General features: G+C 44.2%; 1 protein-coding gene across 1 annotated transcript; it reads right to left on the bottom strand.

Annotated features, from left to right (window-relative positions):
- Positions 1-36,571: 36,571 nt before the first annotated feature.
- LOC147711155 (uncharacterized) lies at positions 36,572-50,281 on the bottom strand. Its single transcript, XM_086919425.1, has 4 exons — positions 50,195-50,281; positions 38,377-38,442; positions 37,407-37,653; positions 36,572-36,872 (listed from the first exon to the last, which is right to left on the bottom strand). The coding sequence occupies exons 1-4, from the start codon at positions 50,279-50,281 to the stop codon at positions 36,736-36,738; spliced, it is 537 nt and encodes a 178-aa protein (XP_086775551.1). The 3' UTR covers positions 36,572-36,735.
- Between the last annotated feature and the right edge of the window lie 21,808 nt (positions 50,282-72,089).

Raw genomic sequence — 72,089 nt, 5'->3', positions numbered from 1 at the left:
TTCTTGGCTAGGGCTATCAATTATTCTTCTTGAAATTCAAATTCAAAGTGCAGGCCCTTTATTGAGCCTTCTTGGTAACTACTACCCGCGAATGGCAGTGGGTAATTTGCACACTTGCGTCCTTTCTTGCGTCCTTTCTACCGCACGGTGTGTGTACTTTGTGCACTTGCTTGCCTCCTTAGATGTGGTACCCATTCCTCAGGCTCCAACTGCGGAATCCAACGCCCTGTCTGAGTAATGAGATGGTAATCCAAAGATCCACTTCCCTGATAAGGCAGTGGGTAGTTTGTGTGTCTGAAGCGTTTCTTATTTTTCACCGTATTCATCTTCCACTCAATCAACATATCATCCACACATACACACACTTACATGCTGGCCTTTTAGACTGGGGTTATCAATTATTCTTTAATTTCATATTCTGATTCAAAGTCAAGTCCCTTTATCGAGCCTTTTTGTTGTTGCTACTACCCCGGCCAAAGGCAGTGGAAAATGTGCACACTTGCTGCCTTTCGTGGCTGGGGTTATCAACTATTATTCTTGTAATTCAAATTCAAAGTGCAAGCCCTTTATAGAGCCTTCTTGGTAACAACTACCCATGAATGGCAGTGGGTAATTTTAACACTTGCGTCCTTTCTTGCATCCTTTCTACCGTGCAGTGTGTGTACTTTGTGCACTTGCATTGCTTCCTTAGATGTGGTAACCGTTTCTCAGGCTCCCACTGCGGAGTCCGATGCCCTGTCTGTGTAATGAGATGGAAATCCAAATATCCACTTCCCTGACAAGGCAGTGGGTAGTTTGCGCATCTGCAGCCTTTCTTATTTTTCACCTTATTCATCTTCCACTCAATCAACACATCATCCACACATACACACACCTACATGCTGCCTTTTTTGGCTGGGGTTATCAATTATTCTTCATATTCTGATTCAAAGTCAAGGCCCTTTATCAAGCCTTTTTGTTCTAGCTACTACCCCGGCCGAAGGCAGTGGGAAATTTGCACACTTGCTGCCTTTCTTGGCTGGGGTTATCAATTATTCTTCAATGTCATATTCTGATTCAAAGTCAAGGCCCTTTATCGAGCCTCTTTCTTGTAGCTACTACCCCGGCCGAAGGCAGTGGGAAATTTGCGCACTTGCTGCATTTCTTGGCTGGGGTTATCAATTATCGTTCAATTTCATATTCTGATTCATAGTCACGGCCCTTTATCAAGCCTTTTTGTTGTAGCTACTTCACGGGCCGAAGGCAGTGGGAAATTTGCACACTTGCTGCCTTTCTTGGCTGGGGTTATCAATTATTCTTCATGTAATTCAAATTCAAAGTGCAGGCCCTTTATTGAGCCTTCTTGGTAACTACTACCCGTGAATGGCATTGGGTAATTTGCACACTTGCGTCCTTTCTTGCATCCTTTCTACAGCACAGTGTGTGTACTTTGTGCACTTGCATTGCTTCCTTAAATGTGGTAGCCGCTTCTCAGGCTCCCACTGCGGAATCCGACGCCCTGTCTGTGGAATGAGCTGGATATCCAAAGATCCTCTTCCCTGACAAGGCAGTGGGTAGTTTGCCCCTCTGCAGCCTTTCCTATTTTTCACCTTTTTCATCCACACATACGCGCACCTACTTGCTGCCTTTTTTGACTGGGGTTATCAATTATTCTTCGATTTCATATTCTGATTCAAAGTCAAGGCCCTTTATCGAGCCTTTTTCTTGCAGTTTCTACCCTGGCCGAAGGCAGTGGGAAATTTGCACACTTGCATCCTTTCTTATTTTTCACCTTATTCATCTTCCGATCAATCAACATATCATCCGCACGTACACAAACCTACTTGCTGCCTTTCTTGGCTGTGGTTGTCAACTATTCTTCTATTCCATATTCCTCTTCAAAGTGCAGGCCCTTTATCGAGCCTTTTTGTTGTAACAACTACCCCGCAGGCAGTGGGAAAATTTGCACAATTGCTGCCTTTCTTGGCTAGGGTTATCAATTATTCTTGAATTTCATATTCTGATTCAAAGTCAAGGCCCTTTATCAAGACATTTTGTTGTAGCTACTACCCCGTCCAAAGGCAGTGGAAAATGTGCACACTTGCTGCCTTTCGTGGCTGGGGTTATCAACTATTCTTCTTGTAATTCAAATTCAAAGTGCAAGCCCTTTATAAAGCCTTCTTGGTAACAACTACCCATGAATGGCAGTGGGTAATTTTAACACTTGCGTCCTTTCTTGCATCCTTTCTACCGTGCAGTGTGTGTACTTTGTGCACTTGCATTGCTTCCTTAGATGTGGTAACCGTTTCTCAGGCTCCCACTGCGGAATCGGATGCCCTGTCTGTGTAATGAGATGGAAATCCAAAGATCCACTTCCCTGACAAGGCAGTGGGTAGTTTGCTCGTTAGCAGCCTTTCTTATTTTTCACCTTATTCATCTTCCACTCAATCAACACATCATCCACATATACACACACCTACATGCTGCCTTTGTTGGCTGGGGCAATCAATTATTCTTCATATTCTGATTCAAAGTCAAGGCCCTTTATCGAGCCTTTTTGTTCTAGCTACTACCCCGGTCGAAGGCAGTGGGAAATTTGCACACTTGCTGCCTTTCTTGGCTGGGGTTATCAATTATTCTTGAATTTCATATTCTGATTCAAAGTCAAGGCCCTTTATCAAGCCTTTTTGTTGTAGCTACTACCCCGGTCGAAGGCAGTGGGAAATTTGCAGACTTGCTGCCTTTCATGGCTGGGGTTATCAATTATTCTTCTGGTAATTCAAATTCAAAGTGCAGGCCCTTTATTGAGCCTTCTTGGTAACTACTACCCATGAATGGCAGTGGGTAATTTGCACACTTGCGTCCTTTCTTGCATCCTTTCTACCGCACAGTGTGTGTACTTTGTTTCTTCCTTAGATGTGGTAGCCGTTTCTCAGGCTCCCACTTTGGAATCCGATACCCTGTCTGTGTAATGAGATGGAAATCCAAAGATCCACTTCCCTGACAAGGCAGTGGGTAGTTTGTGCATCTGCAGCCTGTCTTATTTTTCACCTTATTCATCTTCCACTCAAACAACACATCATCCACACATACACACACTTACATGCTGGCCTTTTAGACTGAGGTTATCAATTATTCTTTAATTTCATATTCTGATTCAAAGTCAAGTCCCTTTATCAAGCCTTTTTGTTGTAGCTACTACCCCGGCCAAAGGCAGTGGAAAATGTGCACACTTGCTGCCTTTCGTGGCTGGGGTTATCAACTATTCTTCTTGTAATTCAAATTCAAAGTGCAAGCCCTTTATAAAGCCTTCTTGGTAACAACTACCCATGAATGGCAGTGGGTAATTTTAACACTTGAGTCCTTTCTTGCATCCTTTCTACCGCGCAGTGTGTGTACTTTGTGCACTTGCATTGCTTCCTTAGATGTGGTAACCGTTTCTCAGGCTCCCACTGCGGAGTCTGATGCCCTGTCTGTGTAATGAGATGGAAATCCAAAGATCCACTTCCCTGACAAGGCAGTGGGTAGTTTGCTCGTTAGCAGCCTTTCTTATTTTTCACCTTATTCATCTTCCACTCAATCAACACATCATCCATACATACACACACCTACATGCTGCATTTGTTGGCTGGGGCTATCAATTATTCTTCATATTCTGATTCAAAGTCAAGGCCCTTTATCGAGCCTTTTTGTTCTAGCTACTACCCCAGCCGAAGGCAGTGGGAAATTTGCACACTTGCTGCCTTTCTTGGCTGGGGTTAGCAATTATTCTTCAATTTCATATTCTGATTCAAAGTCAAGGCCCTTTATCGAGCCTTTTTGTTGTAGCTACTACCCCGGTCGAAGGCAGTGGGAAATTTGCACACTTGCTGCCTTTCTTGGCTAGGGCTATCAATTATTCTTCTTGAAATTCAAATTCAAAGTGCAGGCCCTTTATTGAGCCTTCTTGGTAACTACTACCTGCGAATGGCAGTGGGTAATTTGCACACTTGCGTCCTTTCTTGCGTCCTTTCTACCGCACGGTGTGTGTACTTTGTGCACTTGCTTGCCTTCTTAGATGTGGTACCCATTCCTCAGGCTCCAACTGCGGAATCCAACGCCCTGTCTGAGTAATGAGATGGTAATCCAAAGATCCACTTCCCTGATAAGGCAGTGGGTAGTTTGTGTGTCCGAAGCGTTTCTTATTTTTCACCGTATTCATCTTCCACTCAATCAACATATCATCCACACATACACACACTTACATGCTGGCCTTTTAGACTGGGGTTATCAATTATTCTTTAATTTCATATTCTGATTCAAAGTCAAGTCCCTTTATCGAGCCTTTTTGTTGTTGCTACTACCCCGGCCAAAGGCAGTGGAAAATGTGCACACTTGCTGCCTTTCGTGGCTGGGGTTATCAACTATTCTTCTTGTAATTCAAATTCAAAGTGCAAGCCCTTTATAGAGCCTTCTTGGTAACAACTACCCATGAATGGCAGTGGGTAATTTTAACACTTGCGTCCTTTCTTGCATCCTTTCTACCGCGCAGTGTGTGTACTTTGTGCACTTGCATTGCTTCCTTAGATGTGGTAACCGTTTCTCAGGCTCCCACTGCGGAGTCCGATGACCTGTCTGTGTAATGAGATGGAAATCCAAATATCCACTTCCCTGACAAGGCAGTGGGTAGTTTGCGCATCTGCAGCCTTTCTTATTTTTCACCTTATTCATCTTCCACTCAATCAACACATCATCCACACATACACACACCTACATGCTGCCTTTTTTGGCTGGGGTTATCAATTATTCTTCATATTCTGATTCAGTCAAGGCCCTTTATCAAGCCTTTTTGTTCTAGCTACTACCCCGGCCGAAGGCAGTGGGAAATTTGCACACTTGCTGCCTTTCTTGGCTGGGGTTATCAATTATTCTTCAATGTCATATTCTGATTCAAAGTCAAGGCCCTTTATCGAGCCTCTTTCTTGTAGCTACTACCCCGGCCGAAGGCAGTGGGAAATTTGCGCACTTGCTGCATTTCTTGGCTGGGGTTATCAATTATCGTTCAATTTCATATTCTGATTCATAGTCACGGCCCTTTATCAAGCCTTTTTGTTGTAGCTACTTCACGGGCCGAAGGCAGTGGGAAATTTGCACACTTGCTGCCTTTCTTGGCTGGGGTTATCAATTATTCTTCTTGTAATTCAAATTCAAAGTGCAGGCCCTTTATTGAGCCTTCTTGGTAACTACTACCCGTGAATGGCATTGGGTAATTTGCACACTTGCGTCCTTTCTTGCATCCTTTCTACAGCACAGTGTGTGTACTTTGTGCACTTGCATTGCTTCCTTAAATGTGGTAGCCGCTTCTCAGGCTCCCACTGCGGAATCCGACGCCCTGTCTGTGGAATGAGCTGGATATCCAAAGATCCTCTTCCCTGACAAGGCAGTGGGTAGTTTGCCCCTCTGCGGCCTTTCTTATTTTTCACCTTATTCATCTTCCACTCAATCAACACATCATCCACACATACACACACCACTTGCTGCCTTTTTTTGCTGGGGTAATCAATTTTTCTATAAAGAACAAAAAGAGTTGGAGGGTCTGTGAACCAAACTGCCGAGTCTACAAGGTCCTCATTAGAAAACTACACTTTTTGGATTACACTGAACCAGACCAAAGTGGTCACAAGACACTTGGTGTATGATAGATATCCTATCAGCCCACCCACTTGGCGGAGCCTCGTCATGTAGGACGTCTAGAACCAGGATGGTGTGTCCAAGCCTAGATGAATTGGCTAGACAGCACACAATTATGGTTCATACAGTGGAAGTGTCCATGCCACTGGGCGGTGCTGGTAAAGTGCAGTGCAAACAGAAAAAGTGAATAAGTGATGCTAAAATGACGGTCAAGGCAAAAGAATAACTTTTTATTGATATTCACCCGGACGCCAGATTAAAAAGAGATGCTGGACAGTGTGACAAAATCACTGTCTACTTTGCTGTGTTGTTAAATAGGCCAACATGTTTCTGCCAACAGGTGAAACTACACCGGCATTCTTCAGGGCCACTTATATGAGATGTTGCTACTGCAAAGGTACACTCTAATAATAGTATCAAACGTGAAGGTGACAGACCAAAAGTAAAGGACTGTCAAACTAATGGAGTGGTCACTCGGACCATCCTACCGTATCCTCTTGAATCATTTGTTGATAGAGGATGCAGTCCTGTAAACAGAAACAGAAAGACAAAAACTACTTTGTGTTCTTCAAACATAACAAGCTTACAGGAGCAGTTAACCCCAAGAAGAGGGGTTATGTTATTATGTCATGAGGACCAATATAGGACTCAGCAAGGCCAGTCCCTATTAGAACGGCCACTCAATTTAATTACAGGTTGCATTTAGAATAAACCACAGACATTCCTGAATACAAACATTGAAAGCAGTAAAGAAGACTTACCCAGCAATACGTGGGAGTCAAGCCTCACCTCACCCGGCAACGGCTCGGAGATTGAGGCCCCGCTCTATGCACAAACAAATAAATGTAAACATGTAAGCCAAGGCGACTAAAAGGGTCTATAAAGTATCCTAAGTCAGTACTATGTTTCTAAAGTTTGTGCATATAAACAACTGGTTTTAGATTGCCCACAGTGATCACGGTCCCATGGAGAACAGGAGAAAGGGGAAGGCTTAGGTGCTGGTTGGAACTAGTAGAAATACTGACTGCCAGGGAAAACCATGTATAATTACCACTATTTACCATTAACCCTGATTAACTTTGTCAATTCCCAAAGTACGCATACAGCTGTCTGTTGGAGATGTACTGTAGCGCACAACAATAGAATTGCAAAGGTGGTGTAGCTGAGTGAGAATACAGCCTCAGGCTTGACCAAAAAAAGAAGAAAGAGAAACAACAACAAACGCCTAAAGCCACACTAACACAGTGAGGCAAAGGTCAGATGTTGACTCTTGAAGATAATTTTTGAAGTTTCTACTTTGTTAAGAAAGAAAGCTTAGCTGTCCATCAATGTGCATGGAAAGAAATACCAAAGCTAGTTAAAGCACAGCGCGTCGTCTCCACTCACCTCTCCGTCGGTACCTCTCGGCTAAACCCAAAGCCGAAGGGGAGGCAACGAGGAGAGGTGAGGCGCGCGTTTTATACCCAACCTAATTGGTGAATGCCGCGTCAATGACATACAGCTGCTGCACTGCTGCCGGTAACAGTGTGCGCGAGTTCACACCACGGCGCATGCGCGCCGGTGAGTCGCTTCTCGCCGTGATGCGATCGGACACCGGGGCATGCGCACAGGAAACAAGGGCACGCCTACGGCTCACGGAATGTGTTGTGTCCCCGCGCATGCCCAATCACCTGCAAGCAGTACATGCAGGAGCTAAGCGCCGCCTCGTTATTCTGACAAGAAATACCAAGCGTGTAAAAGCGATACACGGGCGCTGTGAAATGCATTGTGCGCCTGAGTTTGCAGTATTCGTCAAAAGGTTGGCGTGTCAACATTAAGGTCTGAGGGCAATGTACAAATGATGTACAACGGACATACCATAAAAGGGTATTGATCAAGTTACTGATATTAAGGGTGAACAGCAAATAATGTGTACTAGCCACCATGAAATGTGTTCGTCAAAAGGTTGACGTGTCAACATTAAAGTGTAGAGGCAATGTACAAAGGATGTACAAAGGACATACCATGAAGGGGTATTAATCAAGTTACCGATATTGAGGGTGAACAACAAATAGTGTGTACTGGCCACCATGAAATGTAGGATCATAATCCTATACACACAGAGCGGATAATACATTGGGCTAGAGAAAGATAGAGCCATCTACGATGAGTGTTGTACCTCATTTGATCCATTCTAAATAATGGGATGATATTCATTGATTCCTGACGTGTACTGCACTTTGTGTGGTTACTAGAGAGAACCTAAAAGGTATTATGTACAGAAAAACCCTTTGTGCAGAGGTTTAGAGTGTGGAGAGTTAGAAATTCATGAAGGTCATTGCTCCATGGTGAATCCAAGCTGGTCAAATGGATACCCATGGGATGTTATCGTTCAACCCTGACACATCAGTTTTCAATTTAAAAATCCAACGTTGTTCCTTGATAAATAGAAACCGTGAGACATCCGTTATGTGTGCTGGAATGAAGGGTTGTTCTAAGACCACCCACCTCAAGTCATCTGCTTTGTGCTTCTTAATTAAAAAGTGGTTCGTCAGGCAGGTGGACTGTTTGTTACATCGTATCGTGCTCTTGTGTTCACTGATACGCAACTTGACTTTTCTGGTAGTATGTCCAATGTATGCCAGACCACAAGGGCATGTGATCATGTAGATCAATCGCTCCGAGTTGCAGTTCGTATGGTTGATCAATTTCCATGGTCTGGATGTACCGATATCAATGGAGAGGGTCTTACGAGTCTGTGGGCACACAGTACAGCTACCACATGGGTGGTGCCCCTGAACCGGGGTAGTATTCCAGATGGTATCAAGATTAGTAGTGGTTTCTCTCCTCTGTGTCTTCGGTCTTGTGTGAACCAAGCTATCTCTGATACTTGGCCCTCTTCTGAAGGCGAACAACGGCCTGGGGATTACACCGGATGCTGTGTTAAGGATTTTCCAGTGCTTAAGTACCGTTTTTTTAACCATGTTGGATAGGGTACTGAACGTGTGCACCATCGTAATCCTATCAGACGGTGTCTTGCTTCATTGATGTTCAATCAGAGCCTCTCGATTGTTATTCAAGGCTCTATTGTGCGCCCGACGTATCAGTTGATTTGGATAGTGACGTTCCTTCAGGTTCAGCGATAATTCTTTCGCATGTTGTTCGTACAAGAGGTTCGAGGAACAGTTTCTACGAACCCTCAGAAATTGGCCCACCGGCAAGTTGTCACGTAGTGACTGTGGGTGAAAACTCCGGTATGACAGTAGTGAGTTCCGAGCCATAGGTTTCCGTTATAATCGACTCTGCAGGCCTCCCTCTCCCGGAAAGATGAGAAGATCCAAGAATGGTAGCCGCTCCTTGCTGTACTCGATTGTGAACCGGAGATATTGATTTCTAGTGTTCAACCACGTGTGAAATTCAGTGACTTCCAAACTTGTACCTCTCCATATGACAATGATGTCATCTATATATCTGCCCCACAGCAACACCTGACGAAAGAAAGGGTTGCTGTGGTTTAGAACATAGTCTTGCTCAAATTGGTGCATATACAAGTTCGCAAGGCTTGGGGCAAAGACACTCCCCATTGATGTTCCGGAGACTTGGAGGTAGAGGTCATCCTGGTATCGGAAATAGTTCTCCATCATCGCCAATCTGGCGCACTCCATGATGAAAGGTATTGGAGTGATGGTATCCGGTGGTTTGGATTCAAGCAAATGCCTTATGCAGTCCAGAGTTTCTAGTTGCGGGATGCATGTGTAGAGAGACTCAACGTCGAAACTCACCAGTAGGTCGGTCTCGACGTTGAACTCGGTCTCAGCAAGGAGTCGCAGCACATCACCAGTGTCTTGTAGGTACGTAGGTGTATCTTTCACTAATGGTTTCAGATAGAAGTCCACAAAGGTGGATAAAGGCTCAAGTAGAGACCCAATCCCCGAAATGATTGGGCGACCCGGAGGGGGTCTCTTCTCCTTATGAATCTTTGGGAGGCAGTAGAAGTAAGGGACCACAGGGTGTGCCGTAGTAAGGTATCTGGCTTCCTGAGATGTAATCCAGCCCTCACAGGATGCTTCCTCAATGAGGCTTTTAATGTCATTAGAGATTCTCATCGTAGGGTCGTCCGTAAGTCGACGATAGGCATTAGAATCATTCAGTTGTCGTTTGCACTCCCTGTGATGAGTTTCAGTATCCTGTATGACAATGGCACCGCCCTTGTCGGCGGGTTTTATTGTAATGTTGGTATCTTTAGACAAGGCTACGAGTGCCAGCCTTTCTATTCTAGTCATGTTGGGGAAAGTCCTTTTATTTGTTTGGTCCATGTTCATGATGTCGTGAATGACTGCTTGTTCAAAAGCAATGACCCTTGCTGGCACTTGATGGTTGAGGGGCGTATACGTGGATTTAGGTCTAAGTCCAGTATTCCGATCCATAGGGTCCTCCGAATCGTTGTTATCATTGGTCGATTTGAAGAAGAAATGTAAACCGACCTTCCTGTAAAAGGATTCCAATTCGCATCTCAAGTTGAAGGGGTCTCCTTCGTTAGTTGGAACAAATCCAAGTCCTTTGTTAAGGACTGAAGTCTCCGTGGGTGTGAGTGTCCGACTGCTGAGATTCACCACTAGATCACTAGTTTCTTCTAGGATTGTTCCCCTCTGTTGTTCGCAGTGTCTGGTGCCCAGTTCACTGACTGTTGGCCTCTTCTCTTCCCGCGACTTCTGCCTCGGCCCTGCCATAAAAAAGACTGGTCGTAGTAGAAGTTTGGATTAGGTGGATAGTTAGGCATTTGATGGCCCATAGGGGGTCCCATAGGTGGTTGATGAAAACCCCAAGGTGCAGGGGGCCACCAAGGCCCTGGATTTGGGTAGTATTGAGCTCCTCGCCCTCTGTTAGATCTTCTCTGGGGACCCCTGCCTAGTCCTCTGTTAGGTGTACCTCTGTTTGAATCACCTTGATCACTAGACCATGATTCTGAGCCCGAGGAAGAGTAGTTGGACCCATACCTCTTTCCTCTGGTGTTATAAACGGGGGCTACATAGGAGTCACTGATGTAAGGGTATGTAGTTTCCATTGAAAAACGTGCAAGATCTTTCTTAAATTTTTCAACTTTAGTCATAAGGATGTTGTCATAGTATTCTTTGTTAGTTTTATTGGTCTCATCCAAGTTCTTTTTGTATGGTACTGAACTTGGATGAGACCAATAAAACTAACAAAGAATACTATGACAACATCCTTATGACTAAAGTTGAAAAATTTATGAAAAGATCTTGCACGTTTTTCAATGGAAACTACATACCCTTACATCAGTGACTCCTATGTAGCCCCCGTTTATAACACCAGAGGAAAGAGGTATGGGTCCAACTACTCTTCCTCGGGCTCAGAATAAGGGTCTAGTGATCAAGGTGATTCAAACAGAGGTACACCTAACAGAGGACGAGGCAGGGGTCCCCAGAGAAGATCTAACAGAGGGCGAGGAGCTCAATACTACCCAAATCCAGGGCCTTGGTGGCCCCCTGCACCTTGGGGTTTTCATCAACCACCTATGGGACCCCCTATGGGCCATCAAATGCCTAACTATCCACCTAATCCAAACTTCTACTACGACCAGTCTTTTTTATGGCAGGGCCGAGGCAGAAGTCGCGGGAAGAGAAGAGGCCAACAGTCAGTGAACTGGGCACCAGACACTGCGAACAACAGAGGGGAACAATCCTAGAAGAAACTAGTGATCTAGTGGTGAATCTCAGCAGTCGGACACTCACACCCACGGAGACTTCAGTCCTTAACAAAGGACTTGGATTTGTTCCAACTAACGAAGGAGACCCCTTCAACTTGAGATGCGAATTGGAATCCTTTTACAGGAAGGTCCGTTTACATTTCTTCTTCAAATCGACCAATGATAACAACGATTCGGAGGACCCTATGGATCGGAATACTGGACTTAGACCTAAATCCACGTATACGCCCCTCAACCACCAAGTGCCAGCAAGGGTCATTGCTTTTGAACAAGCAGTCACTCACGACATCATGAACATGGACCAAACAAATAAAAGGACTTTCTCCAACATGACTAGAATAGAAAGGCTGGCACTCGTAGCCTTGTCTAAAGATACCAACATTACAATAAAACCCGCCGACAAGGGCGGTGCCATTGTCATACAGGATACTGAAACTTATCACAGGGAGTGCAAACGACAACTGAATGATTCTAATGCCTATCGTCGACTTACGGACGACCCTACGATGAGAATCTCTAATGACATTAAAAGCCTCATTGAGGAAGCATCCTGTGAGGGCTGGATTACATCTCAGGAAGCCAGATACCTTACTACGGCACACCCTGTGGTCCCTTACTTCTACTGCTTCCCAAAGATTCATAAGGAGAAGAGACCCCCTCCGGGTCACCCAATCATTTCGGGGATTGGGTCTCTACTTGAGCCTTTATCCACCTTTGTGGACTTCTATCTGAAACCATTAGTGAAAGATACACCTACGTACCTACAAGACACTGGTGATGTTCTGCGACTCCTTGCTGAGACCGAGTTCAACGTCGAGACCGACCTACTGGTGAGTTTAGACGTTGAGTCTCTCTACACGTGCATCCCGCAACAAGAAACTCTGGACTGCATAAGGCATTTGCTTGAATCCAAACCACCGGATACCATCACTCCAATACCTTTCATCATGGAGTGCGCCAGATTGGCGATGATGGAGAACTATTTCCAATACCAGGATGACCTCTACCTCCAAGTCTCCGGAACATCAATGGGGAGTGTCTTTGCCCCAAGCCTTGCGAACTTGTATATGCACCAATTTGAGCAATACTATGTTCTAAACCACAGCAACCCTTTCTTTTGTCAGGTGTTGCTGTGGCGCAGATATATAGATGACATCATTGTCATATGGAGAGGTACAAGTTTGGAAGTCACTGAATTTCACACGTGGTTGAACACTAGAAATCAATATCTCCGGTTCACAATCGAGTACAGCAAGGAGCGGCTACCATTCTTGGATCTTCTCATCTTTCCGGGAGAGGGAGGCCTGCAGAGTCGATTATAACGGAAACCTATGGCTCGGAACTCACTACTGTCATACCGGAGTTTTCACCCACAGTCACTACGTGACAACTTGCCGGTGGGCCAATTTCTGAGGGTTCGTAGAAACTGTTCCTCGAACCTCTTGTACGAACAACATGCGAAAGAATTATCGCTGAACCTGAAGGAACGTCACTATCCAAATCAACTGATACGTCGGGCGCACAAAAGAGCCTTGAATAACAATCGAGAGGCTCTGACTGAACATCAATGAAGCAAGACACCGTCTGATAGGATTACGATGGTGCACACGTTCAGTACCCTATCCAACATGGTTAAAAAAACGGTACTTAAGCACTGGAAAATCCTTCACACAGCATCCGGTGTAATCCCCAGGCCGTTGTTCGCCTTCAGAAGAGGGCCAAGTATCAGAGATAGCTTGGTTCACACAAGACCGAAGACACAGAGGAGAGAAACCACTACTAATCTTGATACCATCTGGAATACTACCCCGGTTCAGGGGCACCACCCATGTGGTAGCTGTACTGTGTGCCCACAGACTTGTAAGACCCTCTCCATTGACATCGCTACATCCAGACCATAGAAATTGATCAACCATACGAACTGCAACTCGGAGCGATTGATCTACATGATCACATGCCCTTGTGGTCTGGCATACATTGGACATACTACCAGAAAAGTCAAGTTGCGTATCAGTGAACACAAGAGCACGATACGATGTAACAAACAGTCCACCTGCCTGACGAACCACTTTTTAATTAAGAAGCACAAAGCAGATGACTTGAGGTGGGTGGTCTTAGAACAACCCTTCATTCCAGCACACATAACGGATGTCTCACGGTTTCTATTTATCAAGGAACAACGTTGGATTTTTAAATTGAAAACTGATGTGTCAGGGTTGAACGATAACATCCCATGGGTATCCATTTGACCAGCTTGGATTCACCATGGAGCAATGACCTTCATGAATTTCCAACTCTCCACACTCTAAACCTCTGCACAAAGGGTTTTTCTGTACATAATACCTTTTAGGTTCTCTCTAGTAACCACACAAAGTGCAGTACACGTCAGGAATCAATGAATATCATCCCATTATTTAGAATGGATCAAATGAGGTAGAACACTCATCGTAGATGGCTCTATCTTTCTCTAGCCCAATGTATTATCCGCTCTGTGTGTATAGGATTATGATCCTACATTTCATGGTGGCCAGTACACACTATTTGTTGTTCACCCTCAATATCGGTAACTTGATTAATACCCCTTCATGGTATGTCCTTTGTACATCCTTTGTACATTGCCTCCACACTTTAATGTTGACACGTCAACCTTTTGACGAACACATTTCATGGTGGCTAGTACACATTATTTGCTGTTCACCCTTAATATCAGTAACTTGATCAATACCCTTTTATGGTATGTCCGTTGTACATCATTTGTACATTGCCCTCAGACCTTAATGTTGACACGCCAACCTTTTGACGAATACTGCAAACTCAGGCGCACAATGCATTTCACAGCGCCCGTGTATCGCTTTTACACGCTTGGTATTTCTTGTCAGAATAACGAGGCGGCGCTTAGCTCCTGCATGTACTGCTTGCGGGTGATTGGGCATGCGCGGGGACACAACACATTCCGTGAGCCGTAGGCGTGCCCTTGTTTCCTGTGCGCATGCCCCGGTGTCCGATCGCATCACGGCGAGAAGCGACTCACCGGCGCGCATGCGCCGTGGTGTGAACTCGCGCACACTGTTACCGGCAGCAGTGCAGCAGCTGTATGTCATTGACGCGGCATTCACCAATTAGGTTGGGTATAAAACGCGCGCCTCACCTCTCCTCGTTGCCTCCCCTTCGGCTTTGGGTTTAGCCGAGAGGTACCGACGGAGAGGTGAGTGGAGACGACGCGCTGTGCTTTAACTAGCTTTGGTATTTCTTTCCATGCACATTGATGGACAGCTAAGCTTTCTTTCTTAACAAAGTAGAAACTTCAAAAATTATCTTCAAGAGTCAACATCTGACCTTTGCCTCACTGTGTTAGTGTGGCTTTAGGCGTTTGTTGTTGTTTCTCTTTCTTCTTTTTTTGGTCAAGCCTGAGGCTGTATTCTCACTCAGCTACACCACCTTTGCAATTCTATTGTTGTGCGCTACAGTACATCTCCAACAGACAGCTGTATGCGTACTTTGGGAATTGACAAAGTTAATCAGGGTTAATGGTAAATAGTGGTAATTATACATGGTTTTCCCTGGCAGTCAGTATTTCTACTAGTTCCAACCAGCACCTAAGCCTTCCCCTTTCTCCTGTTCTCCATGGGACCGTGATCACTGTGGGCAATCTAAAACCAGTTGTTTATATGCACAAACTTTAGAAACATAGTACTGACTTAGGATACATTATAGACCCTTTTAGTCACCTTGGCTTACATGTTTACATTTATTTGTTTGTGCATAGAGCGGGGCCTCAATCTCCGAGCCGTTGCCGGGTGAGGTGAGGCTTGACTCCCACATATTGCTGGGTAAGTCTTCTTTACTGCTTTCAATGTTTGTATTCAGGAATGTCTGTGGTTTATTCTAAATGCAACCTGTAATTAAATTGAGTGGCCGTTCTAATAGGGACTGGCCTTGCTGAGTCCTATATTGGTCCTCATGACATAATAACATAACCCCTCTTCTTGGGGTTAACTGCTCCTGTAAGCTTGTTATGTTTGAAGAACACAAAGTAGTTTTTGTCTTTCTGTTTCTGTTTACAGGACTGCATCCTCTATCAACAAATGATTCAAGAGGATACGGTAGGATGGTCCGAGTGACCACTCCATTAGTTTGACAGTCCTTTACTTTTGGTCTGTCACCTTCACTTTTGATACTATTATTAGAGTGTACCTTTGCAGTAGCAACATCTCATATAAGTGGCCCTGAAGAATGCCGGTGTAGTTTCACCTGTTGGCAGAAACATGTTGGCCTATTTAACAACACAGCAAAGTAGACAGTGATTTTGTCACACTGTCCAGCATCTCTTTTTAATCTGGCGTCCGGGTGAATATCAATAAAAAGTTTTTCTTTTGCCTTGACCGTCATTTTAGCATCACCTATTCACTTTTTCTGTTTGCACTGCACTTTACCAGCACCGCCCAGTGGCATGGACACTTCCACTGTATGAACCATAATTGTGTGCTGTCTAGCCAATTCATCTAGGCTTGGACACACCATCCTGGTTCTAGACGTCCTACATGACGAGGCTCCGCCAAGTGGGTGGGCTGATAGGATATCTATCATACACCAAGTGTCTTGTGACCACTTTGGTCTGGTTCAGTGTAATCCAAAAAGTGTAGTTTTCTAATGAGGACCTTGTAGACTCGGCAGTTTGGTTCACAGACCCTCCAACTCTTTTTATTCTTTATAGTTCCATTAGGGGTATTTGAGTTTGGACGGTCTATAAACATATTCCCCTTGACCCTCCTTAAATAGTTGTTTTTCAGTAATCAATTTTTCCTCAATTTCATATTCTGATTCAAAGTCAAGGCCTTTTATCGAGCCTTTTTGTTGTAGCTACTACCCCGGCCGAAGGCAGTGGGAAATCTGAGCACTTGCTGCCTTTCTTGTCTGGGGTTATCAATTATTGTTCAATTTCAGACTTGCAGCCTTTCTTATTTTTCACCTTATTCATCTTCCACTCAATCAACACATCATCCACACGTACACACACCTACTTGCTGCCTTTCTTGGCTGTGGTTATCAACTATTCTTCTATTTCATATTCCTATTCAAAGTGCAGGACCTTTATCAAGCCTTTTTGTTGTAACAACTACAAAGGCCGAAGGCAGTGGGAAATTTGCACACCTGCTGCCTTTTGGGGTTATCAATTATTCTTGAATTTCATATTCTGATTTAAAGTGAAGGCCCTTTATCGAGCCTTTTTGTTGTAACTACTTCCCCGGCCGAAAGGAAGTGGGAAATTTTCACACTTGATGCCTTTCTTGGCTGGGGTTATCAATTATTCTTCTTGTAATTCAAATTCACAGCGCAGGCCCTTTATAGAGCCTTCTTGGTAACTACTACCCATGAATGGCAGTGGGTAATTTGCACACTTGCGTCCTTTCTTGCATCATTTCTACTGCACAGTGTGTGGACTTTGTGCACTTGCATTGCTTCCTTAGATGTGGTTCCCGTTTCTCAGGCTCCCACTGCGGAATCCAACACCCTGTCTGTGTAATGAGATGGAAATCCAAAGATCCACTTCCCTGACAAGGCAGTGGGTAGTTTGCACGTCTGCAGCCTTTCTTATTTTTCACCTTATTCATCTTCCACTCAATCAACACATCATTCACACATACAGACACCTACTTGCTGCCTTTTTTGGCTGGGGTTATCAATTATTCTTCAATTTCATATTCTGACTCAAAGTCAAGGCCCTTTATTGAGCCTTTTTGTTGTAGCTACTACCCCGGCCGAAGGCCATGGGAAATTTGCACACTTGCTGCCTTTCTTGGCTGGGGTTATCAATTATTCCTCTTGTAATTCAAATTCAAAGTACATGGCCCTTTATTGATCCTTCTTGGTAACTACTACCCGTGAATGGCAGTGGGTAATTTGCACACTTACGTCCCTTCTTGCATCCTTTCCACCGCAGGGTGTGTGTACTTTGTGCACTTGCTTGCCTCCTTAGATGTGGTACCCATTTCTCAGGCTCCAACTGCGGAATCTGACGCCCTGTCTGTGTGATGAGCTGGAAATCCAAAGATCCACTTCCCTACAAGGCAGTGGGTAGTTTACGCGTCTGCAGCGTTTCTTATTTTTCATCGTATTCCACTTCCACTCAATCGACACATCATCCACACATACACACACCTTCTTGCTGGCCTTTTAGACTGGGGTTATCAATTGTTCGTGAATTTCATATTCTGATTCAAAGTCAAGGCCCTTTATCAAGCCTTTTTGTTGTAACTACTACCCCGGCCGAAGGCAGTGGGAAATTTGTGCTGAAGAGGAGACTTCATTTCTTGCTCCAAGTTGTCAACTTTCTCACGTCTTCTTTGATATTTCCATTTTAAAACACACAAACACACCGACATTTAAAAAGATCAAACTTTTTTAAAAAGGCAGCATAGCCCTGTATTGGTATTTTTCGTAACTACCTGCAGAGTCAGTGAGTGGGTAATTTACACCTCTGCTGCCTTCGTTGGATGTGGTAGCCGTTTCTCAACAGGAAACAGACTGTTTTTCTTGTACCCATTTATCAACTTGCTCAAATCTACTTTTAAATATCCATTTTCAAACCTGAAAGATTATGCATTCAAAGCCATGCAAAAAGTTATGGCTGTTTAGAAGAAACTAGTGAAAGGACTACTGGATGCAATAGTGTCGAGCATACATTTGTATGATTCCTATTTTTGTTCACTAAAAACGCAACAATGGATAGTTGATGATGTTGGTTCGATAACATGTAAAGATGTATATCCAAAATAGATGTGAGCTTGTTCTACACTGGTAAAGAAAAAAACTTCTTCAAAGAAAAACATCTTTCAAACATATCAACACAACACGAGATGGCCGGACTATGGTAAGCATCTAAATCTACAGCACTACATGCCAAAAAGAAATGCTTACTGTGTAAGTGACATTTTCCGTCTGTACGATGTAAGATCTGTCAATTTCTAAGAAACATGTTCTCAGTGAAGTGAAATCAGTTATTGTGATACATTGAAACTATTTTCACAACTTCATTACTGTTGTTTGTTGTTACACTGCTTGTAGTCCTCACGTTCAATATTTTGAGCTACACTGCAACTATTTTCACAACTTCTTTATTGTAATATCGAAGTTTGTGGTACTCACATAAAATATTTTGTTATACCAAACTTGTTTACTGTAATATCAGTGTTTAAGGTGCTCTCATAAAACATTTTTGGATACATTGCAACTATTTAAAAAAATTATTTACTGTAATATCAGTGTTTGAGGTGGTAACAGAAAATAAATGTGATACATTGAAAAATTGTTGTTACTGTAATATCGATTCAGAAACAAGTATGGGCGGAAAATCCGTTCCGCTTGCGGATTTTGCGGATTTTCGGGAAATTCGCAATCCGCGAGATTCGCGAATCTCCCGCAAAATCCGCAAATCCGCGAGCAGCGGATTTTGCTCGCACTTCTCGCACTGTTCGCGTGAGTTCGCGCCCCGCGAATAAGTGCAAAATTGCAGAAATACGATCTTAGCAAAACTGAAAGTAACTACTTACCAGGTTCAAAAGTTCAGGCTCATCATTAGTAGCCATTTCCTGTAGTGCTTCCTGAGGGGCCCCTCCAGAGTTCAGTTGCCAGTTGAAACTATTATGTGACCCTGCTCTGAACCTCAGAATAGTTACACATATGCCACAAAGGTCCTGAATTACAGCTAAGGGAGACAAGCAGGAGCCAGGCTGGAAGTTAAAATCCATTAATCAGCCCCTAATTCATTATTGTCAGTTGGGGCAGGGCAGGTGTTGTAACTAATTTTGCAACAATGAAAGCACTTAGCAAGTGCAAAAGATCACTAATCAGGGCGCACTAAGGAAGCAGGTGCCAGCTAAAAAAATATTCTGTGACACATTAATCAGCCCCAAATTAATTCAGGTCACTTGAGGCAGGGAAGGTGTGCTTTGCTTTGCCGAAAATAATGTACACTGGACAACCAGAGGGTGTGGTGATGAAACAGAGGGTGGCATGGGTGGGCCAGAGGGTGGCATGAGTAGTCAGAGAGTGGCAGTGGTGACAGAGAGTGGCAGTGATGAAGAAGAGTGTCCCAAACAGGCTGGACACGTAGAAACAACAAGTTCGCAAAACTTGCGACCCGACAGGTAAGTTCGCAAATTGCGAAATTGTAAAAACCCTCGCGAACTGGCAGAAACACGGGCGAACACAAAAAAAAAAAATCCGCAAATTCGCGGGAATTCGCGGATTTTGCGGATTGCGAATCCGCAAATCCGCAAAATTCGCGAACACGAGATCCGCAAAATTCGCCCATGCTTATTCAGAAAAGGGGGTGGTGATGAACAGAGTGTCTGAATTAAGCAGACTACTCTTACCCAGTCCAAAGATCAGGGCTTGATCCATCACCGTTTTTTAGCTCACTGCACCATCCCAGCTCAGAACCTGGCTATATGCAAATTAGTCTGTCCCTGGCCCAGTGCATCATGGCCACTATAGGTGTGGCAGGGTATACTCAGACAAGAGTCCCTTTCTCACTGCACCATCAGGATTCAAGCAAGCCAGGCCGAAGACGGCTGAAATGCCAGAAACCGGTCCCCGGTAGCTTGTCTCCTTTCTGGTGAAGAATTGGCTTGGTAGTTTAGTCTGCCCTGTTCCCATGATGCACTGGGCCAGGGACAGACTGATTTGCATATAGCCAGGTTCTGAGCTGGGATGGTGCAGTGAGATAAATAACGGTGATGGATCAAGCCCTGATCTTTGGACTGGGTAAGAGTGGTCTGCTTAATTCAGACACTCTGTTCATCACCACCCCCTTTTCTGAATCGTTACTGTAATATCAGCATATGTGGTGATTCATTTGAAATGTATTTAATATTTATCTTGGGAATGAAGCAAAAATATTTTGTACTTGAGTTTATATTATTTTGAAAATATTCGAAAAATAAATACAATAAATACAGTGTCACTATGCATTGTGTCAAGTGCTTTATTTAGGATATAAAGGAATATGATTACCTTTGATTGTCATGACACACAAACCAAGACAAGATAGAACACTGCAACTAAAGCGCATTACATAATGGTACAAAGCATGTTATTGGAATGTTGGGTATTAGGATGGCATACAGAGCTCACATATAAATTGATTTCAGAAACGTGTTACTTTTTCGATGGTAATGGTTGGTAAAGTCTTTCCAAGAAGAATTGAATATTTAAAAGGGGAAAGTAGGAGGTGAAGAACAGAGGTAGGAGGTTACATCTCAGGGTGCAAGAATGGATGAAAAGGGTGGTCCAAGGTCTGCATGTACAATGGCCAGTGGAGACGTTTTGAGGGCGGGTACACTCAAGGTGTTCTATAATGTGCAATATGTGGTGGCGGTGCCACCACACAGAGTGGGCAAGGGCAAATGAAATTATGGATTGTATGTCCTTGGACTATGATGACAATTCACTGTAGGAGGACCACAGTCAAGTGCAGAGATTTAATACTTAAGACATAGCGAAGGGGGTGGCAACAAGGGCCAGGGGGGTCCAAGAGTGGTGGAGGCTGAGTTTCTTAACCCTACTGTGTTGCAAGCTTAAAACAGTGACAACAGCAGTGCCTTACTTTGACTCGCCCATTACGTTGTCAATAAATGCACAGGGAGGGAATGGAAAGGAGTAAAATACATGTCTACAGATGTACTGCTATGTTCAGGACACTGGATCAACCACTAAATAACATAAGTCAGATACAAAAGAAGATACACAAAAGAAGGCTGCACAAAAGATACACAAAAGGAAAGCTGCACAAATAGGACGGCAGATCTTGTACACAAACTGGTAAGTCAGCAAAAGAACAAGAAGGCTAAGAATACTGAAACGGATGCTACGCTGTGGAACTCATTGTGATGAGATGTAGAAAGATACTGTAAATAAAGCGGAGTTCAAATAAAGAAAAAGTAAAAAAAATACATGGATGACAAAGACACTGGGTTAACACTCTGTTGCCCAACACAGAAAAGATTTTGCAGAAATTATATGTTCGAATGTTTAAGGAGCTGCAAAGAGGGTACACAAACACCATAACCCTAATCAGCACACTGCGTCCTTCAGTAGCTGGCCCTGGGAGGTGGCGGACCCAGGGCCATTGAAGGATCCAGGACGGGGGCTGCGCGGCCCCCCTCCCAACATTCAACAGCCCCGGGGGTGGAGGACCCCGGGGCTGGGGGTTCTGTCACAGACCCCCCTCTGTTAAACATTACTGACCCGGGGAGGTAGAGGCCCATGAGGCATGTGGGGGGCTTGAGCCCCCCGCCCACACATACTTTAAAAAATTTTTTTAAAGCCCCGGGAGTTGGCGGTCCCCGGGGCTGCGGGGTGCCGTGAGATCCCCATACTTCAAAATAAAGCCCCAGGGGTGGCGGTCCCCGGGGCTCGGCCGGCCTTAAAGGCCCCAATTATGGAAAAAATTGCCCCCCGGTTTTGGCCCCCCGGGGGCATATTAAGAATAAAGCAGACTTCGATTTTTTTTCTTTTTCACCGCGTACGCATACCCCGCGATTTAAAAAAATAAAATAAATTTTGACCTAAGGATCCATGTGGGACCCCCTGAGCAGGCCTAGGGGGTCAGGATGTTTCAACCCTGCCCCCTTTTCTTATTTTTCAACTTTATTTTACTGTTTTCTTGTGACTCTGTGCTACCGAGGCACAAGATGGCTGCCAACACTTCCTGGTTTGGAGTGTTGACATACAGTTGACAGCCGATCAGCATGCAGCTCGTGCTCATAATTGTACGGTTTTCGGTACGCTTACCATACGCGTACGGTGCTTCATCTATAGATATGTCTATGATTTTACTTTTGATTTTCTCAGGAACTACTGAACAGATTCACACCATTTAACAAAAAGGGTCATCTGAGAACCGAACTCTACATTTTTGCCGAATTTGGTGTAATTCCGTTCTGTCGTTTGGGCTGTAGCCCTGGCTAAATGTCTTATGGAAAATTGCATTGGTTAAACACGCTTTGGGACCTCCCTTTTTTCTCGGCCCTGCTTCACAAATCACCCCCAAACTTTCAGGGAAGGAGCAGAGCGGAGCGGAGCAGGCCATTTTCTTCGAGGATTTTGCGTGTATTCGTCGACCGGCGCCAAAGTTATTCCAAATAGAATATTGTGGATTTCCTTTTGAAACTAGGTCCTAACTATAACTAGCTACTGTCGACCGCCAGTATGTAATATATCGCCGCAGTTAGCTCACTGTTGCACAGACCTTAGGCGCATCTCAATCAGGTGTGTAGTCGGCGGCAGAGCCTCGCCGCAAATATATCACCACAAAATTTCCTTGCAGAAATCAATTGACCACGCACTCACAGGCTTCTTAATTCCCCTGGCTTATTTTAATCCATTTACAAACAGGTACATGGAGACAACCGACGAGTTTCGCTATCCCTAATAGCTTGATTACGGTACAATGGTTGTGTTCAAATCAGCCAATAAAAACATTTTTACACCATCATGTGATTCACCGAAGCATTCCTCCTTGTGCAATGTCTTATGGGAGATGTAGTTCACTGTATACTTCCTCATTTCGTTATGGGAGTTTTTTTTTACTTTATTTTTGGATTCGTTTGTATCTAACTTAAACATCATTAAGTATTAATGAAATTTGCACAAGCTTTAAATTCGTATTGGGTTAATCCCCAAAGCTTATTTATTGTTTAATAATATTTGTTATATTTTGTGTGTCCAAAGGCCCCTCCATTCACCACTGTGCAAACGCACCCCGTGGTGCATTTGAAGTTGGTAAATTAAGTCCCCTTCAACCCTGAGGGCCCTTGGGGGCGAACTAGGCCACCAGGTACCTCCAGTAAGCGCCACAGGCCTGCGTTGCGGAGAGGTGGTCCAGCCATGCCCCTTTTTACACCTCTGTGCAACGCAGCTCTGTGGGGCTTACTGGAGGTACATAGTAGGCTCATTGGACCCCAGGGACCTCAGGATTGAAGGGGAATTAATTCCTCAACTTAAAACACTCCCCAGGGCGTGTTTGCAAACATGTCACTTCAGGCTTCCCCTCCCTTCACCACTGTGCAAACACACCGCTTGGTGCGTTTTAAGAGGTAGTTTTAATCCCCCTGCCCTATTATGTACTAGGGCCTTACAGAGGAGGTAATGCTAATCACAGGGGTAAGCCAACGCATAGTGTCCCCTAGTGTGTGTAGGTGTTTTGACTGTATTATAAGTGTCTTTTAGCATGGGAATTGGCTCTAGGCCTGGTTAATCAGAGTCAGTTACCACCAGTACCCTTCTGAAAAAATTGTGGGCACGGGATGATTTCACAACACGGCTTCTTTCTCCTCCTCTGTTTGTTCTTTCTGCACGGCTTGCTTCTTCCTGCGCTTTTCTTCGTCTTTGTGGACTTCTGTTGCTTCTTTCTGCATTTCTTTTGCTTCTTTCTGTGCGTTTTTTTCTTCTTTCTCCACATGTCCTACCTCTGTAGGCATAGTTACAAACTAGCATTTAAAAAATCTTAGAAATTCACTTAAAAAACCATAAGTTTCTGGCACGTTATAATTCGAAATTAGCATTTAAATACCTCTGAAATTCACTGAAAAAACCATATGCTTCAGGCACATTATAGTTAGAAATTAGCATTTAAAACCCCTTAGAAATTCACTGAAAAAAACATAGGTTTCAGGGGCTTTATAGATAGTTGGACAATTCCCCAGTTATAGTTAGGTCACTTAGCTATAACATGCACGCCCGCAATGCACTTCTGATGACATCACATATTACATCACTCATGACATGGTCAGTGACATATTTATATATATATATATATATACTTTCTTTTCAAAGTTTGTGGATGTTGAATTATTACATTTATACTTCCCTGTATGCACTTACTTTAAGATATTCAATCCTAGAATTCCTTTACCTCTAAACTCTGGGGAGTCGATATTTAGTAGTACAACCAATATTTGGGAAAGTATGCACCTATAGGGCACAGCTTAAATGTTATTCATAGCTGGGGGCCATGTTCCCTAAAAGTATACTTCTGGCTACAGACCAGTCTACTGGTGTTCTTCAGTTACAGATGTTCAGGTTCTTCATTTTCAACTTCGAAAAGGGTTTACCTCTTAAATGACTGATCGGTGTGTTGTTGGAAGGGCAAACAATTTTGTTGATAAAGTTCAACAACCTGCAGAGGTAACCCACTAAAATATAAACTAGAAAAACAAATGATTGCTGTTAGGAGAGGAAAAGACTTGGTAAAAGTTGGCAAAGCATACAAACCACAAATGATATTGTATAAAAGTGACATCCTGTAAGCGTCAGAAATGAACCAGCATGTTTATATAATAAGCTTTTTTATAAATAGTTTTATGACAGCCTTCTATTTGCAGTTGGCTACCATTTAAGTTTTGTTTTCAAGCAAGACTCGATTCATATGGAAAAACTTGACCTATCTACAGGATGTCAATCAAAAGCCATTATACTGATTCATTCTGGTTTTGTCTTGGCAGTCCCTGGTCCACACATATTTATTTTACTAGAGGTGGGTGAGCCAAAAATAATAGGGTGTGACGAGCCAAGGATCTGGCTTGACTCTTAGAACCCGTGCACAAGCTGAGCCGTGAAAATGTTTGCTTGTCAATCATACAACAGATAACATAAAATATGATTACGTCTCATCAAACTTTTAAAAAGTGTCTTTTTTAATGTGTGACTGCTTTGACATTGATACAGCACATTATAGCAGTGCACAGAGAAGTACTTATTCAAAGTGATAGTTTTAAACATGAATTTAGAGCTGTTGCAGTACCTGCTCCCAGTCGGGCAACATTGCCAATAATCCAGGTTTTCTGGTTTCACTTTGTGCAAAGCAGACACTCCATTTTAACAAAAATGTAAATGCGTTTGGTACTTCTTTGTGCATGGGAATAGACCAAGGGTGGCAGGCAGAAAACCACATGAAAGCTTGGCTCATTATGTTATGTTATGTTATATTAGATTTATAAAGCGCACAGCTACTCAAAGTATCCCGGCGCTAACTCCAAAAAGTACATCCAAGCTCAAGTTAAAAAACTCAAAAAAGCAGCGTTTTTAGTTTTTTCTTAAAGATCACAGGGTCATGCACACTCCGAAGCGCCAGCCATGGCATATTCCATGCCAGGCCTGCTTTACGAGTAAAGGAACTCCCACCAAGCCTATGGCGGTTAAAGCGAGGGTTCTGTATTAGAAGCTGGTCGGATGAACGCAGTTGTCTAGAGGGTTTGTAAAAGACGAATCTATTCTGCAGGTAGATTAGCCCTTACCCATAGAGGGCCCGATGAACAATGGACATCATTTTAAATTTAAGACGGGACTCAACTCGGAGCCAATGCAGGTTACGAAGATGAATCCGGGCACTCTGTCTTGAAGAGAGTCCCAGTAGTAGTCTGGCTGCCGCATTTTGAACTACCTGCAATTTCCTCATCAAATATTTGTGACTACCCACCAAGAGAGCATTTGCGTAGTCTAATCAGGATAAGATCAAAGCCCGGACTACAGTCTCTTTGGCGGAGACTGGCAAAAGGGGTAGAAACTTTCTCAGGATTTTCAGAGTGCCGAAACAGGTCCCTGTCAGCTTCTTCACCTGAGTAGAAAAGTTCAGATTTTCATCAAACCAATCCCCCACATTTTTGGCGGGCCCTTAGCCGCCATGGGGCGGGGAAAGTCAGGAGGCCACAACCTGTCTCTGAAATCCCCTGGAAACAAACCGAACAGGAGTACTTCCAATTTTTTTTTGTTACACTTCAACTGTGCGTTCGCCAGCCAATGGAACACAGATGATAGACAGTGCTGCACCACACTGACCGAGTCATCCCCCCTCCTCCAACAAAACAGAAGCTGCGTATCATCCGCTTAGGCCATCACCTTAGCCCCCAGAGACTCCGCCAGATAAACCAGCGGAGTCACATAGATGTTAAAGAGAAGGGGTCTAAGTGATGACCCCTGCGGAATGCCAGTAGACAAAAGCATAGGCGCAGAGGCACATGGGGGAAGCCAGACTTGCTGTGATCTATCCTCCAAGAAGGATCTAATCCAGCTCCATGCCGAGCCCAAAATGCCAATTTCTGTAAGGCGATCAAGGAGAAGAGAGTGGGGCACCGTATCGAATGCCGCTGAGAGATCCAGCATAACCAAGGCTGCTCTCCCACCGGCATCCAAACAATCCCGTATTGCCTCTGCCACCTCCAATAAAGCTGACTCCGTACTATACGAAGCACGAGACCCCGATTGCGCTGGATGTAACAGGCCAGCTGTCTTTACAAAGTTGGTAAGCTGAGAAGTCACAACCTTCTCAAAGACTTTGGCCAAACTTGGAAAAAGCGAGATCGTCCGGTAGTTAGCAGGAAGCAGCGGATCAAGGAACGGCTTCTTGAGGAGAGGCAGTATCAGAGCCCCTTCCATGAAGGCGGGACATAAGCCTCGCGGAGCGACTGATTGACCACTAGGTTAACTTCCCCGTTGATCCTGTCAGACACTTCCGCCAGGAGCCTGGCAGCACAAAGGTCCTTAGGTGAGCCAGATTTAAGTGCTTTGAGAATTCTAAGCGAGGATGACATGTCCACCGGGCTGAATGCAGAGAAAAGGCGGTCCGAATCTCTCTCCTGCATCCCCAACGAGACAATCAATGTTCGTTTGGGTGCATTCAGAAAGGATTATTGTATGTCAACAATCTTATCCCTAAAATATTTTGACAGAGTATTGCACCAGATATCAGAAGAAGGGATAACCGCCGGCTGGGCGCTAGGAGTTACGAAACTCTGCACAATAGCAAAGATTTCTTTGGAATTATTCTTGGCCCTGTCAATGCGAGTAACAAAATGCCGGCCTTTGGCTATCTCAATAGCTGAATAATAGAGTTTCTGTTTAACTCTAAGGGCCTGTTTGGCAATAGGGCAATAGCCACTAAAACGCCAAGCTCTCTCCTACACCTTACAGGCATGCTTTAGCATCTTCAACTCCAAGGTGAACCAAAGTTTAGAAGGAGACTCTCTCCCAAGCCTACGATGACCAGAGGTGGAGAGAGTAGTGAGAGAATCAGTGATCCAGTCGGTAAACTTGGCCACATTATCCTCCAGATCATGGACTCAATGAGACCACGAGCTGAGCCAGAGCCAAGGCTCAGTCTTTCTAGCCGGAGTTTTCAGCAGCTCGGCCACCTCTAAATACACAAAGTTACATGCACCTAACATACAACCAGACAACCGATCACATGCTTAGCATGACTGATCACTTCTCTGCAGCAGAATTTGTTGCGAGCAACAAGATACTTCAGTTAAATGTATGAGATTTATAGGTAGCAAAAGTTTGGTGTCACATACAGATTTCCATTAAGCACCTACTATTTATTGGACTATGTGTCCGCAACAAAGACATTTCAGATGCCCGTATGTTACAGTATGAAACTGGGTAGTGCCGTGGGGCCGGATTATGACTTCAGTTGTAAGTAAACCACTGTCGTTTTTCAGCGGTCTGACCGCCCGCTTCCTAGCCGTCCGGCCACTTGATTACAATGTCAGCAGGAATACCACCTCCAGAGCCCCGCCACTGCTGACATTTCTGAAACTGCGGGGGATGGCCCATGGAGGCCGTCCCTCCAAACTTTCTGCCGGTCAAATTGCTAGTTGCCTTTCTGCTGATCTTTTCCCGGCAAGCACACCGCCATCATGGAGAGTTGGCAGAAAGGCAGTATATGTGTCCAAAAATTGTGCAGAGGGTGATTGTGCCCGTGGGTGATGGCACTGGTGCACATGGAAAGAGCTCCAATACTTTCAAGTCATTAAAAATCATTTTAAAACATACATTGCTGAACATCTATATGAATTAACTTACAGGTCACTATGCAGTCTCATCATTACAGCGCCTTCCTGTTCCCATTATTGGTTCAGTGATCTCGAAGCTGGACTAAAACAGATGCCCGACTTGCTGGGATTACTTGATTAGTGTAGTCAGCATTGAATACGGCTTGTTTCCAGCACAAAACGTACCGCCGTCATTACTCAGCCACTGATGCCGCCAACCCAGTGGAAACTAGTAATGCGACAGGCAGGGAGGCCACTTCTCTGCAGAGTACTCGGTTCTGCCATAACCCCTGCACAGGGCCCACTCCGTAAACAGACATGTTACCAAAATCACAGCCAACACGAGTTGTAGTTTGTTGTAGTCGTTGTTGACCGCAGTTTTATTACCATTATATACCAACAAATTTTTTTGTTCCCTGGGCATCACTTTTATGGCCAGGGTCATAAATCATTATCACGGTATATCATAAATCATGCGTCATACATCACCGTATGTCATAAATCATTTGGTGTCATGATAAATTGGACATCATAAATGATTAGCGTCGACTGTCATAAATCATTTGTCATAGATCATTCTGTTGGTCATAAATCATTTTTTCAGTCATAAATCATTTGTCTGTTATCACTTATTTGCCTATCAGAGGGTCATACATCATGAGTCATAAATGAATTGTGTGCCATAAATCATTTGTGTCATGGATCGCCATAGCTTGGACGTCATAAATCATTTGTGTTAAATTGCCATAACTCAATTTTCATCCATCATTCTTGGTCATAAATCATTTGCTTGTAATGCCTCCTCTGCATATCCTAGAATCATGAATCACCATGACAGTTCGCTATTCCGCTCTCTTATAGGCGTATCTCCTTTCTTGGCACTTTTGTGGTCCAACTTGTTCTGTTGGTTTCCACGCCCCTTTGCATGTGGGGGGTAGCCTCTCCCCAGTGTTAGGCCCCAACTCGCTACCTTGCTAGTCTCTTTTTGTGCCCTGCCGTCCGGCTGCGTCTGGGCTGCGAGCGCCGTCTCTGCTACCCCCTTTTGTCAGGCCTCCTCACCTTGCCGTTCGGCATCCCAGTGTAAGTGGCCCTCCTTCTACACACCGCCCTGTCGGTGTGCCTCCATAACCATCCGCTGTACCTCTCCTATCCGCCACGCCGCCAGGGATGCTTACGTCTTCCTGCAGCTCCCCCCTTCATGTGATGCTCTTATATACACTTCTGTTGTTCTTTTTATGCATCCTGCTGTCAATGGCGGGCTCAGCTCCCTCCTTGCCGTCATATACTGGTACACTGGTTCACCGTTTGGCTTCATCAGCATCGTCTCAGCTCGCCATGGGCCATACATGAAAATGAAATTGGGAGACAGTCAGCTGCAGCTTATGGAGGCCTGATACAGCACTTAACACCAAAATACCCTTACTTATCACAGTTGCATATTTTTGGGAATACACGTTTATAACGTGAGGCCCGGTTAATAAAATGAATTTAACACAATCTGGGAAATCAATGCTCCACCTCCCGACCAACTATGAAAAGCAAACACATGTGCAACAAGTACCTCATCTACTTCCCCACTGCCCCTTACGGGCTCCCTAGGGTGCCATGGTTTATGGCTTGTGGCTCAGTGGGAGGTGTGCAACTACTGTCTGAGGGATATTATTTATGCATTCATTTCCAGGCAGGGTATATTATAATATATTATAATATTTTGTTCATATTAGAAAGGAGCTACCTTCCCTGGAGGTTCTGGCTAGAATGTGTTTTCTTTACACTGGTTACCCTTTAGCTCCATTCTGTTGCCTTGCAGAATGCTGTAGCAATACGCGCGTTGTCCCTACATAATAACCTTTGACCTTTCACTCATGGTGTGAATTGTTGAAATAACGCGCTTTGAGGACTTATCAATTGGATTTATTGGCTACTTGAGCGCCGCTTGTGTGCGTGTTTAGTATCACATCCATCCACAATTCGTAACTATTCTACTTTGGCTGCCCCCTGCTGTCAGCTATGCATGGTCATTTGCTGCCCTAGCGAATTGGCTATTAGTGCTAGCCCCGATGGAAACTTGGTTCGCCCGTTATGGGAGCCTGAAATCCTTGTGATACAGAGGGCATTGCTTCAGTTCTCCGTCGATCTCCTGCCTCCTGGATCAGGAGCGGGCTTGTGACCCTGCCAGGCCTGTGGCTCAATACAATTTGCCTTTGGCACACTGCTCTGAGTTTGGGTTGCCGCTTCTAATACAGGCTGCCTGGGTCCATCTGTCTGTTACGCCCCCCATTCTCATACCGCAAGTGCATTGTCTGCCTGGTCTCGGTCGGGCAGTGACTCTAAAATTGGCCCCCCACACGTGCCTGTAGCTTTAAAGCTGTCACGGACTGTAGTGGAGGCAGTCCCTGCTGGGGTAATTAGGGCTGTTCTGATGGGATTCATTTGTATTGTAAACCTACTCCTTTTGCTAGTGCTTGTTCGGTCTCTTGAATTCCTGGCACGTGGTGACAGCAGTTGTGTTGAACTAAACACTTATTTATTTATTTTCGCACGGCGGGCTGGACTTCCCGAGTCACCGGCTGCTTGATCCCCAGCGAGCCCTGTTGTCCGATATCCCGCAATTCGCCCATGTGGCGCGAGCTCGTAAAGCCACCCAGATTTGCCTTCCCCCCCCCTCCCCCCCCACCAGAGGGCGGTCATAGCCATTTGGCTGATTGACTAAATGCTTGAGATTTTTTGTCGGAATACCGAGCGGGTGATTTGTGTAAGATAAATGGCATGCATGAGAATTAGGTCTGTTGCTGGGTGTTGAACGCTAGAGGGCGCTGTTATCTTATGATACACTTTCTTTCAACCCCCACGCCTGCAGTTTGCCCGGCCGCATCTTCCAGGACTGCCCGAAGCTCGCATCAAATTATTATTATTATTATCTTTTGTGTGAAATCGCTGCCCCCAAGCTCCTCCTTTCGTCTCAGTGCGTAATAGGTATTGCTGACCTCAATAGTACTATACCTCTGCTTGTGCTTTTTACACTTTTGTAACCTGCACATTTTTCGCTTTTTCCACCTGTAATGTACGGTATGCTACTTTTTGTATTTTGTTTGCTCACAATTGTCACTTTTGCCTCATGTAACTTACCGTTTGCTCTTGTAATTTGTTCACTTGTAATTTTCTCCTCATGCATCATTACTGTTCCTATTGTGAAGCCCTTTGACACCTTCGGGTAAAGTCTGCGCTATATAAAAACACATAAATAAATGCATGCAGTCGTGTCATTTGGGCAGAAATATCGCCAACGCGAAGGGCACCTGAGCGCGGAGTACCCTCGTGTTTATCTTTGACGGAGACTCACCACTGCGCTCGTCCCTCCACAGCCACTTTTGACCCTTGAAAAACTTTTGGTTCCTGGATACCCTAACTTTCTCAAACCAATACCCTACTTTTCTCAACACCGTTGCCCCTCCGTTCCCTTCAATTCGAATACACACATCGCACCTGACCTACATGTGCCCGTTTTTCTGTGTGAGTCCCGGCTGTGCACGACTGTGCTATGCCTCGGCACCAATTTAGCGCGGGTTTGTTAAACCAAATAGATTGACATTTCCTCCGATTAGATGAATACTTTGGGGCAGATTTATGTTAACTGGTGCATCCCCAGGGATGACCAGTTAACGTGCGCCACAGTGCGCCACAGCTCCGCCACCCATGGTGCGCCACATTTATAATGCGGTGCACCATGGTGCAAAAACGGCACAGATGCATGACACATCTGTGCCGGAAATGTGGCGCATTGCTGGAGTTGCGTCGCAAGCGCGACGCAGCTCCAGCAAGGCTCGGGGGTACACCATCTGCACAATGCTGCGTCAAGTCCTACGCCTGCTTCAAGCAGGCGCAGGGTTTTGACGCAGCATTGCCCTGAAAGTGACTGAGTGAAATCTCATAAATTTCACTCAGCCACTTTAAGGAGGCGTTCCTGCGCAGGAACGCCCCCCCCCTGCACAGGAACGCCTCCTTATGGCGCAGTGCTTTAAAACGTGACGCATCTCCTAGATGCGTCACGTTGTAAATAGGGCGCATTGTTTGCGCCGCAGTTGCCTCAAAAAAAGTGATGCAAATGCGGCGCAAAGAGGCGCAACGGCCTCATAAATCTTCCCCGCTGCTTTTCCATCTGTAACGGGAGACTTGGGGAGGATAATTGACCTGTTACAGTTAGGTTTGGTGCAGGGCAGTGACGGGAGAACCGGGGCAACGTGCGCACAAGGCATGGGTAGTTAGAAAATGTGTCAAGCAGGCAAATTAATTTACAGGCAAGCTGCTGGGTTTTAACATGGCCTTTTAATTGGGTTCTTACTGCCTGTTTTGTAATTCTCTGCAGGGGGCGCTATGCCGCTTTTTTTTTTTTTGTTCCCTGGGATGGTGGAGGGTTAAAGAGGGACGGCAGTAAACCGGTCCTTGCACGCGACGTACCAGCGCAGGTGGTTTTGTCTGAACCCTCGCCATTTCCCTAAACCACCTCTGCTCTACTTTTTGAACTCGTGGCCTTGAAGGGAGAACTTGCCTCGCAAACCATCGGTGCTTATGGTGCTTTCCCAACATTTTAGACTCGTACAGCTTTGCCTGCTGGCATCCCCACATTTATCGGGGAAATTGCCGTTGACTACCCTAGCTTAGCCCATGTCACCATCGACCCCTACGTCTGTGCGCAGCAAGCACCCTTTGCCCAATAAAACAAACAAAGCAATAATTATCAATTTGGTCACTCTCGCACGCTGCTCCTTCTTTGAGCCCCTGCCAGTGTGCCAGTGTTTTTTATCGCCTGGCTCTTCCTCTTCTTCCACCATTGCCTGGGGAGCTGGGGGGGAAGGGTCACTCGCTCCGGCCTCCTCTTTCCTCTGCCGTCCTTTGCTTTGGCGGGGGCATCCTACTGCACCCGGCGGCTGGGTTTCTTTGCAGTTCATCACCGTTCACGGCAGCTTGTTCGCAGGCTGATCAAGTCGATTTCCGCGCCAAAACTTTTACCGGGCTGTGTCACAACTCGAAGACCTCTGTGTCGCTCCCAGCTGTAACTCCTGCGATGTTCTACTGGCCCCAACCTCCCGACAGATAGGGCGGGGGGGGGGGCTGCTGTACACCCAATACACACTCCATCAGCATCTTTGGGGGTTCCAGCAGCAGATGGAACTCTGGGGCAGCCAGGCAGCTTCTGTTCTGTGCATCCTTGGTGCCAGCGGACCTGATCAGATCGGCCAACCACCACAAAGGTTGCAACTCGGGGGCCCTGCTCAGATATGTGGGATGCGGCCCTGAGGTGTTCTACCTGGCCCACAATATCCTGGCTCCGATTGGAGGCCTCCGCCGAATCCCGCTCCCGAGTATATTCAGTGGGCCCTAGCCAGCCAATCCCATACTGCCACTGGACAGAGGGCTGCTGCATCACCATCTTTGCTGCAGCCACTAGCAGCGTCTCTAGGGCTCCTGCTACGAAGTTATTGCCAGAGATGTGAGCGGGCGCACCTCCATCCTTTTGTCGTCCACTTGAAAATTCTTCTGCGCCGCTCCGGGCTCCACAATGTAGTGACAAGCTTCAGTATGGGGAGCAGCGTCTTATACTCCCCCACAATTTTTCCGGTTCTGACATTTGGGGGAGGGTCAAAACCTTACCTGGCCCCCCCATTAGCCAGGTGCCTAGGCGCCATCCTGGCGCAAGTTGTTGCCGCAACAAAAGTGCCCCTTCTGGTTCAGGGCCCTTCTCAGCGGCTAGAACTGGATCCTTCCCGGGCTCTGGCGTCCGTTATGGAGCCGGCCCTCGAGGCCCCCTTCGGGGGCGGCCTCTGCAACAACTGTGCCACGGCAATAAGACCATCAAACTCATAATCAGGCCCTCGGTCTTTCAACCTTTTGACACTGATGAAAGAGGTACCTTGATTACAGATATAATTGCCACCTATTCTTCAAAATATGCACTACACAAGGGCAGCGTGCCTGGCTGAACACTTGCAACAAAAAGCGATATTTGGGGTATGAGACCTCCAGAATGAGTTGGGGTATTACTTAGGTTAAAAGTATACCAGATCTTCTTTTTAATTGTGCATTTGCATGCACTTTGCATCTCTTTTGTGTCATGGAATACTCCCCTTGACCAGGATTTTCACGTATTGTGTTTCTGATATGTATTTCGTGAATGAGAACATATTGCTCTAGGGCATTTCTATAGTACTGTGTTGCTGTTCATAAAACATAGTTTAGGCATCTACATTTAAGTTCGCAGTTTGGTAAGTATGCCAAGGAGTTGTGCTCTAGGGTCTGTATTACATAAAGTGCCCCGGAGTGCAACGGGTGTTTGTACCCACTTTGTACACCCCCCGGGGCACTCAGGCATTACTGAAGTTGCCACAGAACCCTTGTGTGGTCTCATTTGTAATCCTGTTAGCGCTGTCATACATAAAGTGCCAGCGCTATCTTCTAGGGGGCATTCCATCTCTGCATGGGGGTGTGAAAATGCACTTACGCCATAATACGCCCCTAGATGTTTGTTTCAGGTTATGAATTTTGGTGGTTACGTTTACTTGGTGTAGATGCAAACGTTTCTGTGCCACAGTGGACCTGGCACAGAAAGGGTAGCAGACAGTCCCCAAGGATGAGTAGCTAACCCTAGTCAAAAAGGAAGATCATCCTGGAGTGATTCTGCTGTCATCCGATGACTTCAGCCAGCCATTCCTGGGGACGTCATCCCAGGCCATCCTGAAATCTGCCCACAGGGCTGATTATTTAAATGGGATGACTCTTACTGTAATCACAAAAACTACGCTAGGATGGTGTTCTGATGACTATTACTGTAATCACAAAAACTACGCTAGGATGGTGTTCTGATGACTCTTACTGTAATCACAAAAACTACGCTAGGATGGTGTTCTAATGACTTCCACTGGCAGGGAGTGATTACCTTTTACAACTCCACGAATACTAATTGACAGCATCAGGATGAGTGATAATGACTCCAGGATGGGCTCTAGACAATTTAAGGATGACTGTCAATTATTCCAGGATGATCCTATAACCGCTCCAGGATGGAAGTGGATTACTCTGGAATGATCCCATGACAATTTCTGGATGAGTGTGGATTATTCCTGGATGATCCTATGACAGCTTCAGGATGGATATTGATTACATCAGACTGGCCCCATTATATTTTCAGTGTTGATTACACTAGGATGATTTAATGCCAACGCAAAAATGAGCATGGATTACTTTAAATACTCTTGGATTATTTTAAACCAACTGAAGGCTAAGAGTGGATTACTCCCAGATCTAATTAATAATTTAGAATCATTAATAAATTATTACAGTTGAATTACACCTTGACAATTCCATGTTAGCAGCTTTTTACCCCTACTGCCAGTATTCCCTACTAGTTTAGGACTATGGATTTGCTGGTAAGAAAAACATTTGGCAGACCACCTGTTAGATGTACTTTCCTGTCAAAAACAGGCCACTTTGATGTAATATGCCTTTTTTTACACAATACCAAGAATGGTTTGAAATGCCACAAGTTATAAAGTAAGGCACAGATTTATAAAACTGTCACTGAACGCAGTGCAGCACCCTAATTGGCTGTGTTGCATAACAGGGAGAGAGCAGGGAAGTGGCATGTCTATCCCTCTCTTTAACACCACTACACTAGAATGCAATGTTGTCTGAGAGTCTAGCCTGGGTTTTGTACTGAAGGGTACTGTTTGTGGAAACTTTCCCATTTTTGATGAGTGTTGTACCAAATACCTGTTTGCTTCGATTTGTAAATCCTGAAAAGGATTTTGATTCAGGTCTGCATTATAAAACAAGCAAACCAAACACAAAACTTCTCTAAACCTGGTCCTAATTCACAGATTAATTTTCTCCTGCTTTGGAAAGATTACTTTTTAATTCTACAGTGAGAGGTAGATACCTGTTTAAAATAAATCTGAAAAATGCAATTTTAGCTAGGTTTCTGCTGCAGAAATACCACAAGCACCTTCATACAAAAGTAGTGGTCTGCAAGAATGTTATACTTTGCATTCAGATAAGCGTAGCAACCAGTAGCGGCTTGCATAGGGCGTGCAACAGGGCGGTGGCACGGGCGGAGAGGGGCAGGGTAGCAAACACGGACATACAACAGAACGAAGGAAAGTAATTACATTCCTCCGTTCCGCGTATGTCCATGTTTGCTACACTTCCCCTCCCCACAGCACGCCCTATACGAGCCGCTACTGTTTATGCATGCTGCTACTCCCATACTCATGACTCACTGGGACTTGCCTTATTTTGAGGTACAGAGCATTATTTGAAGCTGTTTGACATGGTGACCAGTGGCAAAAGACTAAACCAAACAGTGGTGAAATGAAAAATGTTCAAAAGGTATGTGTCAACATGTAATTTTATTTATCGCAAGCACATATTTAGCCCCATGGGGGCCAGGATACCGAACAAGAGGAAAAATCCAGAAAAAAGTCCAGGAAAAAAGGAGGGAAAAAAGGCCAGGCTACTGCAACCAGAACAAATTGCTTAACGGAAACCAGCAACTTAGTCGTTTGATTCTAGATTCGGAGTTTTCTTTAATCCTCTGCTAGCATTGCAAATCTTTATCGCCAGCTTCCTTCTCATACTTCTGTAGTCCAGTGATGGCCAGCCGTTGGTACTGCAGACAGACTTCATGAACTCTGGAAAAATAAAATAACATACATCAGTATCATGTTACCACAACTATTTTTAGATTTTAATAGGGCCGAGCTTCCTTTAAAAAGTTTGTTCCATTATTTCATATAGAGTGCCAGATGAGATATTGTTAGGGTTACAAGGGTTCATAAGTGTAACATTAAGGGCACTTGGTCAAAGAGGCACATGTGGCTAAATAAAAGCTGCAAGCACAGTATTTTATAAGTTCAGTTTGCCATCACCCATTCATCCAGTTTGAGCCCCTCACCTGGACCACAGATTTAGAAATAAAATCACAACTCACAGCTTTGTGCCAGATTTGAAACACAAACTCAGCACAAATTGTTAATAAATTACAAGACCCCCATTGCTCTTCTTGCTCTTTTGCAGACATCTGTTGAGTAATGATTGAGTCATCTTACCATTATATGATACCAGACCACACATGCAAACCTTTAACACCAGGTACCATGTATAATAATGAATTTTCGCAATCCAAGATTGAATGAATGTTACTTTGAACATTTGTAATATCTTACCAAATAATGCATCAACCTTCTCCTCATCAAGGACAGCTGTTCCAGCACGAGCCTTCGTTACACCTTTTGCAGATGCAAGTTCTTTTGGAGAAAAAAGTATTTCGCTGATACCATTGAGAAGAAAACCTGCACTATCCTGAGCTGCCTTGGCTTCCTCCAAGAGCTTGTGCAATTTCCGCTTTGGAACGAGAACATCTTTGAACCGTGAAGGATCATTTGAGTCCTTCACCAACGGCTGCGTATCAGTCTGCAAAATAACACAACTATTAACTATTTGCCATCATGTTAGGTTACATATTAAAAAATATATATAGGAAGAGTGGTTTTTTGAGTTGGCATCTATACATGGCTAACAATGTAATATTTGCTAGGTTCCCTCCAACAGTATAAAGCAGCCATATTTAAAAACATTGCATGCAGAAAGATTTCAAAGTGCCAGAATAGCTTGCAATTATCTCTTGAAAAATATCCTGAACCATTAGACACTGTTTCTTCACTAAAAAAACTTAAGAGAAAAAATATATATTAACATATAAACTTCAAAACAGATTGACCACTTGCAATATATCTTCACACACTAGCCATAATATATAAATAAAGAGGTATTGATAATAAAGGACAAATGTACAATCTATCCATAACCAAGTAAGTAGGTTGTCCTTAATAGACAGTACACATTGTAAGCCTGAACTTGAACCTCCTGAAAAAAGTTGCCTAAATAAAATAGTTCATCCAAAAATGGCTGCCTTATAGTAGTGCCACAAGCTAAACGTTTCAGCCCTTTTCATAAGTGTTACATTTGTCTCTGGAGAGCAATCCAAGGCATATGTGAGGACATACATGTTCATTTTTACTGTCCATTATTGGATTAATTGATCACAAATCTAGGTTTTTACTGAAACAGGTTGGTAATTTGTACCATTATCCTGCAGTTGCAAACTTATTATAAAGGTTTACTTATTGTGCTTACCAGATGATTGGAACAGAATCGTAGCTTTAAAATCTCTCTCTTCGGTGATTGTCCGACCAGCTTCACCTATATTTTCGACCAGCCATTTACAAAGAACTTCCCCGGGATTGTCCAAAAGCAGGACGTCACCAGTCTGCAATATAAGACAACTATTACCTATTTGGCATTATGTTAGGTTACATACTAAAAATATATATATATATCACAAGTCATGGTTTTTGGATGTTAATTTGGCATTTGTACATGGCTAACAATCTAAGATTTGCTCGGTTGTCGGATGACAGGCCAAATCCTAAAAAGACGGTCACAATCAGGGTGATGGGGAATCAGTCTCTGATACATGGTCAGAGGAAGACCCACAAAGTTACCAACAACCTGCTGAGCAGTAATCCTGTGGCTAGCCATAATCCAGACTAAGGGGCTTATTAGGATGGAAGATTTTCCGCATCCTCCGGGCCAGCGGAAGCCACCGCCGGCCTGGAGGATGCGGAAAATCCTCTGCGGACCCACCGCCACATTACGGTGGCTGGTGGGTCCTGGTTTCCGCCCGCAGCTTTTCCGCCGCGGTTGGCTTACAACCACGGCGGAAAAGCACTAATATGGTGACGGTGTCTCTCAGACACCGTCAGCCACATTAGAATGTGCACAGAAACATGCTTTTCCGCAGCGGCTTTTCCGCCGTGGAAAAGCATGTGTAACTTCACTGCGGGGGCCCGTTGCGGGCCCCTTAGGTGAAGGGGGGGTGGGGGTGCACATGGGGGTACCACTGTATTTGTATGCAGAAAGCGGCAGGCACCGCGTGGTGCCTGCCACTTTCTACATTCAAATGCAATGCGTGCATTTTTAACATTGCTGCGGGTGCAGCTTGAAGCCGCACCCGCCGCAATGTTAAAAATAGAGGATGTGACCGCCACCCTGGCGGTCACATCCTAATCTGCACAGAGGGAACGCCGCAGCCCATGCGGACGTTCCCTCCTACTCAGGGGTCGTGGACGGACTCAAGTCCATCCACGATCCTAATGACCCCCTAAGAAAGGAGACAACCAACAATGTGCAAAACAAGTAACAAAGTGTGGCTTTATCACAAAGATCTATATACTCCTCAACCATACGACTCACTTACCAGAGATAGATAGACTCACCAGCACCTAATCTGCAGAGACACAGCAAAAATCAACAATAACCGACTAGAAAGAAAAAACAACACCAATTACTCACAAGACAACAAAATACACATTGAGCACAAATGCAAAAAAAGGTTTTCACACTCAATAAAACAAAAGCTGCACATACTGCTATTAATGCACCATTAAAAAAACAAATTCATGCAGGGAAATGAAACTCATTTAGAGTAAATACACTATAAAAAAGCGAATTCCTGGCTCTAGTGAAGCCCCCCCCTCCCTCCCCCCAGGACAGAAGGCCACAAAAACGGGCTGATCTGTCCCCGGGAGGAGGAGGAGAAAGCAGCCACTAGTACCAAGAAAAAGTAGGAGGCAATCCTTGCCTAAGGGATTGCCCCCATGCCCAATAAAAACAATCCCCTGGCTCTAGGGGAGGGGGAAGAAGATAGGTACAAATAAACTCCCACCATTGAAAGCGACCCTTGCCCAAGGAGTCACTTCCATTTCAACATAAAAATAATCCCTGGTGCCTAGTGGGGTCATTCCTGCTGCACAATTGCGATGCCATTCACAATTGTACAGCAGGAATGCCCTGCAAAGAGACATCATTGGAGAGGAGAGGAAAAACTATTTCCTCTATCCAGAGGGTGGTTGGAGGGAAAGTGAACTTGCAAAACTAAGATTTTCGCATGAACAAATCTACACATGCATGTTTATGCTAAAATGCAGTTTACAGATATTTTCTAGGAGTACTATTTTTCTTGGGCTACTTCTGTAAATGTTTGTGAATTCACGAAAGCCGTATATCTGTACTGCATATATCATGGGTGCCCTTTTGACACTTTCTTTATTAATTGGGCTGCTAATTAGGCCTGGTGTTAACCATGACCTTTTGTATTTATTACATTTCTGTCTCTCTCTGTCAATCAACTGGCTTCCTTGTAACAGCATTCTGCAATTTCACAAGAAGCATATCAGACTGTAGACAGTATGGCAAATGCCACAGTAATGCATGGATATGTTGAGCCTAGTGGTACCACACACAAACCACTATATGCCGACCACATGTGAACATCAACATAACATGTATTTGAGAAGTGCACGTTGACCCAAGGGTATCTTAGTGCTGAATAACAGATGTTTATTGTTACCCAATTCAATGGTACTCATTTTAAATACCTCCGTAGGGTGAATGGTAGAGTGGACCTACACTCCTATGTATTGCCTTAGCTACACAACAGCCTACTGCAGTAGCAGCTCCTCAGTAGCAGCTGGCGAATATGGAAATTGCTGGAATGTACACATCCGCTGGGAACCTGGCCATACGAAGTGAATATCCCCTTCAATTGAAGTAAAACCAGTACAAACCAACGTTCATGCAACATTGATGGAGGCACCCTGACTCGCTGTCAACTCTAGCTACCCTCTCCCACATATGCCTTCTCTATGCTCTTGTGGCTACTTTGCTCTCTTACTGTCTTGCAATACAGTGTCACCTCAGTCTTACTCTCCCTATGTTTCTGTTAGTCTCCTTTAGTCTCTCCTAGGCTCCCCTGCTATCTCTGCGTCTACTCCTATCTCCATCTGCCTCTCCCTGGGGGGCCCACCTTCCTTTGTGTCCTCACCCCACTATCAGCATTCGCCTAGCCCCTCTCATGCCTTTGTAAGTGGCTGGTCATTTACTTTCTCCATCACTAGCCTCTCCTTTCATCCTGAGGTATGACGTAGAGAGGTCTGTGTTACTTACTTTCATCAATCGCCTTTTTATTTAAGAGCCAGAGCTAAGGAAACTCCCGAAAGGCGACTACAGGCTTCATTACACTGTAGGGGTATTTGGGTGTAAATAAAGCAGTGTCTAAGCATGGCTTAAAAACCTCCATAATTCAGTGTACAAAATCGAAAACCTATATTGTATTCCCTCAGCAAACACAGGAATTAAAATAAACAAGCATTTGCAATGCAATAGGTCTCACAAGTAGAGCCCTATTGTTAGTAATGGTTTCAAAATTTAGTCAGACATTGATTTTTTGGCTCCTAATCCATGTCCTAATTTTCTGGGTACATACCAGTGTTGAGGCCACCATTTATCGGCACTAAATTATGTTTGCTCCAATGCAAAACTCTGACAAATTAAGCTCAGCATATCAACTTAATTTTTAGCCTCGAACTACTCTTGTACATAGTGTTTACCTTTAAAAAAAAGGTTTTTAATTTTCAGTTCTACTAGCGTTTATCTTGTTTTATTATTAAAAGCCATTAGCATGAGAGGTGCTGCGCTCTTTCCTCGACCTGCGCTCTGTCTCTGTGCAGCCTGAAACTTAGGGGGTGGAGGCGGGGGGCTGGGCGGGGGTATGAGTCCCTCTCCAACACGTATTTATAGCTAGTGAATCTACAATGCCATACAAAATTATGTTACAGAGACTGACGCCCTTTATCTAACTTGCCTTTCTTGTTTGAAAGTACTGGGAAACCATCTTTAAAAGTTTCGCGAAAAATTAGGATGCTGGCCAAGATGTGCATTGTGTATCACAATGAAGACAGGATTAAATTGCCCTGAAGCTGGGAACCACCGAACAGAACAAGTGAAAAGGAAACCGCTAAATACAGAGATAGACATCTATCCTTCCTGCTGGCATGCATTCATTCATCCATACATACATACATCCACCCAATCATCCGTTCATCGGTCCGCCCATCCATCCATACATTTGCCTGTTTATCCATACGACAAACATGAATTCATCCACCCAGGCATCCATTCTGTCTCCCATCAATTTCAATATACTTAATCATACATCCACGCGTTCAATCAGTCACCAACCTACGCACCCACCCATCCTTCCATACCATCAAGTTCCTCCAGCCAAACATACATTCATTCACCCATCCATTCCCCTTCTTTTGTGTGTACTAATGTATACCGTGTATTTTGACCCTACCATACCTCCCACAGGCAGTTTACACCACAAAGTAGCAGACAGCTGGCCCACGTGGCTACATTTCCAATTAAAAAGATTCGCTCACCTTTCCTTGTGTATTTTATACTGAATGTAACATCTTAAGCGTCCCTTTTTTTAAAATATGCAAGTCAATGAATTGATAACATTATTGTGCAATATGGAAAATAACTGCCTGGTGTAATATTGTTCCTGTGAATTTTAGGTACTGGGTACGGTGCTGTGGGCGTGCAATGATAACTGTTAGGAGAAATTACGTAATGATCGGCCGTCTTTCACAGACAGTGTCCATCTGGTGCAGTCGGGGAGGCCATCACTAGAAAATGAAAACATTCTGAAACCAGAGACAATACAGGGGAGTATACACTTGTATAATCTACTGATACAACATTACCACGTTGAACCCTAAATAGCCAGAAAAGAGATCATGGAGAACCTGGAAAGGGGGGGGGATCCCAGATGATTTTCAGTCTCTTTAAATAAATCTATGATTTGTCGATTCTTGAGCACCTTTGAGCGCTGCGGCGCTCCAGCAGTGGGTCGTCAGGTGTGCTGCAGCAGCAATACCCCCTTCCAGGAGCTAGCTAGCATCTGCAGGGTCACTAATGTCGGTGGGCCCGTCGGAGCAGAGACCTGTTCAAAAGAACGTTTTGAATCCTTCCCACACTTTTCAACATTTGTTAACATGATTTTTTTAGTCACTAAACCTTGATTGTTTAGGCTACTTGTGAGCACACATATGAGGAAAAAATACGGGCGAGTAACCATATAAATAATCCAGGTTCCAATTCGCTCTAAACCGGTCCTGCGGTTTCCTTACCCGATATGTCACAATCAGTCATTTCCCTGCTTCCAGTTGTATGCGCGCAAAGTCGGGTAAATTAAAGAGCCAAGCCGCACCACATTACCCCTTAAAAACGCCATTGCTCCCTCACGGTTTTCCTTGGTGCTTCCAATGACGTCACTTCCGGCGCTACCGGGTGTGCGTAGGCTTGTGCAAGTCCACCTGTGAGTTAGGTTCCTGCATCAAGGTGAGTGGGAAGCAGAGAGTGAACATTTGGAAAATTAAACAATTAAGCCATTTCTAATTGTGTAAAAACTGAATGCAAGGTATACAGAGGTTATGCCAAAGATGGGCACACTCCACCAACTAAGGTTTCCCCGAAACACCACCGCACACGGACATCTTCGGTTCTCCTCCGTATCTTGCTGTACGCTCCTTCTGATCTGGGGACCAGCGTCGGTAACAGGCGTTACTGGCATGTCCTCTTGCACCCGAGGTCACTTGTGGAGTTCTAGTTCTTAAAACTCGTGACGTCACTATTTGGAGGGATGGGATCATTGTCATACTGAGGCGGTGGGGGACAGGCAGAATATTACATATGGAGGAGGGGGAGATGAATGACGTCACCTCGCTGCACACATTTTATAACCTCCACGAAGAGGAAGTAGCACGGACAGGCATGATATCGGTAAGCTAGCTCAGAGGGCTTAGCTTTAGCTGTGGAGATCCCAACAAAGTAAACTCAGACTTTTTATTCTGCCGAAGATTAATAAAAACCACTTACGTACCTGCATAATAATTTACATTTTTGAACATTACTTTCGTTGGCAGTCACAGTTTAGATGACAACATGAAGCCAATATAAAGAATACATGAAAACACATTACTACTAAGTGTTGGGCTTGTGGACTGTGCACACCTCTTCTCATATCACCAGCAGTGAAAGCGACCAGCTGAGCACCGCTCGAGCAAAGCATCATGAAACCGGGTTACTGCGAAGTGGGCCATTAAAGACTTCTGGGCACTAATGAATACGTGCACATTTCTGCACACTTCTTAATGAGGATTGGAGGCAGGGTGGAATGTGCACAGATTTCACACTTTCTATCAATACTGCTCAGCTGGGCTCTCTGAGAACTCTTCTTTAGCATCACTGAAAAAGTGAACATCAACAGCGGTTCTTCTCTTACTGCCACCAGACAAGACACACTGAGGAAAGCTTCGTACACCAACTCGTTATAGGAAACAATAATGCAGAGAGGCCCCAGGAGCCGTGAGTTTAAAAAAAATATTTTGCAGACAGGAAATAAAACAGATTTAACTCAGTGCTGCAAAATTCTCACAAGACATTTTTGGTGGTAGCGTGCTTTATAAAGCTCCATTAACATAACATGGATCTTTATGTATCGTGTTGAAGCTTTTAAGAAGCACTTCCTTATCCCAGGTGGAGTTTCAAAATGCTCCAATTTGCATTGGGTTTACTTCTCGCGTGGGTGATTCACATGTGTTAGCTGCATTTTGGCCTATGTAGGGGGTGTTGTCGAGGGGTGCAGGGCTTCATTTGTACGGGTTATTGCAGTTGGTGGGTACTGACACTTAATTTTGGGGACTGAAACCAAGACCTATTTTATCATTAGACTCTGAGCAAGAGAGAGAACACCAGAAAGTGTGAAAAATGAGAGAGTAAGATAGGAGCATTGTGACACAGGGAGCAAGCAGAAACGATAAAGCGTCTGCAAGAGGGAGCTAAAGAGGCAGGAAATGTAGGGTGGGGGAAGAGGCAGAGGATAAAATCAAGACTAGACAGCCTCTGTGTTCGGCTGATCCGGCAGCAGGGTCTAAAGAAAAGCTTTCTCCTGTGTGCGCATGGTTTGTGAGTGTGGTGTGTTTCTGTGCATCTTTATCGGTTGCTGTACATTGAGCAGTCTGTGCCTGGCTGGGCATGCGCATTTGGAAAACTATGTGTTGAGCTTTTGTGTGCACCGCTGTATGTCTGTTTGCCTGCATGTACTTCAGTCTGTGTCTGTATGCGAGCTAGTTAGTGTTTGTCAGTGTGTATTAATGAAAGCATGATGTATTCGTGGTGGTACATATGTGCATCACTGTGCATTGTGAAAAACAAGCACAAATGGGCGTTACTACAGCACTGCATAAGTAGGACACATAAGTTCGCTACTGTATAATTGTGTTGATCAAGAAACTTACGGTGGCATTGACGCAAAGGGACACATATTTCAGTTAGTCCAGCACTGGCGTTGTCATAATTGGATAATATAAATTGCCGAAATATTGTGAAAAAGGTCCTAATGTGAGCTTTATTGCATTTTTATGCAGTTGCAAAGCATCTGAAGCATTACAGAACTTGGACACATGTGCATTAATGTGCGGCTAGGGTGACTAATCACACATGAGCAAACTGCAGCACTGTGGAGATTAGGCAAACGCGCATTACTGCAGTTGTTATGAAAATGTGAAATGCGCCTTACTTCAGGAGCCTAAAAACTAGGCGCATTCTTGTATCACTATCAAACTGGGTAAAACGTGCAAAAGTGCAGCACTGGAGACTGCGTGAATATGTGCATTATTCTAGGATTTTGAAAACGGGCTAACTGCATTGCTGCATCTCTGTGTGCAGACTGTACAAAATATGCTTCAGTGCAGCTCATTTTTGAAAACTGACAATTGTGCTCAACTATACAGTGTGAAAAATAATGTGTAGTTTTGTAGCGCGGCCACTAAAGTGAAAGCGGCCCACGCTGGTAATTAAGCGTGGCAGCTAAAGTGAAAGCGGGCCGAACTGTAAATTAATTAATTAAATAAGTGCAGCTGCTATAGTTAAAGCGGACCGCACTGTAATTTAAATAAATTCATTATGAATGCGAGCGGCGTGCTGCGATGGAGTGGGTGAAAGAGGAGAAAATCATTAAAGAAAATAGTGCTTACCGACTTATCAAACAGACTGTGTAACGACTCAGGTAAAAACTCCAGTCATTATGGGAGGTTACACATGCAGACAAGGCTGTACCAAGGAGGGACTAGTAAGCCTATTTACAAATTAAAAGCAACAATTTAGCAAAGATAGTAACATGAGCCAATTGAAGAGATGGGCGTGAAATGGGCGGAGCTTCTATGCCTAACCTTAATACAGCATGCCTCGCAGAGCAGCACATGCGCTGCCCAGGCTCAACCTGAAAGGCACTTCTGCAAAAATGTATGTATATACGTCATAGTTGACAAGTTTGCCATGTCGATGCATGACTGGTTAGGACAGTCCCTTTTTTTCATATAAATCTGGAATTTGTAGTCTTATTTAACCCAGTATAAAACCAGGACTCAAGTCCCAGAATTCTAAGAATAACATGAGACTGGAGTAACTAGTGTAGCAGGGACCTTGGAAACAGGCAGCTATGATGCTTGCTACAAAGATTACATGGACATGCTGAGACCCAAACCTGGTACGTTGTTGCCATCCTGACTTATTACATAAGATCCACCTTTAAGTACCACTAGGCATTCTGGAACTTGTAGTTGCAATTTTATAATTTTCCTGCTCAATGTTTTGGGTGATAAATCAAAGACTGGCTGAAATTTAACCTCGTGGGATAGGGTCAGTTGAGAACTTTGCTTGTGCAGCTGCATATTTCCTCGCAGTGGCCCATCTTATATTTGATCACTGTAGTCACTTTTGGCGTTTGTGTGTTACATTTTTCTCCAATTACCCATCTACACTTGAAGTATAATAATTCTCAAAACATCAGGAGCAATTTCATAATGTTAAAAAGAAATGATGCTGGTGGAGATTTGGATGTTTATTTTCAAATCATCAAGCACAATTGGATCTTATGAAGTAATCACTTACTTATTCTTAAATCCTCCTGAAGTCATCAGGAATAGTCACACCTTGTGAAGTCATCAAATACACATTCTTAAATCTTCTGAAGGCATCAAGAATAGTCACACCTTGTGAAGTCATCACATTATCATTCGTAAATCCTCCTCTAGTCATCAGGAATAGTCACACCTTGTTAAGTCATCAGATGCCCATTTTCAAGTCATTCGCAAGTCATCAAGCTCAAGTTTCTTAAGTCTGCTGATGACTTCAAGTGCTTGATGATGTCCGATGCTGTGAAAATGACTTCTACAGTAGTTGGATGATCATCTAATAACTCTGGGATGGCTTCTAAGTAATCTTGTTTGACCTGGGAATGTAGCTGGAAAGGTGACATCAGGCAGGGGCTGTATTATAGTACAGGCACATTTTCATTGTTGCCCCGGGTGCAGCTTTGAAATGGTGTGCCCAGTACATACCATTAAAATGTACTCTATTACCACGAATGCGCTGCCCCCAGGCCAGCCGTGAACACGCTGTGGCCTGGGAGCAGCACATTCACATGAAATACTGAGCGGCTGCTTTACAGTTGCTCTGTGTTTTACAGTGCAGCCAGAAACCTGTCTGCATGTTGAAAGGCGATTAGAGATCCCATTGCAGGCAGTTGCAGTCAATGACTGCACACCCCCATGCAAATGAGGGAACACCCCCTTGAAGATAGTGCTGGCATTTTATGTGCGCCCGCGCTATTGGTATTACAGAGGGGACCGCACAAGTGTATTTGGCTCCTTCTGTAATACCAGAGTGCCCCATGAGTGTGTAAATTGGGTACAAATGCCTGTTGCGCATCTTGGGCACTTTAAGAAATAAGGCCCCGGGTGTGGGTAAGGTAGGTCACTGAGATGTGTTGAGAGTTTGAGGAAACAGATGTGATAGTGTTGTTGATGCTGTGCAACGTGCAATCTTGTGGGCAGTTGATTTTTGGGTATTTAGTTCCCTTGAAAGGTGTGTGCTGTTGAGAGGTATAATGTGGTACTCGTTGGCTGTGAGAGCATGCTATTCCTCTGCTATGACGTGGGAGGCGAAAACGTGCGAGAGAGCCTTCACCACATGACCTGTGCACTCAACAGGAAGTAGATTGATCTGATCACATGAGCCTTTGACTGTTTCAGATTTTTTGACGATGCTGTCATAAATCCATTGACATGAGTAATGAATTAAGTGAAATCCATAAACTCTACCTGGACCATTTCACTTGCCTATAGTGATCGAGAGATGGCTTCCAAAGGGATTATTGCAACCTATACATTTTGAGGGTGATGGACACCATCATCTGCATTAATTGAAATCCCGAGGCATGCAGCCTACTTCAGCTGCGGGTGCCATATCTACTGCCAAAAGATATACAGGGCACTATTTATGAAGCTCTGCGACACATTTACGGCACTGTTGCGTCACTTTTTGTCACACTACGACTGTGTAAATAATGCACCACATTGCTCTATATTTATGAAATGATGCATCTAGGCAGATGCATCTCTTTTTAAACCCCTGCGCTACATTATACCTACTTTAGGTATAATGTATGCAGAGTGGGCATTCCCCTGCATCAAAGCCTCATAGACGTGGCACATTGAAATCTATAAGATTTCAGTGTGCCACTTATGGGACACCATTGCATCAAAACCTTATGCCTGCCTCATGGCAGGCGTAAGGTTAACACAGGCCCTTTCACATGTGAAAGGACACTTTGCTGGAGTTGAGTCTGTTTTCAGACACACCCCAGCAATGCGTCACTTTTGCGCCTACCGATACATCAGTAATGCTAACATATATGCAACTCCTTGTGACATGATGTACCGTACTGTTAATACGGCGCATCCATGGTGTCGCAAGGAGGGCGTTAAGTAAAGCCCACAGTTTTTTTTATGTGGCTTGAAAAAAATAGGATGAATCGCAGCTAGATGTCTGGGCAGACTTTTTTCCTTCTGAAAGATGCACTAGTAATTTTAGAATATTTACATTCATGAAAGCCTCACACTGCAGACAAGAACACAAGGGCAGACAAACTAATCATGAGTTGACAAAGAAAGTGTGTTTATGTGGCCTGACAGCGCAGCATCACAGGCAATCACTAGAAAGGCTCAAAGATTACACCGAAGCAGTTAGGAGATTTAAATTCAAACGTGTCATTTTTACAAGGCATTCATGATATTTTCATTTTGTAGAACATTAAAGAGCCCTCAAATTGTGCTTGTATGATTCAAAGAAGAATGTAGTTTAAGTTATTTTACAATGTTCTTTTGCAGAAATTCACAGATCTGAAGAATTTGTCGATTTGCAAATAAGTATCAGCTGAGATTGTCGAGACGGAACATTGGGTAAATAGGTGACATTTTGATGCAGGTACATGGACGCTTTCTGAACAGACATTTTGAAAACCGAGCATTCTGAGTGGCTGTGAATAACAGAACTTGGATTTTAATAGGGGAAGCACGCACACATGAGAATTCAAGGTCCTCCTTTTGTAGTATCTGTTCTGCACTTTAATCAACTTGTGCAGTGAATGTTGTAGGTTGTTGGATGATATGTGTTATTCCTTTGAAGAAGGGGACATGCAAATAATTTGCACACCTGCCATACTATTTTTTTTACCATTCTTTCCAATAAGAAAAAGTGGGTTAGATGTTCACTTCTTGTCTGGAATATATGTCCCTGCTGCGGATAAAGCACTTTCTGTTGGGCACACAATATGCTCATAGTTCAGTTCAGAAAATCTTTATTTCGGTAAAAGTTTACCATAAAAGACAATTATATAAAACAATTCATTTTAATGATTTATACAGTGAATTGTAAAATTCATAAAAACATTGCTAGAAAAAAATCCTTATATACTAAAAACAGATCCGTACTCAAGTCTATGTTTTGAGGCATTTCCTTCTGATGGACCAGAGGGCACCCAAGTACTTGGCCATAGCACACACAATATGGTCTGACAAATCAGTTTTTAAGACTCTAAATGCGGACAGACACTTCTTGAATCCCAGATTCCTGCATAGGGGGAGAATCCAGTGCCTACGGATCCCATGATAAACTGGACAGAAAAAAAGGATGTGGAGCTCACTTTCTTCCGAATTTCTACATGCTGGACAGGTGCTACTTGGATCATGGCTCCATTTGGTTGTGAGAGTTCTGATGGGGAGAGATCCATGTCTCCACTGGAGATATAATTTTCTCAGTAGGGAGGGATACATTTTATCTAGAGTAGGTTCCATATTGTAATTCACCTTGTGGGACAAAAAGGAAGCTGTCAAGGACCCGAGGTGTTGGTGGTTGAGTATCGGGGAAAGTTTGCTTTCTCGGTATGACCTGGCTAGATCCTTTTTAGAGAGGATATGGCACATGTTCTGGGGGTCAGACTACATAGTTGAGAGACCTAAGGCCTCCAGTTCTAATTTAACAGAATTGAGCCATTTAATTTTTCCGGCACCTGGAGTGGCGAGAACCCCCCGGAGACCTTCCCTGTAACTGGCCAATTCTGGAGTTGTCCATATTCTACGCCAGAAGGCCAGTGGGCGTAGAGCCAGTTCCTCATCAAGCGGGCATAGGCCTAGGTCCATCCTGAGGGGGACAAGGGGGGTGCTCGGTGGTAGCCCAACAAGGTTACGAATGAATTTGTTTTCCACCTTCAGCAGCTTTGATGTATTTTCATGGCCCCAGAGTTCAGATCCATAGATGACAGCCCCCTTGGCCTGGGATTTGTAAATCTGTAATGGGGGGGCCGATCGGCCTGATTGAGGATTTATTGTTTGCCAAGAGCTTCATTATGCCTCCCGAATGCTGGGTCAATTTCAGTGCAGCTTTCTCCAGCTGAGAGCTCCAGGTAAATTTATCATTTAATACGATTCCCAGGTATTAGAATGTTTTTACCCTTTCCAGCTTGATATGTGCGATGCTTGGACTGCTATGCTCATAGGTAAATGCACGGTTGAGAGCTATTGCTCCAGGACAGTTTGTCCTCGATACGTTTTGGGGGAGATTGTGACCTTCTCTATTCTAACTTTCTTTCTATTTTCACTGCCTACCCTTTCTATTTGCCCCCTCTCTTTCCCAGCCGTTTTTGCTCTTATACCAGGGTGTTATTCTTTGAACTCTTTCCATGATATATGTTTTTGCACACATAAGAGCAATACGAATGGTAATGTTTGTTTTTGTATTTTACTTTCCTATTATATGATTGCTGTTCGATGTCACATTCCTTTTACTGCATCTTATCTTACATGTATTTTTACTTCCATGATCTTCCCACCAGGTTGATCGTTGTTAACTCCACTATTCAACATGTACAATCATCCTCTGGCCTAAATCACTGATTGACACATTTTCCATCAACTATGGAGAATATTATCCAACCAACTAACGTCCCTATTTCTATGGAACGTTGTCTCCTGGATGAGGGAAAATTTCCTTTGCATCCTTGGGGATCAAAAGGAGACCTTTACCTTCAAAGATGCATCCAAGTCACATCAACCTCTGCCTGCATTATTCTGACTGACTCCAACACCAAGAGAAAAAATGCTTTCAAGACTGAAATACTGCAACAGAGTCTACACAGGTATAAAGGAAAGCCAAGTTCAGAAAATGCAGTGGATACAAAAGCAAGTGGCTAGGATTTGTCTTAAACCCTGGAAGTCTCAACCCATCTCATCCTCACTCAAGACTCTACATTGACTCACTGCACAAGATAGAAACAAACTCACGGTTCTGTGAATAATGCATCAGGCTTTACAGAAAACCGGACCTAAAATCCTTCATATGCTGTCCTCTCCTTACCAGCCTACTAGGAATCTAGGTCACCACACCTCATCCAGCACATAATAACCACCTACCTTTTTACTGCTTCCTCGCTTGTCTTTCCTCCTTAGTCCTTCGCTCGGCCACAAGGAGCACAACCAGGCTTCCAGACAGCCAATCACAATGCTGTCTTAGCAGCATTGTGATTGGTCCGAGTGTCGTTTTGCGGCACTCAGACACTGACTTGAGGCCATGGCATGTTCTCCAAGTAGGCTATAATGCAGCCTGCATGCAGAACATGCGAAGTGCTCAAAACAGTTTTGGGCGGTTCGAGAGGGCCATCCAAGCAGTCTTTGCACACTTTAGGAGGGTGCTACCACTCCTACCCTGCCCCCGCATGCGTAAGAGAAAATAAAATGATAATAAGGCAAGTTATTATAATTTTATTTTCTCTGGCTTTCACTGCAAAAAAGCAGTGGGGTGACACTCCTCGGCCTTACCACAGGAGCCGTCACTGGTAACAATAAAATGCAAAATGGAGACCGATCCTTAAAGATCTCAAGCCTTTGCTTCTGGAATGGAGTAAAAATTGTTGTAAGAAATCTAGGGGTGTTTCCATTAAAAAAAAAAACAGTCCAGAACAGCAAATCACCTTGCTGCGCTGTTTGACAGGGAAAGGTCAGGAATGTGCAGTATTTACAGCAATATGGTGCATTCCTGCCTTTTCCTCTACGTTGGTGCCATTTTGGCAGGCTAGCACCAACTCGGGCAACCTTGCATCATGGTGCAAGGGTTACTGCGTTGCACACAGGATTGTTTTTGAGCAGGAAGGGATACCTTCCAGTACAAAAACAAGCCTAAGAGGCATATTCCTCCATCTAAGTGTGTCGCAGAATGCAGCACACTTAGAAAGAGGAAGTAACAAGGAGAAATAAATATATTTCTCCTTGTTTCACTTCTCCTGGGACGGCATATATTTTTGGTGTATTTCTACGTTTACCAGTTCTGGTAAATCTGGGAATGTGTCAAAGATCATGGGAGTTGTCCATGGAATGCCTTCCCCGGGGAGAGTACGGCAAGGCAGCGATTTACGTTGTGCTACCTTATTCCCGTTTTATGGAGCCAGTAAGGGCCATGCAAATTGGCCTTGTGTGGCATCATAAATCTGGCTTAAGGTTTGCATTGCTCTTGCACCACATTGCTTGGTCCAAGAAGCAACGCATACCAGCTCATAAATAGGGCCCCAAGACAATTATCTTCATTTTAGGACAGGCCACAAATACTGCCTATAGTTCAACTTATCTCCTAACTACTAAGTCTAGCCTTATTATATACTCAACTAGTTTCTCTTTCACTTTCAATTATCCCTGGGACCTAAAACTATCACTGTTAAAGACTGATCAAGATCACCCAAGTTATTCCCCTTGCTAATCATTCTTTTCTGTTTTTAGTGTTATGATTTATCTCTTTTCCATGCTTATCCTTCTTCTATTCTTTTCTTCTCTACTTCTGCTTCTCTCTTTTACTCAAAAGTGGGACATTAGGTGACATGAAAGAGCTTTATATATGGGATAAAGTATACCCCGTCTCAAATACAAGGATATGCAAGTGATCAAGAAGATCCGTAACCATATACAGGAGCAAGGCCTAAGGTGGGGTCTCTTTAGAAAGTCATGCAACTCCAAGGTGACTTGCAATATCATATATTTTTACAGGAGGGATACGTTATTCTTTATAATTCAAGGTCAAACCATCTTTTCCACAAAGCTCCTAAATTCTTGATGCATTGCTTTTTCATTTGATAGAAATTGAATGTTTTGAACCATGAAGAATAAAAGAGAAATCTTTAGTTTAAATGTAAAGACACCAAAAAGCAGTTAGAGGATTGACTTTAAAAAAACACCGTAGCTCAGAATGAGTAGAAACGTTACCATAAATATCACTTTCCGTACCACGACCTTCATCTACAAAAACAGGCCAGAAAAAGGGAAAGCCATATGTATGTTTTGCTTTATTTTAAAATGCAGCTTTAATTATGCTTCCTGTTGTGCCATTCAACATGGATGCTGGCTCCTGCAGCAGGCAGTGTGACATCAGAAGGCACAGCAACATCATTTCTGTTTTATATAAGACAAGGTGGGTCACAAGTCGTCTGTAACAAGGAAAATAGAGACAGGCTTTTGTGGAGAAGTGTGGCTCAATGGTTACAGCAGGCAGACCTCAATGCAGAGCTCTGGTCAGAGACCAGGGTTCGATTCCTGCCCCGGCGGGTCTCGGGCTCATTAATTCTCGCCTCAGTGCCTATTCTGATCATGGGTCCCACACTGCAACTCTGGGCAATAGCTTGCTTAGTCCCCACAACGCAAGGGATGCCTGGTCTGCACCATGGGGGTGCCCAGGAGTGGACACTTCACTGGGAAAGCCAGGAAGGGTTCCCTTGTGGTATTCGTACAAGCACCGGGAAATCCACTGCGGGTAGCTGTGCGCTATACAAGTATAAAAACATTTACATACAGGCATTACTGATCCAATGAATTATAAAAAGTAATTCACGAAAATATATTTGAACATCCCAATGGCGTTTTAAAATACTATATCAAGAACAATTACATAAAAAACAAATAATAATTAATTCAATCCCATGAAGAGCATTTGGCTTGCTGCTACACTTGCATTTCTTTTATACTCTGACCCATCAAACAGATCTATACAATCCGAAATAATCGGCACTGACAAAATGACAACTATTTATCCAAATAACGACAATGTCGAATAGTAACACTTTGTGCTGTATGTGTTGTATTAAAAGTAGATTATTGTTCAAACAAAAAAACTGATATTGATTGTTAAGTGTCAGTGAAATGTGTCACTCCACAAATAAAATGTATGTTTGTGGCATTTATGTGGCATGCACAGAACTGAAAGGCAGCCAAGTGTTCCCTAGAATCAAAGGCAAGGATAAGGGCAACACGTCAATTGAAGGGGTAGCTGGGCTATGAGAGGGGAAGTGGGCTGTTCCTGTGTGGTGATGTAGTGTTCTTCACCTCTTCCCTAAACTGGAGCAGAGTATGGGGGTCCTGTAGGATACAATAATATTGTTCAGGATAAATGGAGCAGGCATGTTGCCTTTTGTCTAGTTGTGTTTTGGCCTTCCTTGGCTCTAGTCTGATGGTGTTTTGGCAGCCGATGTGCTTAGAGCCACAGGAGGTGGTGAGCTTGTCAGTTAGGGATTCAAGAGGACTGTCATGATGGCTGTGTAGATGATACAGATGGTTTTGAGGATGGTGTAGGATGTCCTTTAAACAGGAGAAGTGGAGTCTGGGAGACCTCACAGCAGGTCATTTTAACAGTCCCTATGTGGCAGTATTAAGTATGAACAGTAGCTCTGAAGTCACTGGAACAGAGCTAGCAAGAGGCTGTCTTGGTTTTCTTTGTGATGCGTTCATTGTGGGAGAATAAAAATGAATGATGTAGTGTAACAACTTTTATCAAAATAAAAGAGCAGCGCGACATAATTCATTTATTTTCAGAGGTGGTAATTTGTATTAACCAAGGACTATTGATTCAAAGTAATTGGATGATTTCATTCACTAACATTTTAACACTTGAGGGCCGATGCGCAACTGTCTAAGCCCAGAAATTACGGTTTACTAGTAGTAAAGGAACGTTTAATGTTTCAACAAAGTGGACCCTCTTTCTGTATAGAAAGCTGCCTGCAGTGTAACACAGGTGCGCCTACAGCGATTTCCATAAGTGCTCTCTGTGATGGGTGATACATTCTATGAAATGGTAAAAAAAAGTGAGGTCCACCATACTAGAATTTATTTATTGGGTTCACCTTCCTGCACGTCTTGAGCACATGATTAAGCGTTATTAGTGAGGCGGTGAATGGTTCTGAATAAAGAGGTAATTAAGTTCAATTATGAAATGATAATATTAATGTACTAAGTTTTATGTTCCTTAAAATTACTTTCTTGACAGGTGTCCACTTATTTTGTGAAACCACTCCATGCATGTCAAGTGATGAACATCAGATCATTTTTTTTCTTACATACCCACATTACTCTTATTGCGCAGTTGCCAAAGTCACACTTGTCTTAAATTAATATTTGATAAATTAAACATTTTTGTTGACCTTCTTTTGAATGAATGGCCATTACCTCATGGTAAGTGTCCTCCTAACTTAAGAGCAGAAGCTTTATCTCTGAGGCTAGATCTGCTGACATTTTCATTTCCTGGTTCCCACCTCCCAGACAGCTTCCGTGCCACACGAGGAGGTGGAAGCGTCTGGAGATTGCAATTTGCTGAGGTAAGGGCTTGGCGGTGTCCTGCCACTGCCTCCTTAATGTCCCTCCAGCTAAGTTGTGAGTGAATCCTGGGTGTGATACTGGAAATGCCACTGAACAGGGAGAGGTGGATTGGATCCATAAATATATTGGCGACTTGATGAAGGAGGACCTGATCCCCAACAGAGGGGGGAGGTGACCTGCAGGATAGACTGGAGGATGTAGCAGGGATATTGTTATGCGCAATGCATGACAGACAGCCAACAAAGTGACTTAATGAATACCATTGAGCATCATGTTATGTGTGCAAGGCTAGTTTAAAGTGTCAACACCCTGGTAAAGCTTCAATGAAGGGTTATCAGTAAATGCGCAGGTTTCATGCTCTGAGTGAATCCATTTACTGTGTCCATGAAGCACCCTGCTCCCACCTTCCTGATAGACAATTACAACGCTCAGCATTTTGATTAGTCTGAGGGCCGTGGATTGGTGCTCAGCCAGGGAATGGGGACCTGGGCATGTTCTCCACACAGACTGCAATGCAGCCTGCATGGAAAAGATGCAAAGTGGCCATGAATCTTTTGCCGGCCCAAGAGGGCTGGGCCAAACAGTTATGTGCACTTGGGACTGGGCAAACCACTCCTCCCCTGCTCCTCTATCGTGGGAGCAGCCCCGCCCCAAACACAAAGCTGCAGTGAAAGGAAACATAAAATTATAATAACTCTAATTGTCATAATTTTATGTTTCCTTTACTTCATTGCTGCAAACCAGTGGGGTAATGCTCCTCCGCCTTAGCGGGGGAGCCGCCACTGAGCCAGTATGTCATGGTCCTTAGTCCAAGAAAAGAAATGGGCATGCTGGTGCTGTCTGAGCTGTTTGAGTTGTGAAATAAAGAAATAATCAGGGCACAGTGGACCCCTTAGGCCTATGGGCCCCAGTGCCACCACACCTGCTGCACCAATGACAGCTACGCCCCAGCAACGAATTGTGTATGACAAATAAAACGATAACGTAACTCTCTTTAAAGGGCAATGTAAACTTGAATGAAGGGTGCTATTACATAAGTATTACAGAAGTGAATCACACATCCAAATTTTAGACCTGATTCGTCAACGTAAAGTTAGACGAAAGTCTTACTATATGACTTTCCAGGGCCGGCTTTAGGGCAGTGCGACTGGTGCAGCCTCACTGGGCACTGACCTGTGGAAGGGGCCCTGTGACCTCAGGGAGGTGCCGTGCTTAGGAATAACTTATGATATGAGAGATGAGGGGCACTTTTGCATGTGGTAGTGAGAGAATTCAAGGAGGCGGTAAGGGGACGTGGGGGCACTAAAAGTGATTGTCGCACCGGGCTCCACCAGCGACAAAGCCAGCCCAGTGACTTATGGTATTCACAAAGGGCATTTACGAGTAGTAAATGCCCTTTGTGAATACCGCAAGTCTAACTTTAAGACTTTCAGTATTTACAAAGGGTATTTACAAGTAGTAAATGCCCTTTGTGCTTACCGAAAATCGTAAAGTTAAACTTCCGTCTCACTTTACCTTTGTGAATCGGGCACAAAGCGGGAAAAATATCGAGGGAAAGAATGAGCAACGCAGGCGACAGAAAATGCAAAGAAGTTTTGAGTGAGCCGGAAGACTTTAAAAGGCCCGCCTATCATTGACTCATAATAATGAAGTCAACCTCCTCCTGTGTTCCGCTCAACGCTCGATCCTAAGAAGAAAGACTAACCTTGTGGACAAAAGAGAGGGCGGGGCAAAATCATGGCATACGTTATCCTTGGGGCTTCCTCAAGGTCAGAACTCTTGCTGCGCATCTGCGATTGGAAAAGAAATAATGGCAAAATGAGAGGATTATTTCGCGTTACATTGCAGATGCCTTATTAATAACTATAATATGAAAAAGCCATAAAACATTTTGGATAATGAACTACAACCTGTAAAAAACACTACACAACATCCCACTCTTTCATTGAATATATATGCTCAAAGCAAACTTTTGGGGAAACACAAACTTTGCACAGGTGCGGTATTCATTCTGAAATGCATCAGAGATAACAGAAAGATGACAGTTTCAACGGCATATTTCTAAGCATAGCCTGGAGATGGCACGACAAGTGGTGCTCTTTCACAAATAATTAAATGTCCTTGAATAGCCCCGTGGTTTCTCTTGTTGATGCGGCACAGAGAAGGCATGTCTCGGATGCAGGGACATAGATCACAGTACTTGATGCGAGCGTTTCAAAGTACTGCTTTGTAGAGTGCCCCAAAGTGTAGCATTAAAAGCCAGCAATCAAACAGAGAGCTTTCATTTGGAACAGTGTGGAGTAAATTGATAGTGTTTCTGTAATAATACAAGTCTGTTGTTTTTGACGATAGAAAATGTAGTGCAATCGTTAGTGGGGAAAGCTCACCCTTTGAAATAAAATCTCCTCACAGCTTTCACACAGTTTAATCACGGGTTAAAGAGTTTCTTTAATCTCATAACGAAACTGAAGGTTAAGTCATTGATTTTTTAAATGGAAAAGTTTTCTTATATAAGGCCAGGTGCATACAAGACAGCAATGATGTTCCTATATTTGTGCTCCAATAATTATTGCAGCATGTATTAAAATGTATGTTCGCTGTTAGTGAAGGGCAGATGGGGCCAGATGTACGACCCTTTTTTGCGTCCGCAACCTAGAAAACCTCCCATTTGAGGCCGCAAAAAAAGGGTAAAAGCATGTACAAATTCTATTTTGCGAGTCCCTGACTCGCTAAATAGCATTTGCGACTCTCGCTATTAGGAAGGGGCGTCCCTTCCTAACAGCGAGTTAACATGCTATGTACTAGTGTTTTGCGGCCGCAAAATCTTCGCAGTTTACCAACTACTTCAAGTAGTTGGTAAACCCCTCGCAAAGGGGAAGGGATCCCCAGGGGACCCCTTCCCCTTTTTTAGTTTGTTGGAAAATATTTTTTAAGAGCAGGCAGTGGTTCCAGAGACCACTGCCTGCCCTTAAAATAATGAAACAGAAAAGTTTCATTTTCCTTTATTAAATGCATCCCCAAACGGGTGCATTAAAAAAAAAGCTGCTTTATTAAAAAGAAGTCCTAGACATGGTGGTCTGCTGAGCCCAGCAGGCCACTATCCCTGGGAGGGCTGCCATTCACAATGGGCTCACAACTTGCGAGAGGTTCATTAATATTAATGAGCTTCGCAATTTATGATCTTAATTGGGAATCGCAAAACTGTGTAAGCACACTCTTGTACATTTCATTTAGCTCCTCGCAATTTGCGACTCGCAGTGTGTCGCAAATTGCGAGGCACTAAATGAAAGGGGCGTTCATCTTGCTCTTTGTATAGTAGTTAAAACACTTTGGCTTTGATAAAAAGTTGCACAGTACTGAGTAAACGGTAATCTTTACCATTACCGTCTGGCAATTTTGCACTAGTACCATGCAATTATGAGTAAAATCCCATGGAATAGGGAATTACTGTCTGTGCCACATTTACCTCCTGCTTTGAGCAGGTGGCAAATGTATGAGCAGACCTGTGGATGGGATGCAGGTAAGTAAAGGGTTGGGGAGCAATGGAAGGACAAGGAAAAGTTTGTTTGGTAAGAGGGAGCAATGCATGACCCCGTCAGAACTAAAATGTGAAAATGAGACTTGGCAGGTGTAGTGAAAATCTCATTGGCAAAACTGAGTCAGGTTCTACCAAACTCAGAGAAACAGGATGTAGAAAAACCTTTCTACTCTGAATCAGGTGTAAATTTCTCTCCCGTAAGGTTACTGCTCCTAACTTATACCTTTGTGAATACCAGAAAGTAGTAAACTTAGACTAAAGCCTGGGATTACCTATGTGAATGAGTCCAAATTAAAATGTATTTGACACTGGTGCTTACACAGCAGCGACTCCTCCGCTAAGGCGGAGGAGCGTCGCCCCACTGCTGACTGAGCAGTTTAAAAGGGAAAAATAAAATGATAATAATGTGGCATTATTATCATTTTATTTTACTGTACTGGCTCTGTTAGTTGAGGGGCAGGGCGGGGCTGGGCTGTTGAGAGCTGGGAAAGGAGTGGTAGGCACTTTCTAAGTGCACATAACAGCTTAGCCTGCCGTCTTGGGCTGGCCAAACAGTCATGCGCACTTAGCATGATCTCCATCAGGCAGTATTGCTCAGCCTGGGTGGAGAACATGCACAGCCTTTCATTCCCTCTCTGAGCGCAGATCCTTGGAGCTCAGACCAATCACAATGGTGCTGTAAGGCAGCGCTGTGATTGGCTAGGGGATTTTGGAAGGCTAGGAGCTTCCTGAGCTGCTGTAGCAGAAGAGAAGAGAGGAGAGGCGGCAGCTTGTGGCACCCAAGCTTATTTTTATCCCCCCTAAGCTCTACCCCCCGCATGGCCCCCCGATTCGATGGCAGCCGCTATTGACATTACAGAAGGTAGTGATAATGAGCTCACTCAACCTAACTTGCTTTCCAAGTCAGGGTATCACACCTGAGCCTACAGAGGTTAACCCGCTTTCTCCTTTTCATCAACAACCACGGCGTACTTTGCTATGGTTTGTGAGGTTTAACTAAAACGTTGTCAAGCTTTCTCAGTTTAGTGGTGCTCTTCTTTGAGTGACCGACTTTCTCCATTTTGTCTAAATGGATTATTGATAACAAGCTGTGTCAGTTTACATGAGGGGTTACTATAAAGATAACAGTCATATATTATCTGATGTGTCACGGGACAGAGGGTAGCAAGCAAAGGTGCAGTACTTCATTGTGTAAAACAGAGAGAGCAGAAAATGACCAAATCTACTATTATATGGTACACTTATGCACTCTCCTAGCATTGGGTAACTGCGTGCTGCTTAGCACAATGGCAGGCACTATTGCACCATGCTGCGAAGGTGCTTGTGTGATGGACAGAATTGTTTTTGTCCAGAAAGGAATACCGCGCTGCACAAAAACAATCCAAAGAGGCGTTTTCCTCTTTCTACTTGTGATGAAGAATGTACCACAAATAGAAAGAAGAAGTAACAAGGAGAAAAAAAAGATTTTGCTGCCAGTTACGAAATCCTCTGGAAGGTTTACTGATTTGATGCAATCTTAGGTTTACAACCCATTGTTGATCTGGAACTGCATCAAATTCAAGGATGGATGCTTGGGAACGCCCATCTCCACCCATGGCATGACCACGAGCTCGAAATATAACGTACCCCAGTGCAAATCATTGCACTATATTTATTTGTAAAGTCACTCAAGGTGGCACAAATTGCCCCTTGTGTGCTGTTTCAAATCTTACTGAATCCTTCGCGTTGTCCTTGTGTTGCCCAATTAATATTATAATAAATTTCAAATTCAGTTAAAAAAAATACTTAAGAACAATACATAGATATCATTATGTAAGAAAGGTTTATCTTTCCGGCCTGCGCCAAAATTATAACACCATTGATAAGCAACCCATCTGGAGATGGCATATGTCATATCAAAATTGGCAACAATGCTTATTTGACCTTTAGTTATTTTTTAGGATTATATAGTTTTTATTGTTTTTGGAAAATGTAATTAAAACAGTTAACATAACAGCTCACCTATCTCCAAAAGTCAGCGAGGAAATAAAAAGGACAGCGATAAAGATTATGAAACAGGGGTGATGGGAAGGGAAGAAAATGAGATTTAAGAGATTCTCACGTATATTAAGAGCAGTGGGAGATGTGGAAAGAGAAGTAGGTTGATGCAATCACAAATCAATGTCTCACAGACCATCTTCGGTACCAAACCTGCCACAAGGGAAAGGCTTGACTGTATCGGATGTGTCCACTGTAAGGCAAAGCACTCATAGATATGTTGGGCAGGAGAGTTCTCAGAAGCTTTGGTACATGAATTTCAAACCTGGGCCACAAGTCCTCTGAAACTGGGGAATAGTGTGCTCTTCAAAGGTCGTCAGCTTCTCCATACTCAGCAGGTCCCAAAGCTTATGTAACCAATCAGTATGACTGGTCACCACGTCAGTACCCCATTTTGATAGCAGGACTTGCTTTGCTGCACACATTGCCGAAGTGATGGTTCTCCCTCTTATTGTGAAGGATAGGTCAATGCATTGGGGAGACCTAAGAGGAATAACTTTGAAAGCGTGGCAAGTCTGTATTAAACATCTGGTTGACACCTGCAAGTATGTCGGCCCAATAGCGGTGCAATTTGGGGTAATGCCACAGTAGGTGGGATAGGGTACTTGAGTTATAGCAATGACGCCAACAATTGTCCCCTCCATGTTTCCACCCAGCTGTGCGTGCAGGTGTATAGTATCAACAGTGAGCAATTTTAAGAAGAGGGCCCTCTCTAAAGCGCTGCAGCCAGAAGTACGGGTCTGCAGCAAAATATCAGACCATTCTTTATCAGAGAACTGTTGCTCACTGTAGATGTCAGAGAAGATATATTTTCCATCATGCCTATAGAGGAGCCATCTCTCAAGGTATGAGTGGTCTACTCACATGCGGGTGTTTTAGCAGGCAGGTAACCCAGAGTTGGAAAGCATTGTAACAAGAGTGCTTGAACTCAGGCAATCCAAAGTCCACCTTCAGATGAGGGAAGTCTAATAGGCCCTGGATGTCAAATAGGTCCCCTATTCATTTATAGTTGGCTTTTTGCCAGCAAGAGAATGACACACCGTGTAGCACCACGGGAAAATCTGAATTCCCTATGATAGCTCTGGATGGGAAATTGAAGTAGAGAGCTGTTTAGACAGACTAAGTTTATCCGAAGTACGTACTGCAGCCCTAATCACCAGGGACATATATACCCCTGGAGGATGGTGTTTCTGAAGGAGTCAGAGAATTTTCCAAATATATATGCCTGCAATCAGCTGGTCTAGAACACACCAGTGCTTCTCTGTGCTTGGACTCTGCTACTCCACTACGCTCCTCAACCAGTCTTCCTTGTCAGAGAGCAGGGCAGGCCTTAAGCAGAAGTGTGCTCCTCTGACAGCAGTGCAGTCCTTATTTTGTAGTATCCACAGGTCCAGGAGTGTACTGACTAGTGGGTCTCAGAGTCCCTTTTTATATGCCTGATGCCCACTTTGAAGTGGAAAAAACGTCTAGAGTTTCCCCCTTCAGAGGTGTCTTGAATTGCCAGGCTCCGAGCCCGGTCTGGTCTGTCTGCAGGCACAATAGACTAGTGTGAAGTCCTTTGGGTGTGAGCTGAGGCAGAGTCTCTGAAGTACAAGTTTGAAAGGTGACATCTCCACCCCCTCATCAAGTAAGGATGGCCTATGCTGCCATCACCTGGACCCTCTATTGTGTGACTATATGGTATGAATGCATAAAGTCCAACTGCGAATTATGCTTAGTAATGTAAGCCAGGAACAGGCTGCTGGCACCAAATTGTTAGGACAAGGAAAAAAACACTTTCTAAAAGTCGTATTTTCCAAACTGTTATATAGAGTCTGAATTTATCATTAAATAGGGTTTTGAATCACAGTTCCTCACATACAAAACATGACATTCCTACCTGCTGCCAATCAAACGTTAACTCTTATTAAATGTATATAGGTAACCCAATGATATCCTACAGGAGAGGTAGGCTTTGCAATAGTGAAAAACCGATTACAGGGTTTTTCACCGCCAGGGCACGCAAAGCTTAAAAGTACATATTGAAATACAAAGTATCTTGCCCTATGGGCTGTTAAATGTGTACCCTAAGGGTGACTTTCAGGCATTAAATGGAGGGTTTAGGCCTCGCAAAAGACTTATTTTACCAGATCAAAATGGCAATTTAAAATTCCACATGCAGGCTGCAGTGGCGGGTCTGAGGCATGTTTTAAAAGGCTACTTAAGTGAGTATCACACTCACTGCTGCCCACTAGTGGCATTTAATTTACAAGCTTGGGACATGTAGTACCACTTTAATAGTGCCAATTGGGTGTTTGCCAAGTGTACCATGTTTAGAGGAGAGAGCACAATAATTTGACCTCTGGTTAGCAGTGGTAAAGTGCACAGAGTCCTAACAAAAACAAATCCTTCAAAACAGTAGGGGTGAAGGCAAAACGTTTGGGGGTGACCCTGCAGAGAGGACCAGGTCTAACAAGGACCACTTATGCTAATAATAAGATAATCACCAGCACAGCCGATAATTTGGAATGTGAACAAAAAGAATGTACTTAACATTTTGATGCAGGCCTAGTAGGAAGTATACTCTATAGCCTGCTGGTCTGTTAGAAATACTCAAATGACCCCCATAGCTTTCTCTGGCTATTTGAAAAGAGTCAGCACTTCTGTTGACACTGTTTCAAATTCATGGGAAGGAAGTGTGTGGTGTTCTGCACCACTGCCCGCCCCTAACTGGGTGGCTAAAACTGGGGATTTTATTCCGTGCTACAGTAGATTAAATCGTGTGAAATGACTTTTAACCCAAGCTAGAGTTTTGGCTCAACGCTTACAAACCATACACATATGTGTTGGTGAAATACATTTGTGTGAATAGCACACTTCCCAGGCTCAATTTCCTATCCATGTCAACACAGGATACGATACAAGTATTAGTAATAATCATTAACTTATATAAAATGTATGTGCAAGCGTATCATAAACAAAATGAGCAGACAAAACGTTTGTATTCTGAAAATTTGAGTTATTAAAACAAATCCCTTTACTCTTTCTTTAAGCAGGGTTGCAAAAACACAAACTGGTAAGCAGAGACCCAGTAGATAACTATTGAATAGATATTTAGAGTCAGGAAAAGATCATTGTCATTCAAAAGTTCAGGAAATGAATAAAGCTGAACGTTTAGACAATTGAAAATTAGTCCTTCGGTTTCCTGTGGAAAGCCAACATGTAATGTAGAAACATATCTTTGAGGAGTTCACTGCATGTGTATCTTGTGAACATTATTTAGCAAAACATGTGGGTGGATCAGAAGCACTAATTTTCATAGAAAGAGTAGCAGTAACAACACAGCAGCACCTATCAACAGGAGAGCCATGACTCAAGAAAACAAACCTACTGCTCTTTTTACAAATGTTGAGTTGATGCAATAGAGCACAGGCTTAAATAATGAGAAGTTTTGGTTACAAGTTAATTAATTGTTATAGAAATCCTGATGCTGAATAGGCAAAAATATTAAGAAGCAAACCTGCATAGTTTGAGGAAAGACTGCGATTCCTGTAGGTGTCATAGTGCATTGCGTTGAGCATTGGTCGGTAGAGAAAGTGAGAATAATACCTCATTTAGTGAATAAAGGGTCTTTGATCTTCAAATTTCACATTTTAACACAAATTTGTAATTGTATGACTAGGCAGTGAGGAAAATTGAACCTCACAACATTATACTTAATCTGAAACACCTAGGTGTCTATTACGATCTCGGTTGTAAAGCCTCTGACCTTGAGTTGAAGGCTTTATGGCTGAGATCGTCGGTTTCAATTCTAACAAGCTGATTACAATACAGCTGGTCAGAATTGAAACTGGCCAGTCATTCCAGCTGGCTTCTGACGGGCTCAATGCCCCGTCGGCCAGTCAGATCCGGCCCGTAATCCATATGGACAGCATTTTATGCATTCGGATTATGATGTACGGTTTCCGGCAGGCTTTCCATGCTGGGCTTTCCAACATGGAGAGCCTTTCGGAAAGTGTGTTTGAGGGCCCCCCTTCTGTTTTCGTCCTACAGTTGGGGATAAGGGGGCACCTATGGTGCCCCCTACCTGTTCCCTGCACCTTGTGGAAGGCACCTTGAGGAGCCTGCCATGGGTTGCAGGGATTAAAACAACCACCCATTTCCCTATGGGGGATTGTGTTATGGACGGTTTACAGCCATTACACATGCTCCCATAGGGAAATGTGGGAATGTGACCCCACCATATGCGGTCACAATGTAATTAGGCGGTCGGGACCGCTGAACGAGGTCAGTCAGCCCCGTTTCTGCCTCGGTGTTGGTCGGAGGAAAGTCTGACTGACATTGTAACAAGTCTCTTTCTATTAAAATCCAACAAGAAGACCACAAAACCATTAGTTTGATCAAAACGGAATTAAGAGATTCCTTAGAATAAGTGCACAATACTGTTTGAGATCACAGGAAGTAGCTTTGTGTGGACTCTGTATCCCTCTTGTCAAACAAACTCTAAGTCAGGTAATAGTCCTATAAGATTTTTCCCAATTATGAGCACATCTCGATAGTGGAATTGAGCATATACATTCCATCATTTCATATCACCATAACAATTGAAAATGATCACAACTGTGTTTTAGTATCCAAATAAGGAGCCCAACACAAGCCACTGGTAACATGATAATTAAATATCAGAGACCAACTTTTGTTCTTATAAAAGGTAAGATGCTTCCCTGTGTGCAAAGAATGTTGGTCAGCATTCAGGCTGTATTTTGAAAATAAAGAGGAATAATTCATTAAAACTTTTAAGAGGTTGCAATGCCCTGCTCAATTTCCTGATTGCACAGTTCTGCAATTATTATGCTATGATTGAGTTTATGGCTTCTATTATGTCATTGAGTGCAAAAGAAGCAACATCACAGACAAAGACGTGGCATGTCATTCTCAAGACCTGAAAATTAGCATTGTAAAAAGTGTCTATGAATTTCTGAAATGTGTTCTAGAACTTGTTTCTGTGAGTGTGAGGTTAAGCATTGAGTTGAATAAAGAGTTTAGTATTAAGGATATCACATTTCTGTTTCATTGATGAAACAGGAACTAAATGAAAAGTGGTTACATTTATGCTGTCCATATCCATGAGCTGCTGCATGTGTCATTTAATAGTTGCAATGGAATACAGGTGTGCGATTTTTGGCAAAGTTTTCCTACTGAAACTGTGGTGATGTTCACACATGTGTGCCTTGTTTCCAGTTTATTATTAATCAATACGAAACCTCCTCTTTAAGAGCGTGACAAAAAAAAGGCCCAATAAGCCACTAATTTCTTAACTAAGGGCCAGGCCATGAAGCGGAAGTAGATCTTTTGAGGAGAAAATGGATTGCACATGTCTGCTAACCGAGGGGGCATGGTGTGCAAAATACTGATGAACAGGGATGTGGCCTGAGTAATTACCAACGGATACGTTCAATTCAAGCATTCCGTCCATCACTTCTTTTACAGTTCATTGTGCCACTTCATGTCGGAAGAGTGTGCCCAGGAGTGGGATCAGTGCTCACTATGCCACTGGAACCAAGCTTTTCCCGACTGATGAGCCCTAAATAGGGTGAAACCAGTTTTGGATAGCTTATTTTCTGGTTCAGGAAGAACCTGGCCAGACAGTTCTGGCTGGACTGCTCCTATTGGAGCAGGGTCAGGGCTGATTTGAATATGACTAAATCCAAACTGAGGGGACACAGTGTGCAAAATAAAAATGAATTGAGATGCGGCCCGAGTAATTACCAGTGACTGAGATTAATTCAAGCATTTCATCAATTACTTGTTTGTTTACTTCAGTTCCACACCCTAAGTGGGGCAGGTATGCCTAGACATGTGTCCCATGAACACAGTGGTACTGAGCCAAGCTATACCTGACTGATGAGCCCTAGTTAGGGGGAAACCGATCTTGGGTTGTATTAGACTTGTCACCTTAGGGGGTCTCCCCCCTAACGTTTTGCCTGCTTAACTCCTCTTTTTGATGTATCTTTTTGTTGGCCTTAACCTCATTAATGCTGATGACCGCTCCCGGCCGTCATGAGTCACGGTGGGTGTGTGCTGATGACGGCCGGGAGCCGTCATGGCCACTCCCGCGATAGGAATGTTCAGCACTGCGGCGAATTTCGCGCCACAGTGATGAGGTTAAGATTCAGAGCACTTTTCCACTTCTGACCAGTGCTAAAGTGCAGGTGCTTCTCCTCTGAAGTTGGTAACAATGGTGTATTCGCAATTGGCATATTTAGTTTGCTTGTAAGTCCCTTATAAAGTGGTATACCTAATACCATAGGCCTGGAAGTTATTTGCTGCTAGTGGGTTTGCAGCCATCATTTTGCCACCCACAAAAGTATGCTTTCAATCCTGCCTCAGGCCTGCCACTACAGGGCCTGTGTGTGTAATATACTGCCTTTTAGACTTAGTATTTTAATCCCTTTGCCAAGCCATAAACCCCTCTTTTCTTACATATAAGCTACCCCAAAGGTAGGCCCTATGTAGACCAAAGTGCAGGGTGCTGTGTAAGTAAAAAGAAGTGAAACAGGTACACCACACATGTGTCTGGATGGCCTAATGCACTGCGCTAATCACTCATAAGAGTGTAGATCAAAAGACTTTCATAGTTATCAATGAAGTTAAACAATTCAAAAGATGATTAAACACAATGTTTGGAAATTATTATTATTATTATTATTAATGAGTTTTATATCGCGCCTGGTTACCCTTGGGCATCCCCGCGCTCATCCAGAGAGATACGCCAAAGCAAGAGACAAAAGAGTTAGGCAGGGAACAAATGAGTTTTTAAAAGTTTGCGAAAACGTAAGGTGCTCGTTTCCGAGCGCAGGTGCAGCGGAAGGGAATTCCACAATGTTGCCACATTTATGGAGAATCTTCTGCCACCGGTTCTGGCCTTCCTTACCCTCGCAACTTGCAGCAGATGTTGATGGTCTGAGCGAAGGGCACAGGAGGCCTTGTAAGATTGAACCATATCCCGTAGGGTAGGTGGGCCTTTCCCCTGCAAAAATTTGTGGGCCATACAGAGTGCTTTGAATTTCACCCTCTCTCTGACAGGGAGCCAATGCAGCACCTTCAGCGCAGGGCGAGCTGATTGACGCCTGGGAAGGTCCGTCAGGAGCCTGGCGGCCGCATTTTGCACTTGCTGCAATTTGTTTAAGGTAGATTCTGGAGCCCCCAGAAACAACGCATTGCTGAAATCCCGCCGTGAGATGATGAGCCCCAGAAAAGTAACCTCCTAGAGGCCACCTGTAGGAGAGGTAAGATCTTCCGGGCTGACCGGAGCAGACCGAAACACACGCCTGCGGTCTTTTTAGCGTGTGTCTTAAAAGAAAGGTCCTGCTCCAGCCACACCCCCAAGCTCTTGATCTCCTGTTTGGGGGTGGGTGCCGCTCCCAGGCAGCTAGGCCAGCTACTAGGTGACAAGGAGGGAGGGGAGTTCCCCAGCATCATCAGTTCCGTTTTTGAGCCGTTAAGTTTAAGTGCTGAGCTGCACATCCAAGTAAAGATCTCAGCCAAACACGTGTGCAGCCGGTCGGGTTGGTTTGCCGACTGGGGGAGCCCTACCACCAGCTGGGTATGATCAGCGTAGCTGATGATCTTGATACCCAGTGGCAGCACCACACTCTCCAGTGGGGCCATATAAATGTTAAATAATGTAGGGCTCAACGATGAGCCCTGTGGCACACCACACTGGAGAGGGACCGATGTTGACTTCTCGTGGCCTTCCCACACCTCAAACGTCCGGCCTTCCAAAAAGGACGCGAACCACTTCAGGGCCATCCCGGAGACCCCCACCCCCGACAGCCGTTGGAGTAGCACCTGATGGTCTACGGTTTCAAATGCCGCACTGAGGTCCAGGAGGATCACTGCCACCGATCCCCCTGAATCCAAAATGCTCCTGGCATTCTCCACGACTGCCAGCAAGGCAGTGTCCGTCCCCTGGCCGGGGCGAAAGCCCGTTTGGGAGTCACCCAGAAGGGAGTTGGACTCCAAAAAACCCGATAGGCGACTATTCACCAACTTCTCCGCCACCTTGCTAAGGCCGGGGAGCAGGGAGATAGGCCTAAAGTTAGCAAGGTCGGCAGGATCCAGGTTAGGCTTCTTCAAAGGGCCTTAACAACCGCTCCCTTCCAACTGGGGGGGCACCACTCCTTGGGTGAAAGATAGATTTATGAGGTCCGTTACTGGGCCGCCGATGGTAGAGGCTACCTGCTTCAGATATTTCATTGGTGCAGGATCTTTCAGAGATCCACTCTTCATGGTCGCCAGGACCCCGAGAACTTCTTCCACAGTGACAGGACCGAGAAAATCCAACTCCACTGACCGCACCCTGGGCTGAAACCCTGGGTTACCACCCGAGGGAGTCTCCTGGGCTAGCCGGGGGAGAGATGCCAAGATGTTATTTATTTTGGTTTTGAAGAAGGAGGCAAGTTCTGAACATTTCTCACGTGGATTGTCGTGAATGACCTGAGGTTCGGGAGTTTTCAAGAGTTCTTTGATGACCCTAAACGATTCTTTCGAGGAATTAGAAGAGGAGCCTATTCTCTCCTCGAAAAACTCAGATTTCGCTACCTGGATGGCGGATTTATAGGTACTAAGAGCCGCCCGATATTCTCTCCGGCTCGTTTCGCTACAATCTTTCCTCCAAGTCTGCTCCAGCCTCTTGCAGCCCTTCCTCAGTGTTCTCAGCTCTGGTGTGTACCAGGGCGCAGATCCCACTCTCTTACCCCTGGTGAGTAGTCTCTTCTTTGGGAGGATGGCATCAAGCGAGTTAGTCAGCCAGGTGTTTAAGTTCTCATCAGCTACTAACGGATTGGACCCAGAAGAGGGCCGGGACGCCTCCAGATGTACTGCCCAGGTGTCCACTGTGAGCCTGGACCAGGCTCTTTCCACCGTGTGTACCCTGGGAGTTGATGCCACTAAGACATCAAACTGCCACTGGGCAGGCATCATGAAATGGTCTGTCCAAGACAAAGCCAGCGTGGGCAGTACTTTGAGGCAATCCGAGTTTGAAAATATAGGATCCAGCAAGTGTCCCTTCCCGTGCGTTGCACCCAAGTTAGCCAAGTTAATCCCAAATGCTTTAAGATCGCACTGTAGATCTACTCCCAGAGAGTTTGAGGGGTCATCAAAATGGATGTTAAGATCACCCAATGCTACAAAGTTGGCAGTAGAGGAGGCAAGGAGCGCGACCGTTTCTAAGAAGGAATTAAGAAAGTTACCCATAGTCCCAGGTGGACGATAGATAAGAAGGCCAGCCAAGGACGCAGTGGGCGACAAGCAAAGAGAGAACTAACAGCTCTCACAGTCGCTCATCCCTCCATCCTGAACCTTACAGATTAACGTATCTCTATAAAGGATGGCAATTACTCCTCCCCGCCCCAGATGCCTGTCAAGATGGGATATAAGAAAGCCTGGAGGAAGTGCTCTAACCATGTCCGGGCCCGAGCAAGAAGAGATCCAGGTCTCTGTTAAAAATAACACATCCAACTTATGGTCGAGAATGAGAGAGTTGATTTCTGTGGCGTGACTGGGTAAAGACCGGCAGTTCAGCAAGGCTATTGATAGCACGGATTTGTCAGAGGCCATATCCTGACCCGAAGTACAGGCCCCGCAAGGCAGGAACGGTTGTCCTCCCTCGTGGGCAAATCTGCAATAAAATAAACGACATCTAGTTCTTGCTTGTAGCAGTAGTGTTTCTTTATGTGAAAACAGAAAGTTTGTCCAAGGGAAACGTTCAAATTCACAAAATCCCAACGTGAAGTAGACAGTTCTTCAAAATCAGTTCAATTTAAAAATCCTATTACATTTCAGGCTGTAACAGAAGCCCTTCGTCAGGGGATCTAGGGAAACAATATAATGTTTTAGTATGGGGGTCTTTGCTGCAGGCTTTAATTCAACACAAGGGGAAGCGAGGAAGGTGAGTAGGGGGGATAGATGGGCTTAGAGGAACGAAAGGTGAAATGAGAAGAACCAAGGAAAATTAGTGAATGGCCTGTGATCAATTTAACAGCCTGGAATGGTGCTCAGTGGTGCATGCTGGACTATGAGGAAAAAACAAAAATAAAAAAAGTGTAAAAAGTATAACAACGAGTGTACAAACAGTGAGGGTGGGGTGAACAAACCTGTGAGTGGTATTTATAAAAGGTAAAACAAACAAAGGAGGTGCTTGTTACTGCATGCTCCGATATATTTAAAAGTAAAAAAGTTGTGACATCTAGTGTGCCAGTATTAAGAGAAACGGATACGGAATCATGCTAAATTGCATTAAGTGACGAACATGGGTGAACAGTGCTGGGTGGTGCAAAAACATTAGTAGCGGTGAAACT

This window comes from Lissotriton vulgaris, chromosome 5, assembly GCF_964263255.1.
Source record: "Lissotriton vulgaris chromosome 5, aLisVul1.2, whole genome shotgun sequence".
Taxonomy (NCBI): Eukaryota; Metazoa; Chordata; class Amphibia; order Caudata; family Salamandridae; genus Lissotriton; species Lissotriton vulgaris.
Note: the sequence above shows the minus strand (reverse complement) of the source record. Positions and strands in the feature narration are given on the sequence as shown.

Bases quoted from the DNA above. Each gene is read 5' to 3' on its own strand.
- LOC147711155 (XM_086919425.1), bottom strand. From the start codon at position 50,281: ATGGATCTCTCCCCATCAGAACTCTCACAACCAAATGGAGCCATGATC. The intron at 38,443-50,194 runs GTGAGCTCCACA...TCGAAAATATAG, and splicing joins ATGTAGAAATTCGGAAGAAA to GTGAAGCTGGTCGGACAATC. The intron at 37,654-38,376 runs GTAAGCACAATA...GTTATTTTGCAG, and splicing joins GATTCTGTTCCAATCATCTG to ACTGATACGCAGCCGTTGGT.